General features: G+C 35.9%; 12 protein-coding genes and 1 non-coding gene across 17 annotated transcripts; 4 read left to right on the top strand and 9 right to left on the bottom strand.

Moving 5' to 3' along the window:
- Positions 1–9388: 9388 nt before the first annotated feature.
- On the bottom strand, positions 9389–11154 carry LOC106388268. Its single transcript, XM_013828298.3, has 6 exons — positions 10931–11154; positions 10794–10844; positions 10323–10374; positions 10182–10240; positions 10041–10086; positions 9389–9704 (listed from the first exon to the last, which is right to left on the bottom strand). Exons 1-6 carry the CDS (start codon positions 11054–11056, stop codon positions 9562–9564), a joined length of 477 nt encoding a protein of 158 aa, XP_013683752.2. The 5' UTR covers positions 11057–11154; the 3' UTR covers positions 9389–9561.
- Positions 11155–11342: 188 nt separating this feature from the next.
- LOC106388269 lies at positions 11343–14714 on the bottom strand. 2 transcript variants are annotated; one of them, XM_048752653.1, is made up of 8 exons: positions 14413–14714; positions 13959–14297; positions 13631–13878; positions 13388–13529; positions 12933–13301; positions 12713–12844; positions 12487–12615; positions 11343–12389 (listed from the first exon to the last, which is right to left on the bottom strand). In XM_048752653.1, exons 1-8 carry the CDS (start codon positions 14500–14502, stop codon positions 11493–11495), a joined length of 2346 nt encoding a protein of 781 aa, XP_048608610.1. In that variant the 5' UTR covers positions 14503–14714; the 3' UTR covers positions 11343–11492. The 2 variants fall into 2 exon arrangements, with proteins under 2 accessions (XP_048608610.1, XP_013683755.2); XM_013828301.3 differs by having other exon boundaries at positions 13631–13875.
- LOC106388270 (probable protein kinase At2g41970) lies at positions 14687–19392 on the bottom strand. Its single transcript, XM_048752654.1, has 8 exons — positions 19155–19392; positions 18692–18883; positions 18362–18612; positions 17946–18072; positions 17589–17862; positions 17257–17389; positions 17096–17182; positions 14687–15688 (listed from the first exon to the last, which is right to left on the bottom strand). Exons 2-8 carry the CDS (start codon positions 18786–18788, stop codon positions 15563–15565), a joined length of 1095 nt encoding a protein of 364 aa, XP_048608611.1. The 5' UTR covers positions 18789–18883; positions 19155–19392; the 3' UTR covers positions 14687–15562.
- A 390-nt stretch (positions 19393–19782) lies between these two features.
- On the bottom strand, positions 19783–22216 carry LOC106388271 (putative E3 ubiquitin-protein ligase SINAT1). Its single transcript, XM_048752652.1, has 4 exons — positions 21961–22216; positions 20906–21212; positions 20427–20813; positions 19783–20346 (listed from the first exon to the last, which is right to left on the bottom strand). The coding sequence occupies exons 2-4, from the start codon at positions 21125–21127 to the stop codon at positions 20026–20028; spliced, it is 930 nt and encodes a 309-aa protein (XP_048608609.1). The 5' UTR covers positions 21128–21212; positions 21961–22216; the 3' UTR covers positions 19783–20025.
- A 4444-nt stretch (positions 22217–26660) lies between these two features.
- Positions 26661–27053, bottom strand: LOC125582939. Its single transcript, XM_048749407.1, has one exon. It carries the CDS (start codon positions 27051–27053, stop codon positions 26661–26663), a length of 393 nt encoding a protein of 130 aa, XP_048605364.1.
- A 6204-nt stretch (positions 27054–33257) lies between these two features.
- On the bottom strand, positions 33258–33339 carry TRNAS-GCU. The gene has a single exon. It is a non-coding gene; the product is annotated as a tRNA-Ser (tRNA).
- A 146-nt stretch (positions 33340–33485) lies between these two features.
- LOC106385467 lies at positions 33486–35189 on the bottom strand. Its single transcript, XM_013825378.3, has 2 exons — positions 34877–35189; positions 33486–34714 (listed from the first exon to the last, which is right to left on the bottom strand). The coding sequence occupies exon 2, from the start codon at positions 34674–34676 to the stop codon at positions 33615–33617; it is 1062 nt and encodes a 353-aa protein (XP_013680832.2). The 5' UTR covers positions 34677–34714; positions 34877–35189; the 3' UTR covers positions 33486–33614.
- On the top strand, positions 34896–41758 carry BNAC03G23610D. The gene is made up of 5 exons (XM_013828303.3): positions 34896–34926; positions 40097–40206; positions 40443–40513; positions 41014–41057; positions 41134–41758. The coding sequence occupies exons 1-5, from the start codon at positions 34896–34898 to the stop codon at positions 41598–41600; spliced, it is 723 nt and encodes a 240-aa protein (XP_013683757.2). The 3' UTR covers positions 41601–41758.
- Positions 41759–44986: 3228 nt separating this feature from the next.
- BNAC03G23620D lies at positions 44987–46852 on the top strand. The gene has a single exon (XM_013826059.3). It carries the CDS (start codon positions 45894–45896, stop codon positions 46710–46712), a length of 819 nt encoding a protein of 272 aa, XP_013681513.2. The 5' UTR covers positions 44987–45893; the 3' UTR covers positions 46713–46852.
- A 76-nt stretch (positions 46853–46928) lies between these two features.
- Positions 46929–48730, bottom strand: LOC106385468 (nudix hydrolase 23, chloroplastic). Its single transcript, XM_013825380.3, has 8 exons — positions 48379–48730; positions 48156–48287; positions 48013–48089; positions 47795–47930; positions 47566–47706; positions 47420–47478; positions 47262–47329; positions 46929–47168 (listed from the first exon to the last, which is right to left on the bottom strand). Exons 1-7 carry the CDS (start codon positions 48598–48600, stop codon positions 47269–47271), a joined length of 828 nt encoding a protein of 275 aa, XP_013680834.2. The 5' UTR covers positions 48601–48730; the 3' UTR covers positions 46929–47168; positions 47262–47268.
- Positions 48731–53319: 4589 nt separating this feature from the next.
- LOC106388226 lies at positions 53320–53819 on the bottom strand. The gene has a single exon (XM_013828257.2). It carries the CDS (start codon positions 53812–53814, stop codon positions 53485–53487), a length of 330 nt encoding a protein of 109 aa, XP_013683711.2. The 5' UTR covers positions 53815–53819; the 3' UTR covers positions 53320–53484.
- Positions 53820–54556: 737 nt separating this feature from the next.
- On the top strand, positions 54557–57119 carry LOC106385469. 4 transcript variants are annotated; one of them, XM_048752648.1, is made up of 10 exons: positions 54557–55339; positions 55416–55478; positions 55581–55665; positions 55751–55807; positions 55976–56048; positions 56228–56279; positions 56397–56485; positions 56568–56637; positions 56716–56801; positions 56894–57119. In XM_048752648.1, exons 1-10 carry the CDS (start codon positions 55082–55084, stop codon positions 56940–56942), a joined length of 882 nt encoding a protein of 293 aa, XP_048608605.1. In that variant the 5' UTR covers positions 54557–55081; the 3' UTR covers positions 56943–57119. The 4 variants fall into 4 exon arrangements, with proteins under 4 accessions (XP_048608605.1, XP_048608606.1, XP_048608607.1 ...); XM_048752649.1 differs by having other exon boundaries at positions 54560–55339; positions 55979–56048; XM_048752650.1 differs by having other exon boundaries at positions 54560–55339; positions 56900–57119.
- A 1903-nt stretch (positions 57120–59022) lies between these two features.
- LOC106387226 (DExH-box ATP-dependent RNA helicase DExH13) lies at positions 59023–66298 on the top strand. Its single transcript, XM_013827045.2, has one exon. It carries the CDS (start codon positions 59638–59640, stop codon positions 66118–66120), a length of 6483 nt encoding a protein of 2160 aa, XP_013682499.2. The 5' UTR covers positions 59023–59637; the 3' UTR covers positions 66121–66298.
- Positions 66299–68895: the final 2597 nt, after the last annotated feature.

Below are 68895 nucleotides of genomic sequence, written 5' to 3'. Positions count from 1 at the left end.
GTGATAACGAATGACCAAGCGGTGCAATCTCAGCCTGTCATAAGTTTTTTTCAGACAAGTCTTATGGGATCAAAAAGCCAAATGAAAAGACATATATGCACTCGTCGAAACAGTTGTTTGGATACCAAAACTGCAGAGGCTAAAGCAGAGAACACAGTACATCTGGGAATTACGTGATGGTGTTATCAAGTTATGGTAGATTTTAAGGATATGGTGTCAAAGAGTTAACATCAAGGACCCCACTAAAGTTAATGCAATGTAGAAGCAAGCATGTGATGAACAAACATGATAAAAGAAGCACATAATAAAGACGTGTGCAGAGCTTACACATACATTATTTAAACCTTAGGACCACTTTTTTTCTGCTCACTTGTCTCTTTTTAAGATATGTGAAGGGACTAGTGGAAAGTTGCAACTTGAAGATGATAGTTCTAACTGTAGACATCTTAGGCACCTTTCAAGATAAAACTCAGAATCTGATTCACACAAACGATGCAAGCTTCCAAAATGATGGTCTTGTTTCGGTAAGCAAAGCTATATCTATAGGCTTTCTTATTTTTATTATTAAGGAATGTTATTTTGACATTTTTTTTACTAAATTATGTTAAGATTGAATACAAACTTATCAAATTAATACGGATGTGGCAGCCCAATTGGTTTAACTACAAGCCTTTTCTAATGCTATTTACACCAGAAATGATATTAGCAAAGACTGGCCCGGCGTAGAGGAGATTAAAGCCAAGGCTTGAACTCCCTTAGAAATTCAAAAGATAAAAAAACTTATCAAATTTCATGGCGATAGTCGGAATCAAATGTAAAGTGTAATCACTGAGAAGCCATGGTTCTTATAGTTACATGACTGCTTGCAAAATGACACATGAAAATCTTATTATAAAAATTACTAGGTTAAAGATCCGCGTTTTTGCGCGGGATAAACATTGTATATATAAATTATTTTAGGTATTATATGTTTTTTACATATTATGAAATAATAAATATATATTGAATAACTAAAAATTCAGTAACTATTACATATATAATTAAATTGGTGCAAACATATAAATAAATTTTATTAATCCAAACAAAATTTTTCTATTTGATAGAATATATAATTAAATTTAAATGATATTAACATATATAGTATATTTTTGATATTAATGTCTACAAAATGATGCTTTCTATTCATATGGTTTTTTTTTTATCATTTGTATCTCTTATAACAAAAACTTTAAATTAATGTAACAAAATTTTCATCGTTGGATTAATAGTTTTAGTAATTTATAATTTTAAAAAAAAATTGTCAGTATTTGTTCAAAATTTTTATCTAAGAAAATTGTTCAAAGTAAATTTTGAAATTAAAATATTTATGCATTATATATATCTTAATCTTAATAATTAATTAATTAGACTTTTAGTTATATGATTTTGTAATCATTTGTAACTTTTTATAACAAAAATTTTAAACCATGGATCACAAAAATTGAATGTGAGAATTTTAACAGTTTTAGTAATTTATAGTCATTTAAAAAAAAATCAAAATATAACATATATAGAAAAGTCTAAATTTTATTATATGATTAATATGATTATTTAATTTATTTTAATAGTTTAAAATTAAATAAATATGATAAAAGATACATTAATTTTTATCAAATTTTTCTTATTTAAAATCATTAATTATCATATATATTTTAGCCATATTAGGCAATTCTGTAACTTTTATTTAAGGAAATAATAAAGAACATTAATAATGATTTTTTAGTTAGTTTAATAAAAAAACTTATTATATAATTAAATGGACCAACCTATTTCTCTAAGGATTCTAAGAATCATCCTAGTGATGACACGTGGTTACAAAAGAAGATGTAATATTTTCAATTAATATATAGGTGTTAATAGCAATATACATAATTGATGTGGAGAGGAACAAAAATGCATAATTATGTCGAATAATCTATATTATTAAAATTCAAGTACAAAACTGCAGTGTTTGGAGATTTGAGTAGGACTATTAAAAAAAATTGGAGAGTTTGGAAACATGGATTGTAGTCTTTTTAAAAAAAAATAATTTTGTTTGAAAACAAGGATAGTAATATTAAGAAAAAAAGTAATGGGCTTATGTTATTAAGAAAAATTGAAAGTTCATCATATTATAAGAAACTATCTATCTATGTCAGTTTTAAAATATACGAAAATGGGTCAATCTAATTGCCTAAATTTTTTTTTTCTAAACTAACCATAAAAACAAATTTAAACTTTATATACATATTTCAAATCAAAATAATAATTTAAAGTTGATTTATATCAAAAATTGATTCAAAAATATACATATATTCAAAAATAAATTTTTACTAAACTATTTTTCAATAACCATTATAAAAAAATGTTGTCAATATATATAAGAAAAATACAATACAAAACCCAATTTGAAATACCAACTCAAATTATGGTTTTTTATATTTCATATTAAGTTTTAAAAATATAATATATGTAATTATTTATATGATGGTACGTATAAAATACTATTAATTATATGATTACTTATATGATGGTACGTATAAAATACGATTAATTATATGATGACAATATACAATATATAATAATGACTAGGGATGGGCTTTCGGGTACCCATACGGGTTTGATTTTGATCGGTTTGCGTTTCGGATTTTCGGGGTCAAAGATTTCAGTCCTATTAGGATGTTTCTAAATTTTGGTTTGAGTTCGATTCGGATCCTTGCGGGTTTGGTTCGGGTTTGGATAACCCATTTAAATTATTTCTAAAGTCTTAAATCATTATATATTTTAAAATTTTCAAAATCTATAAATAAAATAATATATTACCTATAAATTTGAATAACATATATCAGAATACCTAAGCTTAACATATCAATTGGCTTGATTTAAAATTTTGGATATGAAATCAATAATTATTTTAAGTATTTTTGGTGATTTGAGTATACTTTAACTATTTCAGATATTTACTTTTGACTATCTATATATATTTTCAAGTATTTAAACCAATTTAAAAGTATCATTCTTGATGTTTTATATACGTTAAATCTAAAAATAGATTTTAAAAATAATTAATATATATAAGTATATAAATCTAGTTTTAGATAAATTTGGGTACCCAAATATTTTGGTTCAGATCAGATTTGGTTCTCTAAATAACAAAATTTTGAATAATTCGAATATATATTCAATTTATGTTCGGGTTTGATACTATATTTTCGGATCAGTATCGGTTCTGTTCCCCAGATTCATTTTGCCAAACCCTAATATTTACATGAAAAACAAATATCAATATATTTTTCAAAATATACACCGCGCGTCTGCGCGGATCAAAGTCTAGTCTACATTATTAAAACTGAAGTACACTTTAGTACTGTTTGGAAACATGAATAGTAGTATAACTGAGAATTGTTTGGAAATGAGGATAGCAGTATTACATTAATTGTATATCCATATTTCACTCATATTAACAAATTTATTAATTATATTACCTTAACAATATTTCATATCATTAATTATATTACCATAATAATAATAGTGTAGATTTTTATTTAGTAGTTAATCAATATTAATTTTATGTCAATTATAAAATAAAATAAAATGTAAAATAACTGAGTTTTGCATAAGGTTAAACGTTTGGTTTAGTTTGTTTTACTAAAACATTTTTTTTTTAATTTCAATCGGTGAAAAATTATGTATCTAAAAACATAATTCGAAGACATGTTTTGTGAATAAAATCATAACTTAAATCAAAATAATAAAAATGAATTACATTTGTTGTCACTTAATTTTTCACTCAATATTATTGTCTTACTAAATTTAAAAAAAAAAGCACTTTCTATTTCACTTAATTTAGAAAAAAAAGACATAGAAAATGTCATTTTTATTAGTTTATAAAATCAGTTTGTTGTCAAATATTACTTTCTCATTAATTAAATGAACACTGTACGAGGGTATTTATAAAAAATGGTCAAAATTGATATCAAGTTGTAGCTTGACCCCGGTTCGGGACTTCCCAAGTCAATCCTATAAAGATCCTCTCTTGTACCTCCTTAACTACTTTGATACCTCCTCTCATTCCTCTGAACGAAAAAGTGAGAGTACATTTTCCTTTTTAGTGCATTTAGGCATGAACACTAGATATCCACTTAGGTACGAGTTGTTCCTTTCGGGTATCGTTTTTTTTGTTTTAAAATTACTCCCTCCTTGAATATTATAAATTTATGTGTAGGTTTTGAGTTGAGTCCTTTTGAGTCTGGATGAGTTCGGTTCTGATGTATATGACCCTAAAAATATCTAAATAACCAATGTATTTGAAACGGGTTTAGATATTTGTACCAAAAATAATCATATTATCTGATTCGATCCAGGTTTTTTGAATACAATTATTTACATTACGACATATCTAAAATATAAAACACTAATTATGAAAAACAAATATTAATGTATAAAAATATAAATATAGTATTATTTTAGTAATTTCATTAATTATATTACTTTAACAATACATCACATCATTAATTAATTTACCGTAACAATACATCAAATCATTAATTATAATATACCGGTATGAAGGTAGCAAGAGCTTGTCCGGCAATATCGCATTTGTTATTTGCCGACGATAGCCTTTTCTTTTGCAAGGCAAACAGGGAAGAATGCCAAACTATTCTCAGGATTTTAAAAGAGTACGAGGCTGTTTCCGGGCAACAAATAAATTTTCAGAAATCTTCAATTCAATTTGGTCATAAGATTGAAGAGTCCAGTCGACAAGAGTTGAGGGATATTTTGGGTATTCAGAATTTAGGAGGAATGGGATCTTATCTAGGGTTACCCGAAAGCCTTGGGGGATCTAAAGTCCAAGTGTTCGGATTTGTTCAAGAACGTTTGAATAAGAGGGTAAATGGATGGACTTTTAGATATTTTACTAAAGGTGGGAAGGAGGTGATTATTAAGTCGGTGGTTACAGCTCTGCCAAATCATGTCATGTCTGTTTATCGATTACCAAAAGCTACTGTTAAAAAATTAACGAGTGCAGTAGCTCAATTTTGGTGGAGTCCAGGAGGGAGCACAAAAGGCATGCATTGGAAATCATGGGATAAGTTATGCCTCCCCAAAGACAATGGTGGATTAGGTTTTAAGGATCTTATGGATTTTAACACGGCGATGCTTGGAAAGTAACTGTGGAGGCTGATTGAGAAACCAAACACTCTTTTCTCTAGAGTCTTTAAAGGACGGTACTATAGGAATGCTTCACCCCTTGAACCGATCCGATATTACTCCCCGTCATATGGCTGGAGAAGTATGATCTCTGCTAGATCTCTGGTTTGTAAAGGACTAATTAAAAGGGTGGGAACAGGTTCATCTATTTCCGTATGGAATGATCCTTGGATCCCAGTCACTCGCCCGAGACCAGCAAACAAAAATCTTCACAACAGTTACCCAGATCTCACAGTGGATTCCCTCATTAATTTGGAATCCCGAACTTGGAATCTTGAGGCAATTAGGGCTTTGGTGGATCCTCATGATGCACAAATTATTGAAAGTATTCCATTAAGTAGACATCAGATGGATGATAGGAATGGATGGCATTTCACTAATAATGGGAAATATTCGGTCAAATCAGGGTATCAGGTGGAACGGGTATATCCTGATAAGGAAAAACCACCAGAATTTTATGGACCCACAGTGGATCCGTTAAAAGCTTTCTGTTGGGAAGTGCGGTGCCCACCGAAGTTGAAGCACTTTTTATGGCAACTCGTTTCAGGTTGTATAGCGGTAATGAAGAATCTGCGGGGGAGAGGAATACAAGGGGAAATTTGTTGTGCTCGATGCGGAGACCCGGAGGAATCAATTAATCATGTGTTTTTTGAATGTCCTCCAGCACGTCAAGTGTGGGCACTATCTAAAATACCATCGAGTCCGGATTTTTTTCCAACTTGTTCATTTTTTGGTAACATGGATCATCTCTTTTGGCGAGTTACTCCAAAGATGGATGACCACCAATTTACATGGATATTATGGTGTATATGGAAAGGTCGGAACAATAAAGTGTTTAGTAATCTGGATATGGATCCAAGGGAAACACTTAGATTAGCAGAACTGGAATCGACACTTTGGGCTGAAGCACAGGTTAACACTGATCAACGAAGGGAGAGGCAAGTACAGGCCCGACCTACATTAGAAACTACAGGACGCTGGTGTTTTATAGATGGTTCGTGGAAAGAGAATGAACTATTTTCGGGACAAGGATGGTATAGTACCTTACCAGGTTTTGATGGTTTATTAGGAGCAAGGAATGTAAGGGCGTGTCTGTCTCCTCTTCATTCGGAGGTGGAGGCATTGATTTGGGCAATGGAATGTATGAAGAATCTAAGACAGTTTCAGGTTACGTTTGCAACGGATTGTTCTCAATTGGTGAAGATGGTTTCGGAACCAGAAGAATGACCAGCATTTGAAACCTATCTGGAAGATATCAAGCTTTTACGAAGAAGCTTCTTCAACTCATACATCATCCATGTTCCCCGAACGGAGAACCAAATGGCGGATAGCTTGGCACGTAGTGCTAGGAAACAACCGTCTTTCATCGTTCATATGGATGCGGAGTTGCCGGTTTGGTTTACAGAGTCAATATGAGTCTGTGAATGTCTTGCTGTCAAAAAAAAAAAATATATACCATAAAAGTAATAATGCAGATTTTTATTTATTAGTTAATCAATATTAATTTTGTGCAATTATAAAAAACAAAAATGTAAGATAACCGAGTTTTGCATATGGTTAATAGTTTGGTTTAATCTATTTTACTAAAACTTTCTTTTATCTTAGTTCCAATTGGTGAAAGATTACATAGCCAAACACATAATTCAAAGGCATAGGTTATGTGAACAAAATAATAATTTAAATCAAAATAATTAAAAAGTATTACATTTATTGTCACTTAATGTTTCACTTCATATAACTATTTTACTAAATAAAAAAAATATTTCTATTTTTCTTATTTTTGCCAAATTTATAGAAAGAGTTTTCTTTTTAATTTATTTGCAGAATCAGTTAGGTATGGACATTCAGATACTCATTGAGGTACAAATTGTTTCTTTCAGGATCAATTTTTTGGATTTTGAAATTAGACGCCACTTAGATATTAAAAATTTATGTATGAAGTTTGAGTTGGGTCCTCCCGGGTCTGAATGATTTTGATTCTGATGTGTAGAAACATAAAAATATCTAAATAATCAATGTATCTGAAAGGAGTTTGTATATTTGTACCAAAAATAATCTTCTTACCAGATTCAGTCCAAATCTTATAAATACAACTAGCTTTTGATCCGCGCGCCCGCGCGGATGTTTGTTCTTCAAAATCATACTCCCTCCGTTTCAATATAGATGATGTTTTAGAATGATTATTTTGTTTCAATTTACATGAAGTTTTGAGATTTTAAGGTTAACTTTAACTTTATTGGAAACTGTTCAACCAATTAGATTTTACAGTCTTTTTTATAATTGGTTAACAGATTTTAAAATTATATCTTTAAAATAATTTTTTTAGAAAAATGTAGTTTTCTTAATCTTTGTGCACTAAGGCAAAACATCAAGTATTATGAAACAGATGGAGTATATTTTAAACTTCTGAATATTCGATAAATTAAGTTGTCTATACTCATCAAGTTATTAGATTCATATGTTTTTCAGGTTTGACATTGGTGTGCTTTGTTCAATGAGATATGTCTTCATTTACAAATTATGAGATTATGTTTTTCTTTTATTCTATTTTTATTTAGTTTATTTGGTAAATTAAACAATAAATTATGATGCAAAAAAAAAACAGTAAAGTATTAGAGGTTTAAGTATACTTGTGGGGTTTATTAAACTATATTGTAAATATTTTGTTTATAATTTGAATATAAAGTTCAAAATTTTTATTGAGTTTTTTAAACAAATACATTGTTTAGACAAACCAAAAAAATAATGAAACCAAGTTACAAAAACATTCAAAAATAAGATGAATGTAAAAAAAAATAAGAACAGATTTTTTTTTTTAAAAGAAATTTAGCAAACCTAATTAATGTTATTAAACTGGAACATTTTTTACTTAAAAAGTCAGTACATCGTAATGTACATATTCCAATAATTCAAGTCATATGTGTATATTTAATAAATCTATTTTATTAAAATAGGAGTTAATTTATTTGACATAAAATATTTTATTTGACGTAAAATATTTTATTTTGAAAAGATTGATTTATTCATATAAAAACATTCTATTTTTTTAGTTTATAAATAAACACATCAATAACAGTTAATGTAATTAAAAATTACTAATTGTGAATATGTTATATAACATATTATTTTGATTAATTTAGTATCTAACCACAATATGAGCAACCAACAAATTATAAACAATTAAAATTTTTGATTCATCATAAATGTTATATACTACAAATCGAAAACAAACACCAATATGGATGTATGTATGTGGTATATACTGTTTTTAATGGCCTTTAACATATAATTTTACCTCATTTTAATCATTTAGATTGCATATTAGGTGTATATATTGCATTTCACATGCATAATTTCATAGAAAGGGATTAAACTGCACCCTTGAAAAGTTTGGGGCAAAATTGTGAGGTTATTCTTGTGAATTTAGTAGTATTGGTGGTAAATGTGAAAACATCATAAAATTTAGGTACCAAGGTTACAAAATTGGAATATTCACGGGGTCTGTATGGCACAATTGAAAGATACGGGGTTGATTTGAATGATGTTTTCTTAAATTCCCAAAGCATTTTGTCCATTTGAAAATAATCAGAATTCGAGGGACCTAAAGTGAAAATTCGGAGAAGCTAACCATTGGAATGGAATCGAGCTTTATCTTCGCCGGCGGCAGCCATGACGACAGAGCAGAGAGACAGAATGGGGCTGTAGACTTTAGACGCATTGTGCAGCAAAAGGCGGAGATGGGATTGTGGAGGCCATAGAAGAACATCTCACACGCAGGCTGGACAAAATTAATAAACCTTTACAGACAAAGAATAGTATCATTTTCAAAATATTTAATCAGCGTGAATCATATATTAGGATTGTTGGAAGGTTCAATAGAAAAATCAATCTACGTGAATCATATTTTAGAATTCCAATATTTTCAGAATTGTTGGAAGGTTCTATAGCAAAAAGAGGAGAAGAAAACGTATCTACCCATTCTGTTCAGATCAGGTGTATTCAAAAAAAAATTGTGATTTAATAATTAAACAAAACGATTGTATTTTAAGAGCAGTGGCATAAAGATGTAATTTTTATGGAAAAATCAGGGCTAAATACTATTTGTACTTCCCTTAGATTAGTTATACGACGAAACATCTTAAATATATAACACTAATTATAAAATAACGAACAAAATTTATAAAACCATAAAAATTAAACTGTGCGGGGTCAATCCCTAGTTAACTTTATAGGAGTGACCAAGGTATAAGCTATAGAACAAATAGAAGGACTCTGAAATAAGCTACTAAGACAGAGAAGTGCAATAGAATCTCGTTTTATCTATGCATGACTTCAATTTACATCTTCTTTCTGAGTTCGAGAGAGATGAGCTTCTTCGATGCGGCGGGTGAGCATAGAGATCGCATAATGTGAAGCACTTGAAGACGCATAATACGAGGTAACTGTAAGCTGAGCAAACTTGGGAAGTGCATAACCTACCAAATATTATACAGGATCACAATGTTCAGGTGTTTTCTTGAAAGAAAACATACAGATGTATATCAACGAAAGCCTCTATTAACATACTCACTACCACCTTGGACATGATGATGAAACTAACACTCTAAAGAGGATACTATTCTATCAGAAGCCTCTCATTAGATATGCGAACTCAACATGGACATAAGCTCTTCGGGGTGATATAAAACAGATAATTCAAACAGCTAATCATCACTCAAGTTCAAACACACAAAATCACTAACGCAGGATGTATATATAAATCAATATTTAGGCACAAGAGAAGCAAGTGAGCAAGAGAAGAATTATGTTACCTCCAAAGGCAGCCCCTAGACCTGAATAGCCTAGCAGCAATGGAAACTATAAGCAAAAGCAGTAAGTGAGAAGACGCTTTGACCCGGGGAACAGACAGAGTTCTAGAACTAGAAGGCAAGGGAAAGAGAGAAGATGCGTACCCCGACAAGAAAAGAGAGACGCTTTGACCGTGGAAAACGATTCTGAAGATAGGGGATCCCTGAAAGACCAAAAGAGATAAAAGAGATCAACTGTAGAAATGATAAGTAATTAAAAACCACAAGAGCATCATACGAGATTACCTGTGTTGAAAGCATTGACGGCACTAAGCAAGCCACCAATACCAGAACCAGCCTATAGCACACGAGATACGTAATCAGAAACAGATAAATCAATTTTTATGCTATCTACTACATGTCATGGTATCCCCAACCAATAATTTCAATGAAAAAAAGCTTAAAGACAATACTAATCAGAAATTGCAACAGACCAAAAGAATAATAAACTGAAGAAAAAAAAACCATCTTTAGAAGTCAACGAATAAAAAGGTTGAAACTTTTACATACCCAGCAGAGCTTAATCACCTAAGCTAGAATACAGATTCTCATTCACAACATAATCGCATCTAAAGTCATCTGATTTGTATACATATCGAGTCCACAACAGCTAGCTACTACTTATATTCTCATCAAAGAATACAAAATTCATATGAAATCAGCTAAACTAAACACAGATCACAATTCTTCAGATTAGCAATGTTAAACTGAACTGACCACAGCAGCAGCATCGTGCAGAACTGGAGTTATGGTCCACTCTCCTTTCTCCTGATGAAAATTTGTAAGAAGAACAAATGAAATTGATTTTCAGACAATATCCTAAAAACACAAAGACAAAGACTTGGGAAGCTTACATAGTTAGGGGTTAAGAGAGAAAGGCAACGTGGACAGCGAGCGGAACCAAGACCAGGGTTCATGGTCGGATCATACTCTAGATTCGCACGTCTCAGCTTCTCTTCGTATACTTCTCTAGTTCCCATCTCCCCCGATCAACCTGCTCTTCGTTTCCTCTCTCAGAATGTTTCCGCCGTCGCTACGTAATCTACCCAATAATGGGCCTTATGGGCTTTCTTATCTAGGCCCAACTAGAGTCGCTACGCATATCTTCTAATCCAACATTTGTAACAGGTGCATGCACTCAGGCTTGAAGCAGCAAAGCAAGGAAAGGATCATGCATGTTACAGAGAAAAAAACTATAGATCACTTTCTGTTTGTATTTTAGATGTTTTGTTTAATGCACCCAACAATGGGGAAGAATCATTCATCTTAAAGTAAATCAGAACCTTTGATAAGAAAAATACTAAAACACACTTACAGAGAGATCTTTCTTTACATGAAAGAAAACAAGCAAAAGATATTTTGTCGAGTAATGATGAACCACAAAACAGTCACAAGAGATTGTATAAATAAAACCTTTTAGAAGATGGAAAACCTCAAGCTGTTACTTTTTGCAAACAAGTTGTACTCTTCACCTACGATGCTTTCTTTCCTCTTTTTCTTACAATTTCCCGTGAGATCACCAAAGACATAATCTCCTGACTTACTTCCTCCTCTAGACAGAGCAACCGGACCACCAAAGTGGAACAAGGAGAAGAAGCCTTCGTCACTATCAGTTTGGGGACCTGGACTTTCCATGTCTCTCCTTTCATCTGCTGCTTCCAATGGCTCCAGAGTCTGAGTTTGGTCCACAGGCATATAGTTTTCAGAAAACACTAGATTCTCTCTTCCTTCAGAGTGCTGACTGACATCTTCAGAATCAGACATGGAGTGGGATTCAGTGTTTCCATTGTTATCTCCTTCACTAAGGCATGAAGAGCAGTTATCTAAACTTGAGGCTCTACTCATCATAGGATCTTTTAAGTACATGTCATCATTCTTCTTCTGTCTTATGCCAACTTCCTCCATCTTCTTGCCTTCCTTTGTTGTAAAGCACCCCTTTCCATCTTCATCATCTATTATAACCTCTCTGACACAATAGTGGGTTATAACTTCTTGCCTTCCTTTGTTGTAAATCACCCGTTTCCAACCATCTTCATCATCATCAGGTGGAGACAGATCTTCATCTACATCTCCAGTTTCAGTTGCTGACTCCTCCTCGCAGCTTACACTAGTGTTCATTTCCTCATCAAGATTCAGGAACCCGTCTTCTTCCCTTGGCAAAACTGGTTTATTACTAAACTTTGGATTCTTCTGCTCTTTTTCTCGTTCTTTTTCCTTCAACCTCTCCTTTCTCCGAAGTTTTTTCTCCCTTTCTTTTCTTCTTTTCCTTTCTTTTTTCTCCTCTTCTTTCTCTTCTTCCTCGAGAAGTCTTTTCTGCAAGCGTTAAAGACAATGGAGTAGAACTGTAAGTGTAGAAACGCCTTGACAAATTGAGTAGATTGTCAAAGAGAATCAAGATAGCAACACAAACCTGGTTCTCCAAGGTGACAATCTCCTTGCAGGCAATGTGAACACGTTGCTCTAAGAGCTTAGATGAAAGGCTGACAAACATACTGTGTGCATTTTGACGGGCTGTACTTTCCCTATATGCCTTTTCAACCTAAAACATTATTATGAAACAGGTAGAAATGAATACACATACTAAAGTAACAATCAATTGGAATGTGAACTTAAGAGGAGATTCTATAACAACAAACCTGCTCCTTAAAAATAACAGCTGCAGCATCTAGAAGAAACTCTCGAGCTAGTTCTGGAGTCTTTGCATGTTTTTGTGGACGCAAACACTCACCACCAACCTCATTCTCATCTTTATCAACCAGCACTTCATCCTTATATAACATTGGAAACAACATAATAATATTTTAACAAGGAAACATCATATTTACCAAATTGTATACATTTTTTAAAAGGCTTTACCTCTTGTTCCTCCACATCTTCAGCATGCTCAAACAGCGTTCTAAGGCATTCCCCTCTTTTAACCGAAACAAAGCCATCCCCAACCACAAGCCAGGAGTGAACGCATTGCTGGCCTCTCAATGCATGAGCTTTGACTGATACCTCGGAGCAGCGGCCATTGTCTTTAAAAGCCCTGACAGTAATGTAGCATTGGTGTAATCCACGAAGGTCTAGGCCATTGACTTGAGCGCTCCCATCATTGCCTACATATTTGTACTTGAGGATATCGGTTTCCCATTCTTCAGTTCCAATAGCCCACTCGATGTACTGATATCCATCATTCTCTTTAAAATATTGACTCCAATCTGCTCGCACAGAATCATTGTCTACCTGAGAAATTATAGATGTTAATTAAGAAAGTTAAAACCTTCTCAGGTATGTATATTTGGTTGAATATGTTAAAGAAAGTTAAAGACCTCATAGTGAATGGCTGTGTCAGCAACACAAAACCAGTCGGTACATTGTGGTTCTCTCTGCATTCGTTTAAGTTCCTTAAGTTCTTTGAACTCCCGAATAACATTTCTTCTGCAGTCTTTACAAAACTTCTTGCATTTGAATCTATATATAGTGACGTTATAACAAAGAAAGAAATAAATAAGAAACTAAGTAATGCATGCAATGAGTTAATAGGAAGACCCTCAAAGTCAAATATACTATACCTGTTAGTTAGTCTTTCAATGAAATCCTCTTCTTTCATCCTCGACAGTGATAGTCTAGTTTCCTCTTCAAGTGCAGACCAAAACGCTACTAATGTATCACAAGAGAGACTTGTGGTATGTAAAGCACATGTGTCTCTTGTTGTTCCATGGCCTTTACCATAACCAACCATCCCTTGACGACTTCCACAAGCATGAGGATAGAGCAACTCACGTTTCCTCTCTCGAGCTCTGGCACTTTCAAACACCTGCTATATAAAGCCAAATAAATTAACCCAAACTAAACTGGACAGACCCAACATATAATAAGGAAACTCTGGATGCAACTCACATTCTGAAGCCCTTTGAAAGATTTTGCATACAAATAGCAGTCAGGAACTGTGAGTAATCCATCGCGTGTTGCGGTGAGACCTCCCCACTGATCAACAGCGGGGTCATGCAACTCACCGATACATTTGTGATTACCATCTTTTAAAGCTCCTGATCTGTTGCATGGAAGATCTCCTTTTTGTTGCAATGACTTCCCATTTGAAACAATCTGCGAGAAGTCTTCAAGCAGCAGGCCAATGCATTTAGAACAACACATGTTCTTACGAGCTTGCTCAAACAGAGCATGCCTATCAATCCTGAGAAGCTCATGTCTAGCTTCCGGCGACAGCTCACTCCAGAACTGTATAAAATAGTTCAAAACAAAATTGAATTACTCTCAAATTATTCAGATTAAATCAAGCAAACAACCACACTCATTAGAAGCACCTAAACACTTGAGTAGAGACGTGATATACCTTGTGAAGTTGATTGTAGCTGACTCCATCAACGTCCTTGGACCAAAACCCAGAAGAGTAATGTTCATCCCTGTGTGCTAAACCCGGCATCTTTTCTACACTAGTATGTGTTCTTGAACCGATTGAATTGGATTGGAAAGAGAGGCTAAACAGAGTTCTTCTGGAGAGATGATGATGAGATTCGCAGCTTAGTATATATATGAGAGACAGAGAGATGATGGGTATAATAACAGATGGGGGCGGGTTGTTACAAAGTTATGTTAGAAAACATTAAAATACGGTAATAATGTGTATATGTTATTTTACATTTGTGGTAATAATGTGATTTCATACTGTAATGGATTTTGTGGTTCATGTGCGGGTGTCGTCATAGTGTTTTTTTTTTGTTTCTTCCTTTTTTTAATTTTGTGTCGTCATAATGTTGTAATCCTCACTTGTTTTTTTTTTTTTTTGTTTAATCAGGATGGGTTCGGGCCTTCGGCCTTAATCCCCCTCTGAGCCCGGAACCAGCCTGCGTCTGTATCCACCAGGGGGCCTAAGTCATTCCGTGGCCGGGTCTCGAATTCGTGATGGCGGGAACCTCAGCTGAGGTTCCTATACCACCAGACCACGAGGCCCGGTTTGTCCTCACTTGTTTTACCTTGTTTTATTCATGTTTTGAGATGTATATGATGGTATGTAGCTGACTTGCACATATTATAAACCAACTCTGTTGTTTTTTTAATCGTTTCTATATGATGAAAAAGTTATATATCTCATTCCATACTGAGACACATGACCTTAAGGGCAACTTGTCTAAAAGTTGAGAGATATAGAACACAAAATATCAAAAGTATTAAATTTGTGGCATCATAATCATATGTTTTGATTGGTCAAATATTTTCTTTAATTTATATCTAACAACTAATTTACTATTTAGTTTCTTGCCTAGACTCCTTCAATCAGTAAAAAGATCTGACTCAAAGGCTGAAAGGCTTAGATACAAACCAAGAAAGAAAGAGAGCTTTATAACAATAAAAATATAAGTTATATTCGATTAAATAGCATCTTATAACCAATAATCATAGTTATCTGACACAGAAAAGGAGAAAAAAATAGCCATAACAATAATAACAAAAGACAAAAACAAGACAGATGGTAAATCTGTTATTTAGGAAGTAGACTCAGGACCGGCTGGTCTAGAGTTAAGAAGAGGCTGAAGTGCTTTGACAACGATTGTCATGTTGGGTCGGAAGTCTGCCTCGTACTGAACACACAAGGCCGCCACAGCTGCCAACTGTTCCACCACCAACGAATGAAAATTCATTACAAAACCAAACTAAAGTAAGCATCCTTAGTTATCAATCTTGAATTGATGCCTTGGTATTCAACATGAGTCGAGGAAAAAACGTGTCTAATAGCATTCATACGCTCCACATATTTGATTCTCAATTAACACAAATGTTAGAAGTTTAACACATAAAATAAGAAGAAACCTAAACTACTAGTCTACTATATAATCATCCACACATACCAATTTATTATTTGCTGTCAAATGAGAAGCATTATAACTTTTTTTTGTAACCACATGTCATCATTAAGATGATTCTTAGAATCATTAGAGAAATATGTTGGTCCATCTAATTATATAATAAGGTTTTTATTAAACTAACAATAAATTCATCATTAATGTACTTTATTATTTCCTTAAATAAAATTTACGGAATTGCCTAATGTGGCTAAAGTATATATGGCAATTAATGATTTTGAATAATAAAGATTTGATAAAAAAAATAGTGTATCTTCTATCATATTTGTTTAATTTTAAATTATTAAATAAATTAAACAACCACAACAACCATATAATAAAAATTTAGATTTTTATGTATATGTTATATTTTGAATTTTTACAAACGGCAATAAATTACTAAAACTGTTAAGAGTCTCACATTCAAATTTTATGATCCATGGTTTAAAAATTTTGTTATGACAAAATACAAATGATTACAAAAATTATATAAGTAAAAAGTCTAATTTAATTAATTATTAAGATTAATATATATATATATATATATCATTTTAAATTAAACTTTAAACCATATAAAATACAATATTTTAGTTTCAAAATTTACTTTGAACAATTTTTTTTGATAAAAGTTTTGAACGATCATTGACAACTTATTTTTTTAAAATTATAAATTACTAAAACTATTAATCCCTCAATGAAAATTTTGTTATCAGTATTTTAATTTTTTTTACAAAAGATATAAATGATCAAAAAAATTATATGAGTAGAAATCATCATTTAATAGACATTAATATTAAAAATATACTAAAATATATTATCTATGTTAGTATCATTTAAATTTAATTACATATTCTATCAAATATAAAAAAAAAATATTTTTTAGATTAATAAAATTGATTTATATGTTCGCACCAATTTAATTATATATTTAATAGTTACTGAACTTTAATTATTTAATATATATTAATTATTTCATGTAAAAATATTTAATACATAAAATAATTTATATATATAATGTTGATTCCGCGCAAGGCGTGGATCTTAACCTAGTGATATCTGTAAATGAACTACATGCAAATAGTTTTATATATTGTTAGATAACTAGGATTGCGTATAAGTCACCATGCCAATCATCAAAATATCTTAATTATTTGATTAAGAACATGTAAAACGGACCTTGGCGACTGCTTTGGGAGGGAAATCATTGTTAAGCTTAGGATCTATGCATTGTTTGACTTTGTCTTCACTTAGTCTCGGTGTTGCCTACAAAAGCAAAGACAAGTAAAAGAGTTTATCATTAAAAATGATCGATATTTATATAATGTGTACGTACGTACCCAAGTAACAAGACTTTGTTGGCCTTTAGGCATGGTATGATCTACAGGTTTTCTTCCCGTCAAGAGCTCCAAAAGCACAACACCAAAACTATACACATCACTCTTCTGTGTTATCTGTCCGGTCATTGCATACCTAAAACAAGAAATACTCTTACATTATATATAGAACCCTATGTAGTATTATGGCAAAATCTCAAAGTATCTTTAGAAATATATTAAGGAGATTGATGACTCCACTTATCATCAATTGTTTTTAAGTTGAAAAGGCATCTAACTTAATTAATATGATTTCTCTTATTAAGAGATGAATTAATGGGTGTATGGTATTGTACTCTGGAGCGTGATAGCCGAAGGTTCCCAAGACTCGAGTAGAGTGAAGCCTAGCCGCTGAATCGGAGGATGCGTTGGTCAAGTTGAAATCAGCCATTTTGGCCACAAAGTCATTGAACAACAAGACATTGCTCGACCTTACGTCCCTGTGTACTACTGATGGCTGGACCTTCTCGTGAAGAAACTCAAGCCCCCTAGCTGCTCCATATGCGATCTTGACCCTTTGGTTCCAGTTCAGCACCGGCCCTGGCTCAGCCCCTTGCACTCCCTTTCTCCCTAAAGATTTGATCCATACATATATCTATCACATAGACACCACGTTAACTAAGCTATGAATCTCGAGAGTTTAACCTACGTACCGTGTAATACATCGTGTAAAGAACCCTTGCTTGCAAACTCATAGATGAGAATGCGATTATTTGCTTCCAAGCAGTACCCCATCAACTCCACAAAATGTTCGTTTTTGAGTCGTGATACAACCGATAACTTGCCATTATAATCAATAAAAATTACTAAATATGTTACAAAACACAGTGAGATCTAATTAGAGATACAGTTGTAGCCTAGTGGGAGCCAAGAAGATTAAAGATTGATTGATTTTGTGAGAATATAAGCTCTCACATTAAAATTTTTGATAGAACATGAGTATTAAATCAAAGATTTCAATCCAATCAACCTATAGCCAGTTGGTTTTAAGTTTGAAACTTATAAAACTTAACAGTTTTACCTGAAAATGAGTTGAAAGATCATTAGTTTTTGTGATATTAATGTGTACCTGTGAGGTGAAATCTGAGTCAGGTTCTTCAGAAGAGGCGTCAAGCTTCTTGATAGCAACATCGTCTCCATTATACTTGCCTTGGAAGACACGTCCATAAGAACCTTCACCGATCAGTGCCTTGTTGCCGAAGTTACCCGTCATTCTGTTCAACTCATCCAATGCAACCGCAGGGATTTCTATGGGTAAAACCTTTGCAGGACCTCCTGATCTAGGTGCGTTCGTGTTCCTCGGTTCCCCTCTATTTCCACCTATTCACAAAACGTACAAAGCTGGTGGTGAAACTCAGAACAGAGAAGGCATAAACTCATGGAGTTAGGGTTCTGTTACCGCCAATGTTAGGGTTTCCAGCCTTGTTAGGAGGGGCTGAATACTGGTTTGCGGGTGGACCGGCTGGTTCCTCATCGGCACCTCCGCAACAGAACATGTTTTCAGATCTTTTGACAACACGTGTGTGTGTTTTCTTGGTCTTATTCTTGTGTTTCGATTCTGTTAATTTCTGTTTTACCTGTTAATAACATCTGAAAAATGCGTATTAATCATGTGCATATCTTTCCTATGTTTATGAATCTAAATCCATTTGTATAATCGATTTGAATGCATCACATTTTTGTATTATGAATGCAGAACATTATTCAAAAGAGAAGAAGAAAGAACGCAGTACATTATTTCAGATCATATCAAGATTGTGATAATGTGGAAGAGAGAGAGAGAGAGAGGGACAAAACCTTGAAGAATCGCGCTAATGGTAAAAGAAGATCGAAGAAATGTGATTATTACCTCAATTCAGCCATTAAGTTAACCGTAGAAAATAATAATGATGAATACTTCAGAAAACCACAAAGGATGTGATTCTACGAAGCTTGAATAAAAACAACGTTTGATTTCTACGATTCTTGATTTTGTTTTCTTGGAAATTCGGAAGCTTGATAAAGAAAAGAAATAGATTTTTCTTATTTGGGTTTTCTCGGAATGTTTGCAAGTCTCTCTGTTTTCTCTGTTCAGCGATAATGTCGGAAGACAAAACACACATTCGCTTATTATACTTTTAATTTAATATAATAACCAATCATAGGAAGTCTCAAGCGTTGTGTTGTCTTCACGTCTTGCACGTCCTCTCTGGACCGGACCATATTACTAACTTATCTTTTGTAATCATTATTCATATTTCTAAAGTCTAAAAGTTCTCTAACATATCATCTGCTTGAATTCACAATTAATCATTTTGGTAATGTAACATGTCTTATCTTTGGTAATGTCTTAAATCTAGTATGATTCGGTAGCATTAGTTAGTCAGAATCTCACTAAGCCACGTTTAAATTTCTGTGTTGATCATTAACCCTTTCACTTCAACGATAAAATGTCCTTATCGAAAATCATCTTCCAGTATTATGAGTCATATTGTATGATGATCCAATAAAGATAAAAAAATCAATTTTTGATATAAGAACAGAACCAAAAGGAAAACTGTCTTTATTTTTCCAACAAATCAGGAAAATTACAAGACTAAGAGTTTGTAATATTTCAAAACATAATGTTTTCAACCTGATCACGGGGAGATTTTGATCTCATAGCTCTCAAGACTATGCTATGTACATCATCCCTTTCAGTTCCAATCAAAATCATCATTACAGAGCCTATGAAACATCCATCACTGTCATCATCTACTCTTCTCTCCAAATCCGTCCGGTGACTCTCAACTTGAGCTCTTCTTTGTCACTGCCTGAAAAGAACAAAGCCATGTTCCTAGGGATGATGAGACCGTCCTGACTATCACGCACTTTCCTGTGACCGTCTCTGATGCTTCTCGGAATCCCTTGCCACGTCAGCTTACGGCTGTGAGCTCCAACTTCCAAGCTGTAACTAAACTTCTTAGCCTCGTTCTCGTCTCCCATGAACCGTAGAAACGCCATGTACACCGGCGCCGTCCCCAGCTGAAACGCCTCAAAGTGTAAGCAGAACTGTCTTCCAAAACAGTTGAACACCTAAAACAAAGCATCATTCCAGAGATGAGATTCAATTCAAAGTAGTGAATCATACATTTAGATAAAGATAAGATGCATACCGTTAGCATCCATGTAGCATTCTCAACCTCTTGAGGATTAGACTTGACGTAACGGTGGTTGAAAGTGCAGCCACTATGCATATCGACTTTGTGATCGTCTTTGAGATGCTCAACGAGGGTTGGAATGTCTCCCGTCACTGAACACTCAGAGCCAGTGTAAGGACAGTCGTAGGAACGAAACCTGCAGTGCTGCTCGTGCTTGACCTTGCTGTAGTACGGGAAAATGTCGTGACACCCTAAGCTTTGGTACCGGCACGAAACCTCTAACGATTCCGCAACCTTCTCAAGAGCCAAGCATCTTATGTTGCCGAGCTCGTAACGGCATGTAGGGCACGTGTTCTGCACTTGTTGTTTGCAGCTTGAACACAACGTGTGGCCATTGGGGCACTATGGGAAAATTAAACAAACGTAGATGTCAACGCTAAAAGTAAGGCGAGTGTCGGAGAAAGAGTAGAACAGTGGCACACACACACACACACCTGATTAATTGGAGGATACATGAGATTTGTGCAAACCGGACATTCGAGAAGCTCATGAACACCATTGCCATTGCTCGAACGGATTCCATATTTTCCAACTGAACCGCTACCTGGTTTGGCTGGTTTGTTAGTAGCCTCGAATTTAGACATCTTAACCTCGTAATCTAAGCCCGTCGAGTAAGACTCCAAGGCTTCTTTGTAAGTGATGCCACCAGGAGCCATGTAGAGTCCACAACTTTCTTTATTGCCTATTAGCAACACTTGTCCCTCTTGTGGTAGATGAAATACTCTTTTAATCTTTGCTCTCCTGCAGGAAAATTAAAAAACAATTACAAATGTAAGTTAATATAATCAGAAGGAAAACATAACAGTTTTTCACCAAAAACCTCAAAAAGAAAATAAAGTAAAATGGTATTATAGACAAGCAGCATGTAACATGTTGTTCAAAAGTGGGTTAGGAGGAGGTAGATACGTAGTTCACTTGATCAAGTTTCTTTCTTTATATCTGGAAAACAGGATCAACAGGTCTCTTAGACAGTACTGTACATTGAACATCAAGTCTTATACATGTCTCGGTCCAACATTATAATAAAACTTAGCAGCCACTTCGTTTGGAAACAAAAAAAAAAAAAAAATTAGCCTTTGGGAACTATTGTGAGTAAGTTCGTTACCTATCGTCTCTCTCAGGTGTAAACTTGATTTCTTAGCAATCGTTTCAAAATACTAAGGGAAGAGTTAGCCTTTGATTGTTATCTTTTGCTTATTTGGAAATTCAAAGAGAAGTTAACATTCATCTAGACTCTAGAGAAAAACACATATCAAGAACGATGTATTGTTTTAACCTTATAACAATAGATAAGATCTCAAACAAACAAAAAACTCAGAAAAAATAGCAAAGTTTGAATTTTGAAAACAAATAAGCTGTGAGTTGTAGATAAAATTGAAGCTGGACTACGAAACGATTAACGAAGATGAACGATTCACAAGATACTAGGCTAGATTCTTCATTCAAAGATGCCTTCTTGAGATTTAGATTAATAACCATGAATACAAACCTAATTTTTCAGGCGTGGCGGTGACGGTGGCGTTTGAGTGATTGAAGAAGGAAGGAAGGAGAATAGACGCGGATTAATAAGACACGTCGAAATTAATTAAGGGGAAGAGATAGTTGTGTCCTGTCTTGTTCTTCTTCTTGTTGTTGGTTTCGATGAATAGCAGCCATTAATGGTTTTTTCTTCTTCTTTTTTTTGCTCTGTTTTTATCTTTTTATTGCGAATAATGATATTTAAATTCACCGGTCGACAAAAAAAAAAAAAAAAAAGATATTTAAATTCACCAAGGTTTGTTGCTTTTTCGGTCATTTTTATTTAATTTGGATAGAGACTAATCTTCTTTAAAATCAGATTTTGTGAGATTTCATCCTATCTATAGAATATAATTTATACGTTTTGATTGGATTCTTATATTTTATTCAGATGTAAATCAATGTACGTATCTATATTAATTTTCTTTTGTTATTTATACATTACACATTTTACACATATAAAAAGTTCTAATTTTCTTTAAAATTAAAATCCACCAGGATAGATTTGAAGAAATAAGATGTGGAAAGAAAGTATAAGTAGCATTTCCAGTTTACATGTTTCACTTGAAACAAATATCAAATCAGAAGTTGTGGAAAGTATAATAAAAGATTAAATCCAGTATAAATGTTTCACGAATATTTCGTTTTTTCAATTGATTAAACCAGCTCATTATTTACGTAATTTTTTTTTTAAAATCAAGATATTTTGCTACAAAAATCTAGATTGTTCAGTGGATTTATCTTTCACGAGATTATATAGATTCAATTTATAAACAAATAATAAAAGAGATATTTTGGTTATTCTACTATTTCGATTGATACTTGATAACTTGGATACTTATTGAGAGCCCTATCGAATAAAAAAAGAAAATTGGACAATTATTATTCAATGTTTATTTTTGGGAAAATCGCTTTTTTAATCTCAAAGGTGTAAAAAGGTAGCACTTTAAACCTCCACGGTCGAAAACTCTCACTTCAAACCCTCAACCTATTTATGCTAACATAATAAACCTTCGACTTGGCCTCCGTCTTTTCGTCGTCGGAATGAATAACGGAACAGTAGACTCCGTTAACAGAACAGTAAACAGACGTTTTAATTAAAAAAACGTGTTAAATGGCTGCTCTTCTTACGGTATCTTTGATTAAAATTAAAATGGTCCCAAATTAAAATCTCAAATAAAATCCCAAAATCGAATTGGGGATCTAGGGTCCTTGACAGAAAAATTAAAAGAGAGTTTTTTTTTTCAGAGAAAGAGAGCTCAACAATCAAGGGGGAGGAAGAAGAATCGAAAACATTGATTTGAGAATCTTTTCTTCACAGTGAAGGGAAGATGATTAATTTGAATATCCACTTCGGTGGATTCATGGAGAAAGTCGGTGAAGATTATGTATACAAAGGAGAGTTGGGAGTGACAACAGTGCTTTGGGAATTGTATGACATCTCATGGAATAAGGTTTTACAGTTCAGTAAGGAAGAAGCAAAAATTATGGCTCCGATAAGATTCATCTGGTTCAAAGAGGCTGGGAAGGAGATGAAGACAATGAATTATGTGTATGACGAAAATCCTGATGATATGTTTCTGGTGATATGTTTAGGGAAACAAGCTTCTGAACTTGAAATATTCATTGAATATGATATTTCAGAACACAGTGAGCCTCCTGTCATAATTCCTCCTTTGCAATGTGACGAGTATTCAGACAGCGATGGAGAAGTCGAGAGACCAAGGGAAGAAGAAGAAGCTGAAAAATCTGAAGATGAGTTGCAAGAGAATGTGGATGAAGAAGCTGAAGAACCGGTTTTAAATGAGAATGAGGCTGCTCAGGCTGATATTGGAACTGATGTTGTTGAAGAAGTTGGAGATGGTTCTAAAGATGATAGGTTTAGGTCTGTGTTTAATGAAGGTTTGATGGCCAAGCCTACAAAGGAAGCTTATCAGAATTTTGAAGAAAAAGAAACGGCAGAAAGAGAAGCAGCTGAAAGTGATGAAGAATGTTTGTTAGAGGATGAAGCTGATTATCCAGATACACCAATTGGTTCTGAGGAAGAGTGGGAGCAATGGGATAATCCAAAAGGGAGCAGGAATGGGAAACCAAAGTTTCATGGTGATTTGGAGAAGCCGCCATATATATGGTTATTCCAAAAGTTTAACTCGGGTCTAGAGTTCAAAGACCAGCTTCTGAGATACTCTTTGAAGACACAATACGATGTGAAGATGGCGAAGTCTGAGTCAAACAGGATTGCAGTTGTTTGTTGCGGTGAGAAATGTAAGTTTAGAGTATACTGCTCGTTTGAACCACCAATCAACAAGTGGATGGTTAAAGTATGCCAGATGCGTCACAACCACGGGAAATCAAGTAGAGTTTCGATGTTGAAGCAAGGGGTCATCGCAGGACTTTTTAGAGAAGAGATACGAAGAAATATAAGCTTACAGGCAGCTGTGATCAAAGACACGATTAAAGAGAGATACAACATTGTTGTTCCGCTTTCTAAGTGTTACAGAGGAAGGCGCATTGCTTTGGACTCCATTTTAGAAGCGCAAATAACTCAGTTTGGTAAGTTGTGGGACTATGAAGCGGAATTAAGGCGAACTCACAGCGGTATTAACACTGATCTTTGCACCATCGAAAAGAATGATGAAGATATGTTTGATTGTTTCTACATCTGCTTTGAGGAATTTCGTAATACTTGGAAGAAGTGTTGCAGGCCTGTTATTGGTCTGGATGGATGCTTTCTGAAGTGGGAGTTGACAGGTGATTTGCTTGCAGCTGTTGGGAGAGATGCGGACAACAGGATGTATCCGATTGCATGGGCAGTAGTAAGAGGTGAGAACAAGGACACTTGGGGTTGGTTTGTGAAGAAGTTGAAGATAGATTTGGAAATAGGAAATGGAGAAAACTTGACTATCATTTCAGATAAGCAGAAAGGTCTCGTGATTGCTATTGCGGCTGAGCTTCCACATGCTGAGCATCGTATGTGTGCGCGGCATATATATGCAAATTGGCGAAAACAAGGATACTCAAGGTCAGAATACAAGAATCTATTTTGGAGGGTTGCTTACAGCTTTACTGAAGGAGAGTATGAAGAAAGATTGGAGCTGCTTAAAGCTTTTGATCAAGGGGCTTATGACGCTCTACTAGCAACAGAACCACCTAGATGGTGTCGTGCATTCTTTAGTGTGGAGTCGCATTGTGCTGATGTTCACAACAACTTATCTGAGAGTTTTAATAGGACTATCAAGATGGCAAGATCGAAACCTGTCATTAATCTACTAGAGGACATTCGTAGACAAGCCATGAGAAGGGTTTCACGAAGGTTTCTGAAAGCTGAGAAGTGCGACACAGTGGTGACACCAATTACAATGACGGTGTTAGAGAAGGCTAGGATTGCTAAGCAATATTGCTCGACATTACGCAGCAGCAAAAGTGTGTACGAGGTTGATGAGTTTGAGTGTGGTTATACGGTCAACTTGTCCACTCACCAGTGTGCTTGTCGGAAATGGGACCTGACCGGGATACCATGTAAACATGCGGTGTGTGTAATGGATGATAATGAAGATGATCCAACGAGGTATGTAGCAGAATATTATTACACAGATGTATTGAAGAAGACGTATGAAGATAATATAAAACCTGTGAATGGAGAGAAGTTCTGGAAGAAGACAAATAAGCCTGCAATAGCGATCCCTGAATTCCGCAAGCCACGAGGACGCCCAAAGACAAGAGATAGGAGAAAGGAACCATTTGAAGATCTACAAAATCAAGGTAAATCAACAAGACATGGCAGAATTCAACACTGCAGTCGATGCAAGCAAGCAGGACACATAAAAACTGGTTGCAAGAATGAACCAGTGACTGAGGAAGGCCCGAAGAACCGACGTGGTCGACCTCGGAAGCATCCAATTCAGGTAAGATAATCAGTTTTACATATGTGTCTGCTTATCTTGTGTTCTCGTAAAAAAATTCCTTACACCTTTGTGTTCAGGAGCATCTCAAGCCACCACCGAAGCCAAGAGGAAAAAGGAAAACTCCATCAGTTGGAAGCAACTCGCAGCCTGTACCATCAAACGCAATCGGTGATTTTGATGTAAGTTCCAGTGCTCCTCAACCTTCATCTTCAACAAATCAAGTGAAGCCCCATGTGAAGAAGGCTCCAAGAGGACGACCTTTGAAGATAAAAAAATCTTCGAAAGTTCCACATGGTGTTGGTGCTTTTTGGAGTCCGTACACTGATCGCCCTTTTGAAGTGTTTGGGAGCAGGATTTATGATCGGTCAAACCTTAACCCACTTCCTCAAGAAGGCCAAAGCAACCAGCCTCCTACAAATGACTAAGGCAATGTCTTATGTTTTCAAGTTGTGTGAACAAGTTTAAATCTCTATTATCTGCTTAATCGGCTTTTGTTTCATGTTTTGGAGTTGTTTAAATCTTCAGTAACAGCTTATGTTTGATGTTTATGTTTTGAACTTTGTATTGTTAAAGACTATTATCTATCTATTTTCATTTTCTTTTGCCAGATTGTCATATCAAATCAAAGAAACCACTTAACTCTTGAATAGTCTTAAAACACACAATAACATAAGATTCAAGTCTTACAAACCCACTAACAATACATAAAAGTCTTACAAAGCTAAACCAAACCGAGAATTCCATGAACAACATCACCACCTCGACATCACCACCTCGACATCACCATTATCCCTCCAACAACCACACCAAATCCAACATATGAAGCAACAAGAGAATTACGAAGCATAGAGCTCCTCTCACTTAGAATCAACACTTCCCTTTTGAGAGCTTCACATTCTTCACCTTTCTCCTTCATTTCATCTTCTAGTTCCCTTGAAAATTCGCTGGAGCATTCATGAGTTAATGATCTTACCTTGGCCCTCAGATTTGCAATCTCTTCTTTCTGCTCCTGCATTATTTCTCTCGCCTCCTGTAAGGCAAGATATTGCCATCTCCTGTAAGGCAAGATATTGCCATCCATGTGGTTTCTCCACATCATACCAGCGAAAGAAGTTACAAGACTCATGCCCATTCCCAACTCCAAAACCTCTGCAACCATAGAATCTGCGACCTGGGTTTTCCCGAGTCCAAGCCCTCACAATGGGAGCTTCACATTTACAATGGCAAAGAACACCATTGTTGTACCTCGAAGACGAAATCACACTTTGAGAACAAGCACTTTGAAAATTCACACTCTCAGACATTGTTGAGCTCTCTCTGGAAAAATCTCACTTTCAATTTTTCTGTTAAGAACCCTAGATCCCCAATTCGATTTTGGGATTTTATACCGTAAGAAGAGCAGCCATTTAACACGTTTTTTTAATTAAAACGTCTGTTTACTGTTCTGTTAACGGAGTCTACTGTTCCGTTATTCATTCCGACGACGAAAAGACGGAGGCCAAGTCGAAGGTTTATTATGTTAGCATAAATAGGTTGAGGGTTTGAAGTGAGAGTTTTCGACCGTGGAGGTTTAAAGTGCTACTGATGCGCCCTTGAGTAGCACACCGGACAAAACAGACATGCATGGCTTGATCATGGAAAGCAGTAATGATATATGTTCATTGTTTGACTCATATCTTCCAACAAACGAGTCCTCTTCGCATGAAATCACTTGGAGAATGTTCTCAACTCAATTACGGAGCTCCTCGAAGAAGAATCAGATCAAACGGAGTTCAGATGTGGGAGTTATGCAATTTGCAAATCAGGAGACCTTCTGTTCTCGCGAATTTGGGTCGTATGGATCGTCCAGCCCACATCTTGATCCTTACCGCGAATGAACCACTTGGTTCAGACGAACCTGGACGTTAGCCGAAGAGTCTCTTTGACCAGATCTGAGATCCAAGAGTTTTAATACATTGTCTTTAAATTTCTCATCTAGATTCAATTTACTAAGTTTGTCTTTAATACATTCTTAAGTCTTTTTCTATTCCTAAAGTAGTATAAATATGTAAACACTTCTCATAATAAAATCAGTCTAAGTTTGAGTTCATTTTTGTTGTTTATTTTCGATTCTTCTTTTCTCTGAGTGAGAGAGAGAGTTCTTAGCTAGTTCATCGGTTTGAACCGGCTTGTTGATTTGGTGGTCAGCCAATCATCTTTTGTGTCGTTTGGTGGTTAGCCAACACACCTTCATCGTTTCTTAGGTGGTTAGCCTTAGATCGTGGTATATCAAGAGTCATTCCGCATCTCTTGACGATCCATTCATTCCATTCCAGTTCCAGAAGTGCCATCGCCTTCTCGGTTCATATCAAACACCCGGCCAAAGCCATCCTTCCCGTTTTGGGCGTATCAACTTGGTATCGGAGCCACTTTGGCTGGTTTGTTTTCTTTCCTCTTTCATCTTCTCATCTCTCCACGTTTTTCTTTTTCTTATTTCTTGGATCCGGGCTGTTCCTTTACTCCCTTGTGATCGCCTATTATATAAAAAATAAATAAAAAAAAAATCGATAAAAAAAAAAAGAGTTTTGGTTTGAATCACTTCTGAAGAGAAATCCAGGGGGAGTGGTGGAAGAGAAACCCTGCTGGCTGAAGAGAAACCCAGTCTTAGGACAGTTAAAGCGGATCCATATCAAAATTCTCTTCATCTTTCTTTCTCTTTTCTTTTCCCACAAAAGTTTGTTTTGAGTTTTGATTGCTGAATTTTGACTGTCTATCATCCTTTGAACCAGTGGAAAGAACTCTGAGTGACACCTAAAAATCGTGAGCTAAACACTTTGAGAGTGTGAGGATTTTCTTTGCTAACTCTTTTGTTAAGTGTTTTCAGGATGTTTGGACTTCACAAGAAATCAAATCAGGCTTCAAAACTACAACAAGATGTTTATTATCCTTTTAAAACCGTGCTTGAAAAAAAGCAATTGATTTTTGGAGATAAGAAACATTTTTCTCCTAATGAGTTTGATTCTGTGCAGAAACAAAGAAACCAAAGAAAGAGGCAAAACAGGTTCGATGATGAAGAGAAGAGGGTCAGAAATGGTGATCGTCCCTTCACCAAGGCCAAGAGAAGCAACTGTGATGTGCTTGACCAGAACGAGCTTCAGACTTATGCCAGCTTGGAAAAGATGTTGCATAAGGCGATTCATGTTGTCCGACAACTTAAAAAGAAGGGAAACACCAATACTTCTTCTGCACCAAAACAGCAAAGTAATTCTTCTTCTCGTTCAAATTGTGATTTGAAAACTAATGTGTTGTCTTCTGATAAAAGCAAGGCTGTGAAACCCACAAGCAAAGCTCATTCTACCAGGTGCTTCAAATGCCATAGGATCGGTCATTATGCTAACAAGTGCCAAAACCAGAAACCGTTGGTGACTTTGGAGAATGAAAACGTTGAAACCGAGCCAGAAAAGGAAGAATTTTCAGATCCATTGCCAATTTTCGATGACTACACACATGAGCCAATGGCAGGTTTGAAATCTTGTGAACATAAGAAATTATTTTCTTCTCAATCTGAATCAGTTCCTGATGAATCTTGCTTGCAATTAACTGTTTTACAACCAGAGAATCCAAGTAATTTTGAATTAATTTATGAGTTTGAAAAGGATTCTGAAAACGTTTTGAACAAGGATGAATTTTCTGGTCCTTTGAATGCTCTTGGTATTGGTGCATATGACTTTGGTCTTGGAAGCTTTGTGTCAATGCAGGAAGGGCCAGATGAAGAACAAAACTGTGGTCGTCAAGCAAACCAAGAAAGCTCTTCTTCCATTCAAAAACCGGACCAAACTCAAGGTGAGCAATGTTCTGATTATGATTCATTTGCTTATAACTCTTTTCCTTTTAATGTTCCAGATTTGAGGACAAATCTTTTTGAAGAGGAAGGGAATGATGCGCCCTTGAGTAGCACACCGGACAAAACAGACATGCATGGCTTGATCATGGAAAGCAGTAATGATATATGTTCATTGTTTGACTCATATCTTCCAACAAACGAGTCCTCTTCGCATGAAATCACTTGGAGAATGTTCTCAACTCAATTACGGAGCTCCTCGAAGAAGAATCAGATCAAACGGAGTTCAGATGTGGGAGTTATGCAATTTGCAAATCAGGAGACCTTCTGTTCTCGCGAATTTGGGTCGTATGGATCGTCCAGCCCACATCTTGATCCTTACCGCGAATGAACCACTTGGTTCAGACGAACCTGGACGTTAGCCGAAGAGTCTCTTTGACCAGATCTGAGATCCAAGAGTTTTAATACATTGTCTTTAAATTTCTCATCTAGATTCAATTTACTAAGTTTGTCTTTAATACATTCTTAAGTCTTTTTCTATTCCTAAAGTAGTATAAATATGTAAACACTTCTCATAATAAAATCAGTCTAAGTTTGAGTTCATTTTTGTTGTTTATTTTCGATTCTTCTTTTCTCTGAGTGAGAGAGAGAGTTCTTAGCTAGTTCATCGGTTTGAACCGGCTTGTTGATTTGGTGGTCAGCCAATCATCTTTTGTGTCGTTTGGTGGTTAGCCAACACACCTTCATCGTTTCTTAGGTGGTTAGCCTTAGATCGTGGTATATCAAGAGTCATTCCGCATCTCTTGACGATCCATTCATTCCATTCCAGTTCCAGAAGTGCCATCGCCTTCTCGGTTCATATCAAACACCCGGCCAAAGCCATCCTTCCCGTTTTGGGCGTATCAACTTGGTATCGGAGCCACTTTGGCTGGTTTGTTTTCTTTCCTCTTTCATCTTCTCATCTCTCCACGTTTTTCTTTTTCTTATTTCTTGGATCCGGGCTGTTCCTTTACTCCCTTGTGATCGCCTATTATATAAAAAATAAATAAAAAAAAAATCGATAAAAAAAAAAAGAGTTTTGGTTTGAATCACTTCTGAAGAGAAATCCAGGGGGAGTGGTGGAAGAGAAACCCTGCTGGCTGAAGAGAAACCCAGTCTTAGGACAGTTAAAGCGGATCCATATCAAAATTCTCTTCATCTTTCTTTCTCTTTTCTTTTCCCACAAAAGTTTGTTTTGAGTTTTGATTGCTGAATTTTGACTGTCTATCATCCTTTGAACCAGTGGAAAGAACTCTGAGTGACACCTAAAAATCGTGAGCTAAACACTTTGAGAGTGTGAGGATTTTCTTTGCTAACTCTTTTGTTAAGTGTTTTCAGGATGTTTGGACTTCACAAGAAATCAAATCAGGCTTCAAAACTACAACAAGATGTTTATTATCCTTTTAAAACCGTGCTTGAAAAAAAGCAATTGATTTTTGGAGATAAGAAACATTTTTCTCCTAATGAGTTTGATTCTGTGCAGAAACAAAGAAACCAAAGAAAGAGGCAAAACAGGTTCGATGATGAAGAGAAGAGGGTCAGAAATGGTGATCGTCCCTTCACCAAGGCCAAGAGAAGCAACTGTGATGTGCTTGACCAGAACGAGCTTCAGACTTATGCCAGCTTGGAAAAGATGTTGCATAAGGCGATTCATGTTGTCCGACAACTTAAAAAGAAGGGAAACACCAATACTTCTTCTGCACCAAAACAGCAAAGTAATTCTTCTTCTCGTTCAAATTGTGATTTGAAAACTAATGTGTTGTCTTCTGATAAAAGCAAGGCTGTGAAACCCACAAGCAAAGCTCATTCTACCAGGTGCTTCAAATGCCATAGGATCGGTCATTATGCTAACAAGTGCCAAAACCAGAAACCGTTGGTGACTTTGGAGAATGAAAACGTTGAAACCGAGCCAGAAAAGGAAGAATTTTCAGATCCATTGCCAATTTTCGATGACTACACACATGAGCCAATGGCAGGTTTGAAATCTTGTGAACATAAGAAATTATTTTCTTCTCAATCTGAATCAGTTCCTGATGAATCTTGCTTGCAATTAACTGTTTTACAACCAGAGAATCCAAGTAATTTTGAATTAATTTATGAGTTTGAAAAGGATTCTGAAAACGTTTTGAACAAGGATGAATTTTCTGGTCCTTTGAATGCTCTTGGTATTGGTGCATATGACTTTGGTCTTGGAAGCTTTGTGTCAATGCAGGAAGGGCCAGATGAAGAACAAAACTGTGGTCGTCAAGCAAACCAAGAAAGCTCTTCTTCCATTCAAAAACCGGACCAAACTCAAGGTGAGCAATGTTCTGATTATGATTCATTTGCTTATAACTCTTTTCCTTTTAATGTTCCAGATTTGAGGACAAATCTTTTTGAAGAGGAAGGGAATGATGCGCCCTTGAGTAGCACACCGGACAAAACAGACATGCATGGCTTGATCATGGAAAGCAGTAATGATATATGTTCATTGTTTGACTCATATCTTCCAACAAACGAGTCCTCTTCGCATGAAATCACTTGGAGAATGTTCTCAACTCAATTACGGAGCTCCTCGAAGAAGAATCAGATCAAACGGAGTTCAGATGTGGGAGTTATGCAATTTGCAAATCAGGAGACCTTCTGTTCTCGCGAATTTGGGCCGTATGGATCGTCCAGCCCACATCTTGATCCTTACCGCGAATGAACCACTTGGTTCAGACGAACCTGGACGTTAGCCGAAGAGTCTCTTTGACCAGATCTGAGATCCAAGAGTTTTAATACATTGTCTTTAAATTTCTCATCTAGATTCAATTTACTAAGTTTGTCTTTAATACATTCTTAAGTCTTTTTCTATTCCTAAAGTAGTATAAATATGTAAACACTTCTCATAATAAAATCAGTCTAAGTTTGAGTTCATTTTTGTTGTTTATTTTCGATTCTTCTTTTCTCTGAGTGAGAGAGAGAGTTCTTAGCTAGTTCATCGGTTTGAACCGGCTTGTTGATTTGGTGGTCAGCCAATCATCTTTTGTGTCGTTTGGTGGTTAGCCAACACACCTTCATCGTTTCTTAGGTGGTTAGCCTTAGATCGTGGTATATCAAGAGTCATTCCGCATCTCTTGACGATCCATTCATTCCATTCCAGTTCCAGAAGTGCCATCGCCTTCTCGGTTCATATCAAACACCCGGCCAAAGCCATCCTTCCCGTTTTGGGCGTATCAGCTACCTTTTTACACCTTTGAGGTTAAAAATGCGATTTTCCCGTTTATTTTTTGCTCTTGTTCGACAATAAAAATACCATGTTTCTTTGACAAAAAAAAAACCAAAAAAAAAAACAATAAAAATACCATTTTTTTTTTACAACCATGTTACAACCCCACACACTCATGTTCCGTCTATATTTTTAGATTTTTCAATATAAATCACAATTTCTCGAGTAAAGAGAAATATTTCGATACATGACATGAGTCTTCAGCAAAAGCCTTGCCGTCTTCTGGATTCTGATTAAGGTAATGAAAAAAACTTCGTCGCCTGAGAGATTCGAACTCTCGCGGGAAAATCCCATATACTTAGCAGGCACACGCCTTAACCACTCGGCCAAAGCGACTCTTTGTTCTAACATCCATAAATGTAGTTAATATCAAAATTCACAACTCGACTGAAATAATACAGAATCCAACGACTGAGTTCATGTTCTATCTACCAGATTGATAAAACAAGTTTGCAATGACTTAAATCTGAGCAGATGTACTCTAATTAGAAACTGAATATGTTATTAATATTTGACTCAAAAATCATCTCTAAGCATAAACTAGAAGAAATACCAAAAAAAAAAAAAAAAAACTAAAACCAAAACAATTAAGATTGCAGCTTTCAACTACCCTAAGCCAATCTCCTCCTCCTCAATGGATGAGAATCTGCACTGTCAACGTCAGAGACCCTTGAACCGTTCTCATGTGGTCTTCCCACAGACGAACTAGAAACAGTCACCATAGAATCAATCTCAGCCGCAGTATCAGCTTGACTCTCCGAGTTCATTACACCTAGTATGCTTGAGACCGATTCTCTGTCTTCAACACTAGCAACGTTGTTTCGCTCTTGGTTCCTCGCAGTTCTCCCTCTCAGCATCTCTCTCCAGATTGACATAGCACTCATGGTTTCACTTCCTTCTTCATATACCGGTGCAACCACCGCTGCACTGGACTGGTTATGCTCTGCTCTAACTCTCCTCGAAGTCATAAACCGGTTAATAATCTCCGACCCTACATAACCTGGCCTCTGAAGTGTACTCCTCCTCACTCTCTCAACCCGCCTTGCTTGGGGTCTTGAAGGGATCTTCTTCTTGTTGGTGGTGTCTGAAACCTCTTCAGATTCTGTTTTGATTTTTCCTCCACGGCCATAGATAGGAGTTAATGTTTTCACAGATATTTCCCCTTTGCAAACCGGACACTCCTTCGCCACTGAAACCTCTAGCCAGCGGTAAAGGCAAGGCCAACAGTAAAGATGGCCACAGTTAGTCACAACTGGTTCCTTGGACAGGTCCATACATATATAACAATCGTAAAAGCTCCCTTTACTTCCAACACTCTTCTCCTCCCTTACACAGTCTTCTTCTTCCATCACTTTGCTCCCATTCTCACACTTGTTCGAGTCCTCCTCGCTGTCTCTTTCTCCACCAGCTGTCAAGGCAGCTCCATTTGCAGAACTGATTATTAACTGACTCGATTCTATCATTGGGTTACGAAACTCCGCAAGAGCTGGGAGACTGTTATTCCGTCTGAAACTTGACCTGAGCCGTGTCCTAAGCCTTCTCAGAGACTCAGAGTCTCTGTTAAATGGTTCGTTAGCCACATCAGACAAACCCGCAGCAACATTACTCGTTGCTGGCTCGAGACTTGCCTCAGGCTCAGGACCAAAATTCAAATCCAGGTTCACTTCTTCCATCAATAAAACAAACGAAAAAACGATTCCTTTTTATTCTCCTGCATGGAATGATACCATTAAACAACAAAGGCATTTAAAAAACACAACATCATTAACATAAGAGAAAGAACACACAAAAAGAGATGACTTTGGTGGATTTTCGTAAATTTGACTTCCACCATTTCAGATTAACAGAAGAAGTGAGATAAACAAGAGCTTACCCACGCTCAAAAACAAACGATGATTACACAGGCGAGCAAGAACAACGACAGTATGAAATTGAAGATGATTGTCTCTTGTCTTGTTCGTATCGATGAAAGTTTATTATTCCATTACCCAACACAACGGTGGATCTCGAAACCAAAATTTGTTGAAACCTAATCACAAAAACCCACCAATTCTCAAAACCCAGATTGAAAATAACATTCGAGAAAACCCAAAGCTCTGGCCTTTGTAACGATCAAATAAATTTGGAGGCTCTGTATTTTAATCAGAGAGGAAGAGAAGGTGCGGTAATCGTCTGTGCTCCGGTTTATATTAATGACGTGACGTCTATATCACACGGCGACGATACACCTTCCTTCCTGTTAATAGACGGCCAGGATTGGTTATGATGTCTCCTTGACCTCCTGATGCATATAGTACAATTTTGGCTTTTTCTATATACACTTTTTATTTTCTTACCAAAGTTTAGAATCATAATTATTTAAATTTGGTAAATATAATTTAATTATATGACTAAAGGAAAATCACAGCAATAATAATCGTAGCATATCAATTTTATTCATTTTTAAAACATTACATAAGCTTACCAAAATAATATAACTAAGTAAGTATCATGGCTATTGGCTCATCTCTATGCAAATGTACCAACTTATTTTCAATTAACAATATTTCTTGTGAGTTAATAAGTTGTAATTTTAATATGTATTCATACTGATAAAACAAACTTTTGATGTTATTTAATTAGATTAAAAAAAACTCTCTCTGGAATCAATTTTATATGTTTCATGTAATTTACATGAAATTTCAACTAATTAACCAAATAATATTGTAATGTAAATTTTTATAACCAACCAAATAACTCTTACTACATTTTCCTGTTCAAAACATGCATGTGTTTTTGGTTCAAACTGATATTTTCCTCATTAATATTGTCAAAGTAGTAAACATGTCAAATGTAACTAAGTAGGGGTGGGCACTTTATCCGATATCCAAAGCCACATCCAAACCTGATCCGAAAAATCCGAACCGAAATTCGAACCGAAGTAGCAAAATATCCGAACGGGTATTGAATTAGGAGAGATTGGATATCTAAACACGAACAGGTAATATCCGAACCCAAATGAATATCCGAAGATAACCGAACATATGTATAATTAATCATATATTTCTAGTTTACATCTCTCATTTTATATAAAATATTTATATTGATACTACACATACTTTAAGTTCATATGATATACATAGAATTACGGAGACAATGATTTTCTACTCAATTAAAATGCATATCAAACTTTATATTTCAAGAATTAACAAAAAGTTACATCCAAAATTTTAAAACAATAACCAAATTAATGTCTTTTTTTTTAGTTTCAAAATGTTATGCGCAAATCTATTAACTATTCAATTTATTAACAATAAAAAAATATTTAAATGAAAGTTATATTTTTAAATACAAGAAATTTGAGAAATGAAAAATTTAATTTTTTTTTCCAAAATTTAATTATTCGAACCCGATCAAAAATAATCGAACCCGAAAAATACTCGAACCCGACCTGAAGTACATAAATACCCGAACGGATTTTATACTTTTATACAGAAATATCCGATCCGAACCCGGACGCCCACCCCTAACTAAGAGGATGCTTCATGGACAACAAAAAATATCCTCTATCGGCAATCAACATGATAAAAGTAATCAAGAGCATGCAAATATAATATATTCGAGACAAGAAATATATCTTTTACATCCCGTGGCTGAGGCATGACTCTCATTTACAGTGCCCTCCTTGGAGCAATCGAGACTCCTCTCTGACGACCACCGATCTCCAGCTCTGCCACATCCAGTGGCGGAGCTACGCTAGTGGAGAGGGGGGCAGCTGCCCCAGATAAAACAAAATATTTATCCAAATCGTTAAGTAATTAACCAAAGTTTCACTAGATCACCTTGTCTTGCCCCCGTTGAAATTTTCTTCTTGTCCCTACCAAACCTTCGCTCAAGCCTCACATCTCACCATTTCAGTTTTTTTTTTAATCTCGTATTTATCACTCGTAATAAATAATTGGTACTTTCCTATTTTGCATGTACACTGATATCCATGACAAAATATTCAATGCATTTTTGTATTTAATTTAAAGAGATTTGTTAACTTTCGTTGTTCAATAACTCTTTTATATATTTTTCATTACTATTTTGATGAGATAATTAAGTTTTTATTATTTCCTCATGAGCCATGATTAGGTTATTTTCTTTACAAATACCATATACATTTTTTATTAAAAATATTTAAGTTATATGTTAAATCATATAAATAATAAAAATATTTATTTAAAAATACCAGCTGTTTATCACTTTTAATAATAAATATTTATTTATTTATATAAATAATTTATTTAATAGTAAATATTATTTGAAAAAAAAATTATGCCCCCGGTAAAAAAAGTTTCTGGCTCCGCCACTGGCCACATCCCCATAAGGCCTCACCATAATTGCATTACGTACAAAACAAGCTCGCATGAGCCACGTAAAACAACTCAACCAACGACTAAGCAATGTGTTAAAAATATCAAAACATTGATGATTATACAATTTTTTAAAAATGTGGATGAGTTGGTTCGAATCCTTCATCACAAGTGGAAACAAGATTCATCTTAATTTCATTAGAATAGTCGACAAGAAACGAATCAATGTCGATCTCATTGAGCTAGACCAATTACGGTAGTGTGTAAATTGCATGAATTTTAAATCTCATTGAGCTAGAACAATTACAGTAATTGTTATAACTAGATCTATCTTTTTGATCCATACATAGCCTAGGATAATTTTAAATTGTAAGAAACCTAAACAATCAAGTATTGATATGTAAATGTAATTAGTGATATAATTAATTTTAATTTGTAAAATAAATTGGATCACTTTTAAAAACAATTTGTCTCGAGAGTTTTTAATAAGTTTCTCTAAATTGTTGAAATGAGAAGTCTCTTTTACTCTATTTTCAATATTTTATTAATAAGAAACTTATTGAGAAACTAAATAATGTTCTAACTTAAGGATAAAACTTCTCCTCCACCCCTAACTAAGAGGATGCTTCATGGACAACAAACAATATCCTCTATCGGCAATCAACATGATAAAAGTAATCAAGAGCATGCAAATATAATATATTCGAGACAAGAAATATATCTTTTACATCCCGTGGCTGAGGCATGACTCTCATTTACAGTGCCCTCTTTGGAGCAATCGAGACTCCTCTCTGACGACCACCGATCTCCAGCTCTGCCACATCCCCATAAGGCCTCACCATAATTGCATTACGTACAAAACAAGCTCGCATGAGCCACGTAAAACAACTCAACCAACGACTAAGCAATGTGTTAAAAATATCAAAACATTGATGATTATACAATTTTTTAAAAATGTGGATGAGTTGGTTCGAATCCTTCATCACAAGTGGAAACAAGATTCATCTTAATTTCATTAGAATAGTCGACAAGAAACGAATCAATGTCGATCTCATTGAGCTAGACCAATTACGGTAGTGTGTAAATTGCATGAATTTTAAATCTCATTGAGCTAGAACAATTACAGTAATTGTTATAACTCAATCTATCTTTTTGATCCATACATAGCCTAGGATAATTTTAAATTGTAAGAAACCTAAACAATCAAGTATTGATATGTAAATGTAATTAGTGATATAATTAATTTTAATTTGTAAAATAAATTGGATCACTTTTAAAAACAATTTGTCTCGAGAGTTTTTAATAAGTTTCTCCAAATTGTTGAAATGAGAAGTCTCTTTTACTCTATTTTCAATATTTTATTAATAAGAAACTTATTGAGAAACTAAATAATGTTCTAACTTAAGGATAAAACTAAAGAACGTCCACATGCAAACGCAAGAAACCCACGAGCCTCTCGGCCAATGTCTATAGGTTATCTGCTGTATGCATTGTTGTTAACTATGTATGGTCAACCGTATAGAAGTTTGTAGTATATACAAACAATTTTTTTAAAGGCTTTCATATACAAAACATTAGTTTTATTTATCAATTTACAGGATTTTAAGCCTTCAGTCAAAAAAAATTACAGGATTTGCCGTAAAAGAAAAATAAATCAGCATACATGAATTCATTATATATATATATATATATATATATAGCATTATACATGTGCAACACGGTTCAACAACTACAATTAAGTCAATAACAAACAATTCTCTAGTCTTTTTCGAAAGTGGGATTATTTTACATTATATATTTATATAAAATATTTCAAATTTAACCGGTTGAACCAGATTAATCTATTAGAGATGAACGTTCAGACATCTATTATATTATAGTATTTCTCATTTTTTTTGAATTTTCAAAAATTTAAATAGATTTAGATATTTTATATAAATATTCATTAAACATTCAAAATTTTGGGGTTCTGAAAAAAAATAAAAAAATATCTCTATTGATAAAGATTTTCTATTAAATTTTCATATTGTTTGCTCAAATTTTTGAGAATTAATCTTCAATTCTATAAAAGTAATATAGAACATATAAATTTAAACAATATTTGACTGCATTGTTATCCAAAAAAATATTTGACTGAATACATAGAAAATAACCAAAATAGGATTTGAATTATATTTAGATTTTGAATATTGAAATAATTTTATTGTTGGCTATCCAATCATAACACCAAATCAGTATTTTCAATAACAAACAATTCTCTAGTCTTTTTCGAAAGTGGGATTATTTTACATTATATATTTATATAAAATATTTCAAATTTAACCGGCTGAACTAGATTAATCTATTAGAGATTGACGTTCAGACATCTATTATATTATAGTATTTCTCATCTTTTTTGAATTTTCAAAAATTTAAATAGATTCAGATATTTTATATAAATATTCATTAAACATTCAAAATCTTGGGGTTCTGAAAAAAATAAAAAACTTCTCTATTGATAAAGATTTTCTATTAAATTTTCATATTGTTTGCTCAAATTTTTGAGAATTAATCTTCAATTCTATAAAAGTAATATAGAACATATAAATTTAAACAATATTTGATTGAATTGTTATCAAAAAAAAAATATTTGACTGAATACATAGAAAATAACCAAAATAGGATTTGAATTATATTTATATTTTGAATATTGAAATAATTTTACTGTTGGCTATCCAATCATAACACCAAATCAGTATTTTTCTAAAATTGCTAAGACAGAGACGGTGTTCTTGCTTCTCTTCTTCAGCTTCCGCCACCACCGTCGCCGGTTGCTGATCGGTTGATTCAAAGAGATGTGATTAGGAAGAATGAGAAGAAAGCTTTGGTGAGTTTTAGTGTACGTTGAGATTTAATTAGAAACATAACTTAAATTCATGGGTGCAGTTTGTGCTGTCTGAAGACCGGACCTTTTATTTTATTATTCTTTTTTTTAATTTTTTTTTTTTGTGTGTGTGGAAATAATTGGTTTAATTTACACTGGAGAACAATTATTTTCCATTTGCAGATCTTATAAGAATGGAATGTTTAATTACTCATTTTCGTTTACTTTTATTTTTCTAGAAGGATGAGGATGATGATGATGATGATGATGATGATGTAGACGTGAAGAGTAGTACTGATGCATCTGGCAGGTAAGTGAATTTGATAAACATTATGAACCTTTTCATCTACAATTCATTCCATTTTCTGTTATAACTTTGTGGGTGCAATTATTAATTAGATCATACAAAGTTTTTGGGTGTGAATTTGGATCAAGATTTGTAGTACTAGAAAGCTTCTGTTATATGTCAATAATATTTGGCAGATGAAACGATTGATGTTTGATCTATAATTCGAAAGTTGTAAATTCATTTTCGTTTGTTATGGTTTTATATAATTGTCATTCTTCTCAACCAAAAACATTTGGGAACACAAGAGTAGTAGCTAGCGAAAATGAGTAACTCAATCATACTTATAAACATGCACACCTCATTATGGTGCACGTTAGCATGGGATGCTCTTATACGAATGGTCCCCATATCAACCCTTATATTGTGTGCTCTATTATTATCTTCTTCTTTTTATTGCACTCATAGATCGCTTTCATTCTTTATATTAAGTTTTTCTTTCTTCTTGCTTCAAACAATCGCAGCAAGAACGTTAATCCCCTAGGAGAATCCGACTCTTCAACACAAGGTACATATAGAGAGATTAGCTTTATGTTTTTTTGGTTGCACCATTCACCGTTTGTATGTATATATATATATAACAGTTGTCGAGAAGAATGTTGTTACTTTGAGGAAGAGAAGAAGCTTTATAAGCTTCGAGGAACAAGGAGATGATGAGGAGGAAGAAGAAGCTAATCTTGGTAAAAAAGGGAAGAAGAGAGCCAAAAAGAGCGGTGCATTAGAGGAAGGATCACGGTGCAGCCGCGTTAACGGTAGGGGATGGAGATGTTGTCAGCAAACTCTTTATGGGTATTCTCTTTGTGAGCATCATCTTGGTAAAGGAAGGGTAAGGAGCATGAACAAGAGTGCAGGCCGTCGTGGCGGCGGCGAGAAAAAGGAGGTGGTGATGGAAGTGAAGAAGAAGAGAGTGAAGCTTGGAATAGTAAAGGCGCGTTCCATAAGTAGTTTGCTTGGACAAACCAGCACAAGTAGTGGTAATGCTGATGTTGTGGTTTCTACTGAGAGTGAGATAAGTGCACCTGCTGATCAGTTTGCTGCTTATGATAAGTAAGTCCGTCGATCAGCATTTACAGTTGTGTGTATATGTTTGTGTACATAATGACAATGGACATAGCTCTATGTTTATGAACACTGTGCCTGTCGATTGATCGAGGACTTGGCGTTTTCTCTTGATCATACAATATATATTTGGTGGATGTTTCCTTTTCATTAATTAAGGTTTCACAGTTGAACTTTAGATGCATAAATGGAATAGAATAGAATAATATGACAAAAAAATAAATAAAATTAAAAATGGTTTTTTAGATACCTCTTTCTAGAATTTAGCTAGTGTGAATAATACTAATAATTCATTGGTTTTTCTACTTTTTTAGCAGAATCATGAGAACTATTTTTCAATTTCAACCATAATTAGCCACGGTATTTTCAAAACTATAGTTGTAGCCTAAGCTTAGTGTGTACAAGGCAGGCCAATAATGGGGAGTCTAATACCTTGAAAGTTGAATGTGTATGTAAGGCGCCGGGCCAGCGAGTAAAACAATTAATTTACATTTATAGATTCAATATAAAGTGCATGGTATATTTGCAGCTTTATAAATTTGGCTTTATAGTTTTTTTTTAGTATTGACATTGAACAAATTACAATACAAATTTACGATCTAAGAGGAATTCATGTATTCTCAAAATTTACGTTTGGATCTACGATAAATTCATTTTTGTTGCATACGTAACATCTATTAAAATATACTTTTTCTGACGTGCTTCATTATTCACGTAACATTTTTTTTCTGTTTCTACTTATATATTCATTATCAAATTTGAATTTCTAAGGAGTCTAGGAGTCGTTTTAATTTTTAAATTTTTTTATAGGAGTCGTTTTCATATACCAAAAAGATAAACAAAAATATTAGGGCTTCCGATGATGTTGCATATGATATTAATTATTTAGTCCATTACATACTTGGTGAATACATGTCCAACATCTGATCTTGGTCGAAATTACAGTTTTTGGATAACACTAGTTACACTACCACCAATCTTCCAAGATTTGGATTTTGTTAAATCTGTGTAGCAGTTCAATCGATTTTTTTTATTGTTATTTCTTTGATATATCATTCATCACTGATGTGATTACTCTTAACCTGACGTTCTGTGGAATGATTTAGAGCTAACTGATGTTATTATAATGTCTCGTATTTTGTATCTTGAAAAGATTCAATAATGGGGCTAGAAAGTGGGTACAACTCTAGTTTGGTGTATTGTGATTTGTTTGTTTATATTATGCTGTATGATGGGGATTGATAACGTAGTTTAATTAGGTAGGGCTTTGGTACTACATAAAAATTAGACTATTTTAGCTGAAAACATCAATATCTGTAATTAGATAGGATAGAAGCGTTCTCAACAACGCAATATAGAGTTAGTTAAGTAAATGTCCCCATAAGGTTTATCGACCTTTGTGTGTATGTGTTGCAACGATATCAATACTGTTTGGATTGGTTTGTAATTATCTTGTACTTTTTATTCAGGACAGCCAACATTCCAACTGTAAAAATTTAGAAAATACTAACCATCGTGTTCACTATATATAATTTTATTGATTTACATGTCTTTGAAATTTTCCCATAATGGCTCCTTTAAGTTCAATATTGTTTTAGACTAATATTTTTTATTAAGATGTGTGACTTTAGCATATCTCATTTTGCCTAATTAAACTGAAAATTCCATTCTATAATTTTCCATTCTTCTATTCGGATGTGTGACTTTAGTATTTGTTTTGAGTTTTATATTTAAATTTAACTCAGTCTAAAAACGAATGGAGTATAGATGTCTGCATAAAACAAGTAAGACTATTGCCTACAGTTTTGTGTTTTTATCACTAGAAGGGAATAAAATAAAAATCTCTGTTATGCCATAAAAAAACTCTGATATTGGCTTGTTTGGTGGTAAATTTAATATTTCTTGTTCATTTTAGATAAACAAGTTACTTATTTTGTTGTAATTTAAATGCCAAAAGGCTTACAAAGAAAAACATGACTCATCCCTTTCTTATTATTTGAGGAGCATTTTTAATAACTAACCTTTACTTGATGTGTTATTAACAGAAATGCCATTACTGATGTGGCAACTTCATAGCCATTTTCAACTCATTTATTAAAATAGTCATAGTTTACTAGAATATTTACAACAGAATGCCATTGGACATATTTGTTACAAGATTTCTCTTATAATATATTACAAGACTTGTGAGATGATAATCAAACGAATAAATGTATTAACTTTAGTTAACCAAATTAATTTTATACATAAACGGACTGTAACGTCATTTGTTTGGCTGTATAATCTCTTGGTACCTTTTTTATATGATATACTCTTACCAATGTTCAAGAATAAATCATTTCTGTAATCTTAGCAATGGTTTCATCATGAATAAATAAAATTCACGATTTACTCTTCAAAAGTAAGTTGATTGTTCAGAACTATTGGCACTATAATTTGACGTTGAAGTAGTTTTTGATATATATGTCAAATTGAAAGTTTTTCATATTTACTTCTTTTGATTTATATTCAATTTCATGTTCTTTTGTAAGACTCGATAAATGACATTTGTTTTTGTTCAGGACAATAGTATATGTAATGTAGTGACATTATATATTTTATATATCTATGTGTTATACATATATCATTTAGTATACATATATATCTACACATTATATATTTTACATGTTTTTCTCTTAGAACATAATAAATATACTAATTGATATACTATTATTATTGGTCATGAATACATATACTAATTGATATACTTTTAGAGATGGTCGCATCAGTTTTTTTTTTTTTTGTTAAACATATAGAAAATATTTACTATACTTGGTTAAACCTGTGAATTATGTTTGGGTATAACATGTTTATTTTCATTTGAATTATATTATTTATTTGGTATAACATGTTTATTTTCATTTTGATTAAACTTAAATATTTTTGTGGCTTCAAATTTAGAATATTCAGAATTAAAAGTAATTGATTTTCTTTCCATCAATTATTTTGCGGCATCAACGGTTGGTTGGTAATTTAAGTTTATGATGAAATTTTGAATTATACAGCTAATGTCTTATATCAAGTAAAGGTTGGTTACTCATACACTTAAGGGAAGTGCATTGATTTTTCAACACAATGATATACTTTGCTTACCAATTTCGTTATCTAATCAAAATCAACAATTAATTTTGATTAATTATTTTATGTATTTTATGGCATATGTGACATTCATGTTATGCCTAGACAATATAAACTCAATTATATTGTAAAATCAAAACGTTGTATATAAAAAAGTTAAACCTAATCTTGATTGATTGCAAAATAAAATCAAAAAGGAATGGCATAATAAATTTCTTTGAATCCCTTAACTCTTGCAACAAATTTTTCATGATGAAATTAACATAAATGGTGATAAACATTAAATTTGGAAATTTATTTAATTATTTCCGGTTAAGTTTGAAGTCAAATATCATTTAATATGGACTTCTTTTAAATATGGAGATTTGTTGATAGGGCCTTTGTCAATTTACAATCTATCGGTTCGAATTTTCCGAGATTTGAGTCACTCGATTCAGCTTCCAATCTTCTTAGGTATTGTGATTGAGTTTAGTTCACAAAATATGGATATCTCAAGTGACGAAGAGTTAACCCAAACCATGTATTTTGACTCATAATGGATATTAAGGTTTAATAATTGGTCTCTTTTACAGTTTCGAGTCCTAATCAGTCCACTAAATTATAAAATTCATATTACTTACTTTTTTTAACCTCATATTATTTACTTCAATTTATTTTTATTCTTCTACAATTTTTATGTACTCCAGAACCAATATAATTTTAATAAAATATAACAATATTTTTTCTGGACAACTAAAATATAACAATATAATTTCGATATTTTAGTCTATTCATCCCGCGGTATCACCTAGTCAAATTTTAAAATGCCTGTTGTTGCAATTCGATATATAATTGTAATTAGCGGTTGATAGGAATCTAATGATTGCACCTAATAATTAAACATGGATAAATTAAAAAGAGAATACTGTTGTGTAATAGACAAAACCAAAGTTAAAGAGAACGGTCAAACCTCAAGTAGTTGACTTTCTAAAAGTCAACGCTGCTTCTCCAACTTTCTGTAATTTTCATTATCAACAAAAACTAGTAATATCCCACCAAATTGCACATCAAGAAAACTTAATCAACCAATCAAAACAACTCAGACTTGGAACAATTCAAAGTCAGAGAAACCTTATAAGCACCATGATCCAAACATGCAAACTCAAGAGACAAACTTCCAAAGTGATCAATGGAGTACAAACATTTTAGCCATCCACACAATCTAATCCTCCAACAGTTTCAGACAACTACACCCTCAGATTCTTTAGTCATTTGCTCAGGCTGTGAATCATCCATCTCTGAATCTGCAACCGCATACATCTGTTCAACATGTGACTTCAAACTCCATGAGCAATGTGGAAACGCAGTGCGTGGGATCCAACACCCTTCCCACTCGGGGCTCCACCACTTGACTCTAGTCCCTTACACCACTTACAGCGCTGGTACCTTCCTCTGCAGAGCCTGTGGCTGCACTGGAGGTAAAGGGTTCTCTTACTGTTGTCCTTTGTGTGACTTTGACCTCCATGTCCAATGCGCTCAGTTGCCTCACGTTTTGGTTCATGACTCTCACCCTCTCCATAGTCTTCTTCTTGTTTACAACAGTACTCCTCCTGCTATGCCTTTTACTCAGTTTGGTTACGTGAATCAGCTTGTCTGTAATCTCTGTAACGTGGGTATGGATGGTAGGTTTTGGTCTTATAACTGTTATGCTTGTAACTATCATGTTCATGCTTCATGTGCTGTGAATAAAACCAAACCAGTGGCTGCTGCCTCTGCTGTTGAGAAATGTGGGACAACAAGTGATGAAGGAGGGGCAGTGAGCGGTGAATCTGTTCCTGCTCAGGGTTTGGAGACGGAGCAGACTCAACAACCAGCTGCAACAGCAGAGCAAGTCGAAGATCCAGCTTTGAGGCAACAGCTTGAACTTCAAAGGCTTCAGCTTGAGCTAGATATGAGTTCTGCTCTCGCAAACATGATTGGCTCCTTCAATCTCAGTTCTCTCGTTTGAAAGTATCTCTGTGGTACTGCTATGTTGTCTTTTTCAGTATTTTTGAGGTGATGCATTTACAATTGCACACAAAACTTGGGATTGTCTTTGTTCTTGTGTTCCGAAGTGTTCTATGGTCTGAATGAATAAAAGTTTCAACGTTCGGTTTCTTGTTCTTTATCTAAAAACCTTTATAGTAACAACTTAACAGTGACATGGTGACTAATTACACAATGATTGATCAAAATATTTTGCATTAACATCTGAAGATTTTCTTTTACAACTGGAGCAACTGAAACTCTGAAACAGAAACACTTTGTTCAGACATAACATCTAAAAAGGAAACAACTATCTTCTGTCCAAGGAGTCTCTCACATGGGCAGCATCAATTGTCCTCCTTTCTTATAGTCAAACAATGAGTTGCAAAGTGATAAAAACATGGAAGAATGAATCAAATCCAGAAGCTGCTCCTGTAATCTGTGAGGAAACGCAATCACAAATAAAGACAAAGTCTCCATGAAGTAAAGCCATTCCGAGTATATATAAATTAGATAGGAAGGATTGTAAAACCTCTGATTCATGGCTGCAAATGGTAATCAAGAGTAAAAGCACGAATATCAGAAGGACTACTTCCAGGCCTGAGAATGAATAAACCATAAGTGAAACCGTTAACAACATCTCTCAAACAATCACTCTACACACACAAGGGCATATTACTTGGAACGCACCTTTTGTTTATAGTACCATATTGGAACTTTACTTTCCCCTTTTTAAGATCTTCCAAGTACTGCCAACGAACAAAACCAAACAAAACCATGATATGCTTAGAAATCTAGTGAATCAAGACTACAGAGTAAGTGATTGTTATACTTACCAAGTTTAAGGTAACATATATAGATGAAAAAGCCAGGGAATCAAACGGTATCTCATCTAGTCCGAAAAGACGACACTCTAATGACTCAGGACCAGGTGCAAAATCCAGATTCTTCAGTCTTGCCAAGAATATAACATATGTCTGTATCCAAACAAGAAGCAGGCATTATAAGTAGAAGTGATACGAAGAGGGAAGAGAAGGATAACATTAGGAATGTTTTGCAATTTACTTGGCCAATAAGAGGAATATCAAGTTGAGCAAAAGGTGAAATGACATCCACAGTAGCTCCTGCTTCTTCCCAAGTTTCCCTCATTGCTCCTTCTGCAGCTGACTCTCCAACCTCTAGATAACCAGCAGGTAGAGTCCTGTGTAACTCATAAAAATCCAATCTTTTACTCATGTAAACAAACAACACAACAACACGAAGGCTGTGTATAATGGACTTACCATAGACCGTGTGAAGGTTGAATGTTACGTTTGCAAAGTAAAACCTTTTCTTCATGAACGATAAGACAACCTACAACCTGCAACTTTCTTCACATCAGAACCTTATTTAATCAAACAAAAACATGAAGAATCAAAACTCTAACCATCTTAGGATTCTGGTAAGCGATTTTGCCGCAATGTGTGCAAATAGCTCGTAGTTTCTCTTCTCCGTCGGGTATCTCATGCTTCGTAGGACCTCCACACCATTGACAGAACTTAATCTTACGAACATCTCCCTGAAACAACATTAAACCATTGAAGACGAGAACCCAAAAAGATAAGATCTTTTTTTTCCAAAGAGATGGTGATTAGAGTAGAGACTCTCACGGATGACTGAACAGAGACGAAAGTCTGAGAATTGGGAAGTGGGTCTGACCCGGGTAGCGAGGAAGACATTCGGGTCGGGTTGAAGGAGAGGATTCTCCGAGAAGAGGAGGAGAAAGCTGAGAGCTTGAGGGAGATGCTTGAGGAGTTACGGGTCCTAGTTAATCTCTGTGAGATGATGGTTAACCCTGATGACCAGCCCAGGATCTGGACGGCCTTGAGCATTATACGCACGGCATCAAGGACTGTTTCTCCGTCGTTGGCCTGTCGATTTTGTCAGAAAGTTTTGACATTTGAGGAGGAGAGAGAGAGAGAGAGAGAGAGAGATGTCATCAGATATGTTGATTTGTTTGTCGGATGAGAAGCAGATAATCTGGATTTATTTATCCCAAATATTGGTTAAGCCGAGCAAAGGACCGGTTTAGTTTGACCCAATCCCATATCAACCGGATAAGACCGGGAGCTACCATTTTATACAAATCACATGTAAAACACACTATAAGGAAAACAAAATATTTTGATATAAGATGGGTGATTAATAATACATAGCATTGCTTCATTTCTTGGGATTAGATCCTGCAGTATATACAGTAAAAACTCTATAATGTTAAAACTATGATATTTATTAATTTATGTAATTATTAATTTATAAAAAAATTTGTTTTCTAGATTTTTTATTATAAAATATTATTTTTAAAATAATATTTTGTTTGATTTTAATGTATAAATATTAATTGTCATTTTGAAATTCATCATCAGTATTTGTTTTATTACAGTTTTGGTGTATATAAAATATGTTTCATCGAATTTAAATATGTTTTAGATATAATTTTAATGGACTATATTAACATAGAATTTTCTAAAAAATATTATTTTATTATTTTATCGATTTATGTCATATTTTAAATCAGCCCAATTTGAAACTGAATAATATTTATTAATTTATCGAGTATTAATTTATAATAAAATATAATAGAGTTTATACTTTATAACTCATAATAAAACATTTATTTTGTTATAAATTCGTTTTTAAAATTTATGATGTTTTTAATTATATTTGTTATTTGAAAAAAATTAAAAAGGAAATTTCTAATTTACAGAACGTATTAAATAAAAAGGAAAGTCGTTTTAGTAATGGTAACTAAAGATGTTTTTTTAATTCATTAAATGTGCCTCTGTAGTTAACCCCTATAAAAACAAATAGAACCTCAATACGTAAAAAACTGAATTCTCAAATAATATTATAAAAATTGTAACAGATACTTGTGTTTACATTTCTTGAAGTGAATAGTACTTTGAGAGACAGCTCATGATGCTTTGTATAAAGACTTGAGTTTTCTTGTCAGTGAAGGATTGACGATCACATTCCAAATCCTTAATAGTTTGTACAACCAAGTCATTTGCTCTCTGCTCATCATCTTATGGTTTATTTAGGTCCAACAATTCCATGGATTCAAGGCAAATCTCTATTAAATCCATCATTAAACAACAACACTTGTTGAAATTTTCTTTCCATATAAAAAAAAGAGAGACTATGTCTCCAGTTTAAGATCACAGTCCAAAGATTTGACATTTGTCTTAACCAAATCTTTTGTTCTCTTTTCATTGTCATATATTTTATCTTCATCCATCAGTTTTATGGCTCCAAGACTAGTCTCCATCAACTAGATTCGTGAATCCATATTTGTGCTCAAACATTCATGCTTCATTTTCTTATGCCATAACTAGTTTGATGGGGTTATACATTCTTCTGGAACACTATATGATGGTCGTGGTGTCATCTATTTAACCTTCAAATCCAGTGTCGTATAAAATTTTAGACATTCATCAAACAAGAACTAAAACTTTGAACAAACTTTGAACTACCTTTCTCTTTTCTTAGGTAAATTCGTATATCTAGGTTATACATTTAGTAGAATCTAGGATGATAGTATATGTCTAGAAACAGCAGCTAATACTGTCTCAACCTTGACTAACATTATGTTCTGGTATTTTGCATGTTTCTTATGTTTCTATGGAACTGGAATTTTTTGTCCAAATTAAATTAGCTAAGTTTTGTATGATTATATGTTAAATGGTGTATGATAAAGTTTAACTGGTATTTCTAGATTACGCTAGCGAGGTACTGAAGATGACAATCCAATTCGTTGATAGCTTCTGCAACAAGATACTTTGATGGCTTATCTCTATCCAACAACTCAACAGAACCTAGGCAATTCTCCATAAGCTTCATCTGTAAATCATGATTGGAGCATGAACTTCCATGAGTTGTTTTTTGTGCTTGAACACATTGAGATGGTCTGGTACGTTCTTCCTCGGGAACATGTTGTTGTGTAACCTAGACATTCACATCAAACATTCATCAGATCAAGTAATTAGATTGAAAAGAGCATCAAATCATACAGTAAAACGCGGCTCTAGAACGGTCAATCATATAGAAGTTTTTTCTTTTGTTTCTATGCGAGTTGTTGATTGTTGATGACACTGAATAAACCATTTTGTTTCATCTCGTACACATGTCTTGTTCTGCTTACCCACTTGTCCTTAATTTTCTCTAATCTATTTTCTTATTAAAATAGTAATAAGGGTAATCATTTTATATTTATATTTTTTTTATTTAAAATAATATTTACTACAATTTATATAACGAAAAGGTTGCCAATCAATTATATTATCAGTAACTACATTTTTTAGAAAATATATATCCCAACTTATTTTTGTCAACTTTTTTATTTTAAACATATTAAAATAAAAAATAGCTTTTTATTATTTATTTATTTTAAATGGTTTTTTTTTTCAATAAATAATTTATTATTTATAAATTTATATTTTCAATTATTAATAAAAATTGTATTACAACTTGAACATCAAAAAAGTTATCAGTCATTAATTTTAACAAAACCGTAACTCATATTTTTACTGCAAACTTACCACATAAATTTACAGTTTTACCACATAAGTTTTACTGCAATTTACATATAATTACAATACATACTGCAGATCAAGTATGAGCCAATAACAAAAACCTAAAACGAAAACAAAGGAAAGAAAAAATGAAATTTGAGGCAAATGGAAAGTGAAATAAGATCAACGTCCATGAGTAACCAAAATGGCTACGTTTAACTAATGGTAGTTATATTAGGGATATATATAGATGGAGTGAATGAATGAGAAATATAAATGTGAAAATACGAGGAACAAAACATAAGAGCATCATTAACCCTTGTTGTTTAAGGGGTGTTTAGCAATTTTTTAATTAAAAAAAAAAACTAAAGAAGAAGAAGAAGCACTTAATTAGACGGCACAAGCTGCTGTTGTTTGCACTGTTCTCAGGTCTCACTGACACGTGGCGGTCTGCGATTGATTATTTTTTTAATTTTTTTTTTTTCAGACAAAAAAAATTAAAAAGTTTTTTATGCAGCCTACTTAAGCAACTTTACGGTTGATGATGCTCTAATAAATTATTTTTACTTTCTCTCTCCTCCAATCTTCTTCTCCCGAGCCCCCCAACTTCCGTTTGGTCTTGCTCCTGTGGTGAGAGTACCGCCGCCGGAGGCGCTCCTCCTTACCCTTCCTCTTTTTCTCTTTGCTATTGTCTTGCCTTTCACCTTCTCTCTTCGATATATATGTCTCTGGCTCTGGGCTTGTGAAGCTCTCCGGCGTCTCCTCCAGCTCGGGATGGTGTAGATCCATGGTTCCTTGCCTCTAGTTCTTGTGAATGATGCTTAAAAACAAAACCAAACATGATGCTTAAAAATCTAGTGAATGGAGGAGAGTATGCGATTGTTTTGTATCCATATACTTATTTAAGGTAACATATATAGATGAAAAAGCCAGGGAATCAAACGATATCTCGTCTAGTGCGAAAAGACGGCACTCCAATGACTCAGGACCAGGCGCAAAATCCAGATTCTCCAGTCTTGCCGAGAAGATAACGTACGTCTACTCCTAACAACAAGAAGCCAATATAAGTAAAAGTGATATGAAGAGGGAGAGAAGGATAGCTAGGGATGCTTTTACTTGGCCAAAAAGAGGAATAACGAGTTGAGCAAAAGGTGAAATAGCTTCCACAGTAGCTCCTGCTTCTTCCCAAGTTTCCCTCATTGCTACTTCTCCAGCTGACTCTCCAAATATTCTAAAAATCGGTATAGCCCTAGCTGGAAAATCGGGTCTAAACACTATTTTTCAGAACCTATTTTTTAAAGTCGGATTAGGCGTTCAAAAAATCCATCTACGCACACCCGTCTAAACAATAATTTTTTTAATCAGCTAACCACCATCTAGCGATTTCTTGAACATTTACTCATGTAACTATACACGCACTAGTACAACACTAAGGAAAAATCTAAGGACAAGGATGTGTATATATGTACATACCATAGACCGTGTGAAGGTTGAATGTTAGGCTTACAAAGAAAAACCTTGTTTTCATGCTCAATAAGACAACCTACAACCTTATAACCAGAGAATCCGGTTTTATTAACCAAATGATTGGTTAAGACGAGTAGAAACCGGTTTAGTTTGACCAAATTAACCGGTTAAGTCCGGAGATATACACATCACATGTAAACTAGGCTGTAGGGAGAAGAAAACTATTTTGATTTAAGATGGGTGATTCATAGGACAATACATAGCATTGCTTAGGGTTGGATCATGCAGTATATATCCAATCAAAACATTTATTTTTTTGTAAATATGAAGAAAAATATAACTCTTAATAAACTCACTCTCTTCTATGTTCAAGAAATTTTAGTTGAGTGTAGCTTTTGGATTAAATATTCATAAGCCACGGTGGAGAGCTTCAACTTTGCTTCAGCCTTAGCATGGTCATATATTGAAGAACGGATACAAGAGAAAAAAAAACTATGAAGATTGAGAAAGAAAGAAGAGAAGAAGATTGATGTTTTGGATGCCATTTTAATGCACAAGTTCAAAAATATGTTCCAACTTGTGAGTGTTTCTATTTTTATTGGTTTATCATATGATGCGTAGGTGTCTTTTACAACTTTACTCGCACTAATAAAAGACCATGAAACAAAGAAACTACAAAGATCATACAAACACACAAAAGTGAACTATTATAAAACTTCTTTCACGATTCATCAGTCATCACTGAATGTATGACTGCCCAGTAACGTCAATATCTCGATCACCAGACGAAGGTGGTGGCTTGTGCTTTGGCTTCGTCGTTTTTGCCTCATCAGGCCCTTCTGCGCTCTGTGTCTCACTGGCTGGTCGGTGATGTTGATGAGGCTCTTTCTCTACGTTTCTTGCATCTGTCTCTATAGTCTTGGGATCTTTCTCCTTCTCATCGTCCATACCGTAGAGTCCGCCTCCGTAAGCTTCGTGTGTCACTGGCTGCATCTGCGACATATATGGTGGCTGGTGTTGACGTTGCTCGTACATATCGCTCTCTTTCTTCTGATCTTTCTCCATCATCAATTGTTCTTGAAGTCGTCAACACCGAATGGTTGGTCTATTTGTAGTGAAAATAGTTTTCAGACACGTATACTTTCATACAACGTGTCACTGTCATAAGCCAACATAAGTAAAGTAGAAAGAGCCGACCAATTACAAACTCATGATTTTCTTCTTTCTTAAGTTAAGCAAAGCAAAGCTCTCACCAGGCAATTGGAGTTTCCAGGTAGGTGCAAGGGATTTATACCGGATACCAACCGATTTGATCAGTCAACAGGAAAGCAAACGTTTTTGAAACTCTTTGAATACGGTCTTTTTTTGGTAAATGATATATTTTTTTAATCGAAATAGTGTTAAGTTGTAACGTCTAACATCAATACGATAATACACTTGGATGTTACTCCATCCGTTTCAATTTAATTGTCGTTGTAAGGAAAAAATTTCGTTTTAAAATAAGCGTCGTTTTAGAATTTCAATGCAAAATTTATTAATAAGATTTTCTATTTTATTTTTTTTATTGGTTGAAATATAGTTAGGTGTATATGTAATTGTGCTTTTATTTTAAAAATATAAAAAAGTCATATGTTTTCTTTAATCTGTGTGCATAAACTTAGAACTATAACTAAGATAAAACGGAAAGAGTACTAGACCGCTGGATTAAAATCTACGCCTAACTATAAGAATTAATAGTTCATAAATATAATTTGTTGGTTAGTATATTGTAATAAATATTACGCGCCACACATCCTATCAACTGAAAGTTGCAGACACGCCTCACAATCTTCTGATGCATGATGTTCAAGTGTGGAGATATACGTTTCTTACGCGCCGCCGTGAGTTGAGAAGTCTGAGACGCCACACCGCCACAAACGACGAAATGCAGGAGCCTCCTCTCTTGAACCGCAATCTTTCTCATCTGAATCTCGAACTCGCTGAAGAAGCCTTTCGCTCAAACCGAGGCTAGTTGATCAAGAAAGTCAAGAGTCACCACGAGTTAAGCACAGTGGAAGGCTTAAACTAAGTTGAAATTTGATTCTTTGTCGGACCGTTGTTTAAACGCAAACTTCTACTGAATCGTCTTCAACGGAGCTTAAAAATCCAACAAAACTTTCCCTTCATTCTTCGAGAAGCTTTATTTTAACACCTCTAATGGATTTTTGAAATATAAAGCCTCAAATTAAAGGGCCTTCCTTACGGACCATACTCAACATGTGTTATTTTCTTCCGATGTAAAATAAAAAGAACAGAGTCTCCAGTTTCTGCCGGCAACGGGATAAAGTCGTCGAGAATGGATGATTTGTCAGCTTACTACACTCACTACAGTCTCCCCTCGATTATTCCTCCTCCGCTGCCGCCGGGAGTAGCTCCGATTCCAGTTACTCCAATCCATCCCGTCTACTTACCCACGCAGTCCTCAATCGGAGATGTTCGAACGCTTTTCGTCGCCGGACTTCCGGAAGACGTCAAGCCTCGGGAGATCTACAATCTATTCCGTGAGTTCCCAGGATACGAAACTTCGCATCTCCGAATCTCTGATGGATCCAAGGTAACCCTTTTGATCACTCTCCGTATAGATTGGTGTAGAGATAGCAAAGTGACCTCGTACTTTTGATTTTGCTTAGCCCTTCGCGTTTGCTGTGTTCTCAGATCTCCAATCAGCTGTAGCGGTGATGCATGCCCTCAATGTGAGTACGAAAGAGCATTGTAGCTATCTTTGTTGCGTAAAGTTTCTTGCTTTATATACCAAGCTAAGGTATCTTTGTTTTGATTGATTTCATTCCTTCCAGGGAATGGTGTTTGATCTCGAGAAGCATTCTACTCTTTACATTGATCTTGCTAAATCAAACCCTAAATCTAAGCGTTCAAGAACAGGCAAGTTTTGGATTCTTTCTGCTTTGTGGGTCTAGAAAATTTGGGTTTTTGATTCTGTGTTAGTTATTGTTCTGTTATGTGGTAGATGATGGCAGGGAGAGCTTGAAAAAGACCAAGCCCTGGAGCAACACTGCCGAGTCCGGTAAGAACACTGACACAAGACTGTGGTCTTTTTGTGTGTTTATGTTTCATGTATCTGAATACATGTGTAGCACACGCTCATGCATGTTCTCGTTGGTTTAAGATTACACACTTGGGGTTTTTAAGTTCACGTTTTTTAAAGCACATTCTTGCACGTTTGGGGCACTAGCAGGTTTTGGCAGCTTTCACACTCCTGGAATGAGTAGTTCTGCTCACAACACTATTGGTTTTGCACCTGCACATTTTCTTGTTACTTGGCAATGCTTAGATTATGTTTCTTTGTTGCACACGCTTTTTCATGTAATCTGTCTCGAAGTGTAAGCTACTTAAAGGCTTTGCTGACCATGTCTCCCATGCCCTGAATTTTTGAGAGTTTGTTCTTTCATAGCTATTTGCTAACAATTTTTTGTTGTGGCTCATTCAGTCAAGGAGTTGCTAATGTTGCTGGGAGGGCAATGAGTACCCCAAAATCTGTATGCTTCTGCGTGCTTTATACTTCCATTTGAATATATTTTTTTCGGTTGGTACTAACCATTGAGGTTAAGTATCTATAACAAGTGGACATGACACAATCTATGTTCTTTTGTCAGAATAATGCTGCAGAACCTTGCCCAACACTTTTTATAGCAAACTTGGGACCAAATTGTACTGAATCTGAGTTAGTCCAAGTTTTTTCGAGGTAAAATTACTCTGTCCTCCTGCACACAAGACTGTAAAACCAGTAAGAATGTATTAGTTTTCACCCTCTCTTTTCTGTATAGATGCCGTGGATTCTTGAAGCTGAAGATTCAAGGCACGTATGGGACTCATGTTGCATTCGTTGATTTCCAGGTACAGATCTCTCAAGAGATCCATTATTATTATTATTATTTTGAAGAGTGAATTAACAATGACATGTGGCTTTTGCAGGATGTCAGCTGCTCAAGTGAAGCACTACATGCTCTTCAAGGAACAGTGCTTTACTCATCCCTCACTGGTGTGGGATTGAGGCTACAGTATCCTTCACTACTTCTGTACCTGTGTTTATGCCTTTGTTTCTTTTCTTGTGAGACTTTACTGCTATCCCAAGGTTCAACTTAACAAGCAGTACCAGATATGCGAGATCACGGATGGGAATGCGCAAGAAGATTAGTTAATGTCTAAAATTGGTGAAAGATTAAATAGAATGTCATGCCAAAACAGCATAGATACTCAACTTTGCTATATGCACGTACTGCTTACAGTTCTCAGATGTATTATTTATCAGAAATGTAAGGATCACATTGGAGATAAACTTTTATGCAAAAATACATAGAGATGGTGAGATTTATATATTTGATCAATGCTTTGTTGAGAATAACTCTGTTATAAACCATTTATTAACTTTGATTTTAGCTAATCCTCTTCTAAATCGGTTTATGTTTTTCCTTGTTTGATTTGGGAAAAATAGAAGACATTACCGATATGGTGTTACAAAAAAAAAAAAAAAAAAAAGAAGACATTACCGAAGATATTAAATTAGACAGATTAACTTTCTCTGTTTGTTGTTCAACGTTAACTTTTTATGAGTTCAATTTCATTAAGTCGTGAATTACTTTGGGTACACGATAGTTGGAGAATTAAACTGTCAATTTCAAATACTTGAGAAATCAAATGGTTATTTTCCTGCGTTTAGAAGTCATTTTGTTGTTGTTTTCTTGTCTCCGAGTTTAAATTGGGTTTCATATAGCTACTCTAAATGAACCTGTGACACCCGTCATTTTCGAGATATAATAATAAATAAAAGCGGAAATAAAATAATAATACAACTCAAATAATAATAATAATTTCCATCATAATATAAAAGTCAATACGATAGCATAAGGCCAAAAGACCCGATAACGATAACATCCGAAATATAAAATACGACATAAACCAAAAGTTTGAAATGGGAAATAAACATAAGCGATAGATAGCAGCTCAAATGCCCAAAAGCGATAAAACGAAAAGAGTGATAGAAGTCCAAAGCCCGATAGTAGTAAAAGCCTAAATAGCACCAAGAAGCCCAAGTCTGATAGGATCACTCCTGCTCATTGATCTCACCTAAAAGGGGGAAAGAGTGAGGGGTGAGCGACAGGGGAATCGCCCAATGAGGTATGGGATGCTATCCCGAAGTCCGGGAACACGGACATAACATTTCGAATAATTATAATTTAAATCTAATACATGTCAAACACGGTACCTAAAGTACCCAAGCAACAAACAATGGTCCTAGCGAAGTGTACACTCGCTGCCCACTAACAGGCCAAATGAAACACGCCGACCTAAGTGCTCGGTAACACCGCCCTTAGACGATTTATCGACCTCTCCAGAATACGGTCCAGACGGTCGACTGAATCTGGCCGTACCCTTACAAACAATCTGACATACAGGAACACCTTCCTGTAGCCGCCCCAAACATATCCATAACTAAGAATTATATCAAGTGAATCAATCATTGTTGAACCATCTACCACCCTAGTTCCGGTTTAAGCAAAGAACCTAATAACCAAACAAGCAATGACAGACTCGATTCAAGCAGACGAAACATATTAGAAATAAATTATATTTATTCGGAATCCTAAGCCATGAACGAGAAGTTCGGAATAGACACTCACCTTAGCAAGGAAGAGGAGTGGTATCTATGAACTCCAACTGCTCAAATGGACTCCAAATCTGAAATCAGATCGAAATTCCGAGTCAGAACGCCTTTCGAACGGTTTAAAACGGGTATTTACGGGAAAGTCAACCCGCTGGTCAAAGATCAATTATTTAATTAATTATTTAATTAATTAATTAATCCGGTTTATCCTAACCGATTTCCAATTGATTTTAACCGACCGGTTTAACCTAAACGAATTGAAATCAATTTAAACCGGCTAACCAACCGGTTAACCGAGTCAACCGAGTTGACTCGCTGAGTTGACTCGGCCGAGTTGACTGAGTCACCGGTGTCGGTCACCGGCGGCGGCGGCGGAGCTGCGGTGGCGGTGGTGGCGCGTGCGTTTCACGCGCGCGCGCAGGGTAATCTTTTGGAGGCGTGTGAGGGCTCGTCCGGGCTCCAATCGCGGCGCGGTTGGTGTCTATGGCTTCGTCTTGATGAGAGGAACACGATGATGGTCTTGAAGGCACAAAATTCTCAACGGTTAGGAAGTTATGGGCGATTTACTAAACGGAACCGAAACTGAACTTAAATCATGGGATTTTCGCGGTGGTTACCTGCTATTAACGGTGGTGGCGAGCTCAACACGGTCACGGGGTGCAGAGGCTATAACGAACTTCGGTGACGACCTCAACCTCTCCAAATCCTTCTTCTCACCTCCCTCTCTTTTCTTTTTTCTTCCCTTCTCTTCTTTACTCTTCTTCTCTCTCTGATTTTTTTTTTCTTTTGATTGCAGGTGACATAGTGGAGAAGGTGGGTTTAATAGATGTGTTAATGGGTGGAGTCTGTGGAGTGGAGAAGTTAGGTCCTGACAGAACCATTATTGGGTCTAACTTTGATTTTAATGAAAGAAGAAGATAAAAACTCATCTTCGTAGTTATTTTTCTTTTCCTAATTAAAGCTTCGCCGACCGAACCAAGAAATTATAATTTTTCCTTTTTTTTTCTGATTAATTTCCTTTTAAACACGAATTGACGGTTTAGACTTTTTTTTTTTTTTTTTTTTTTTTCACAAACCCATATAAATAGGAGATCGCGTCTCAATGAAATCGAGTTAGTTTTGTCGACGGAGAAGAAACGAAGAACAGAGGTAACACGATCATCGAGGTTTTCGTACCAATTTCTCTTGTTTCGGTTAATTTGGTTATTGAGGTTTTTGTGTTTAATTCAGTGATGGCGAACTTGGGTGGTGGTGGCGCGGAAGAAGAGGCTAGGTTGAAGCAGTCCAATTCGAATCTGGTGCTCAACACCAACGAGCTTCGTCGTGATACGCGTGAACCTACGGGAGAGCCGGAGACTCTCAGGGGAAAGATTGATCCTAAGTCCTTTGGAGATCTCGCTGTTAAGGAGAGGCTGAACCATTCGAATAAGAAGAAGAAGGAGCGGGAGGGTGGAGATGACACGGTCTTTGATAGAGGTAGCAAACGACGTCGTTTTAGGGAGGAGAGTGTGCTTACTGATACGGATGAAGGTGTTTATCAGCCCAAGACCAAGGAGACGAGAGCTGCTTATGAGGCCATGCTTAGTCTTATTCAGCATCGATTGGGTGGGCAACCTCTGAGTGTTGCTTGCGGTGCGGCTGATGAGGTTTTGGCTGTTCTCAAGAACGAAGCCTTGAATAACCCTGAGAAGAAGGTGCGTATCGAGAATGTGTTCTACTTTATTCCCGATCATATTTTCGATCAGCTGGTTTCGTTTGGTAAGTTGATCACAGACTACCAAGAGGGCGGTGATTCTGTAAGTGGTAAAGCTATTGAGGATGAAGGACTTGATTATGATGTGGATGTGGCTATTGAATGTGAGGAGCATGAAGAGGAGAGTGGCATTGATATGGTTCAGGAGGAAATAGATGAAGAGGATGAAGAAGCTGCTCAAGTTAACAAAACTATAGGCGTGAAGGTGAGTGTGGCAATTAATGGTAACGATGCAGGACATGCAGGCTCGAGTCTTAATGTTCAGAAGATTGATGCCTATTGGCTCCAGAGAAAGATATTCAAAGGATATGAACAGAAAATTGATCCACATGACTGCCAAGTACTTACAGAAGAGGTTCTTAAGATACTTGCTGAGGGGAGTGATAGGGATGTTGAGAACAAGCTGCTTATGCACCTTCAGTTTGAAAAGTTCAGCCTTGTTAAATTTCTGCTGCAGAACCGTCACAAAGTTGTGTGGTGCACCCGTTTGGCTAGGGCAAGAGACCAGGACGAGAGGAATCAAATTGAGGAGGAGATGATGAGGTTTGGCCCAGAGTTCGCATCAATTGTGGAGGAGTTGCATGCAAAACGAGCAACAGCCAAAGAAAGGGAGGAGAACAAGGAAAAGAAAATCAAAGAAGAAGCTCGGTGGCTTAAGGAATATTCATGTGCAGATGGAGACAAATGCAGTAGAGACGCTGATGATGGAGATTTAGATAATGATTGGTTGAAGGGTCAACGTGAGATGCTCGACCTAGAGAGTCTGGCTTTTGACCAAGATGTTTTGCTGAGGGAGAATAAGAAGTGTGAGCTTCCCTCTGATTCTTACAGAATTCGTGGCAAGGAATTTGATGAGATTCATGTGCCATGTGTTTCTAAAAAAATTGATAGCAGTGAAAAACTTGTGAAAATCACTGAAATGCCAGATTGGGCTCAACCGGCTTTTGAGGGAATGCAGCAGCTGAACAGGGTTCAGAGCAAAGTATATGACACTGCTCTTTTCAAGGCAGATAACATTCTTCTTTGTGCTCCAACGGGTGCGGGGAAGACCAATGTTGCCGTTCTCTCTATACTGCGGCAACTTGAATTACAGAGGAATTCAGATGGAACTTATAGTCATGGGAACTACAAAATTGTGTATGTTGCACCCATGAAAGCCCTTGTGGTTGAGGTGGTGGATACTCTATCTAAACGCTTGAAGGATTATGGAGTTACTGTGAAAGAACTCAGTGGGGATCAGTCCCTTACTCAGAAAGAAATCGAAGAGACTCAGGTAATTGTTACAACGCCAGAGAAATGGGACATCATCACTAGGAAATCTGGAGATCGCATTTACACTCAGCTTGTGAGGCTTCTTATAATTGACGAAATTCATCTTCTAAATGATAGTCGAGGGCCAGTGCTTGAAAGTATTGTTGCTAGGACTCTTAGGCAGATCGAAACCACGAAGGAGCATATTCGTATGGTGGGTTTATCGGCCACACTGCCAAATTATGAAGATGTGGCCTTATTTTTGCGGGTGAATCTCAAGGATGGGTTGTTTACATTTGACCGCAGCTACAGACCTGTGCCTCTCAGTCAGCAGTATATTGGAATTAATGTGAAGAAACCATTACGGAGGTTCCAGTTGATGAATGATATATGTTATCAGAAAGTATTGGCTAGTGCTGGAGAGCATCAGGTCCTAATCTTTGTCCATTCGAGGAAGGATGCAGCAAAAACTGCAAGAGCAATAGTTGACACCGCAATGGCAAACAATACTCTCAGTAAATTCTTGAAGGAAGATAGTGAAAGTCGTGAAATTCTTGAATGTCAGTTAGGACTTGTCAAGTGTCATGACCTTAAACTTCTTCTGCCTTATGGTTTTGCAATTCATCATGCTGGGCTGACAAGGAGTGATCGCCAGATAGTTGAGGATCAGTTTCGTCTTGGGCATGTTCAGGTCTTGATTTCCACTGCAACTCTTGCATGGGGTGTGAATTTGCCTGCACATACTGTCATTATCAAAGGAACCCAAGTCTATAATCCTGAGAGAGGGTTGTGGATGGAGCTTAGTCCTCTAGATGTCATGCAGATGATTGGTCGCGCCGGAAGACCTCAATATGACCAACATGGGGAGGGAATAATAATCACTGGCTACAGCGAGCTGCAGTACTATCTTCGTTTGATGAATGAGCAACTACCAATTGAAAGCCAGTTTATTTCCAAACTTGCTGATCAGCTTAATGCTGAAATTGTGCTTGGAACCGTTCAGAATGCAAGAGAAGCTTGTCACTGGCTTGGCTATACATATTTATATATCCGCATGGCTCGTAATCCGACATTGTATGGCTTACCACCTGATGCGATTGCAAAAGACATAGTATTGGCGGAGAGAAGAGCTGACCTGATACATTCTGCTGCTACTATCTTGAACAAAAACAACCTCATAAAGTACGACAGGAAAAGTGGAAACTTCCATGTTACTGATTTGGGACGCATTGCTAGCTATTACTACATAACACATGGGACAATAGCTACATACAACGAGAATTTGAAGCCAACGATGACTGATATAGAGCTTTGTCGTCTGTTCTCACTGAGTGAGGAGTTCAAGTATGTCACTGTTCGACAAGATGAGAAGATGGAAGTAGCACAACTTTTGGATCGTGTCCCGATTCCGGTCAAGGAAACAGTGGAAGATCCTAGTGCAAAGATTAACGTTTTGCTGCAAGCATATATCTCAAAGCTAAAGCTTGAGGGTCTTTCTTTGACATCTGACATGATTTATATTACCCAGAGTGCTGGACGTCTTTTTAGAGCTCTTTTTGAGATTATATTAAAGAGAGGATGGGCTCAACTGGCTGAAAAAGCTTTGAATATGTCTAAAATGGTAGGCAAGAGAATGTGGAGTGTTCATACACCTCTTCGGCAGTTTCATGATATTCCAAATGAGGTTCTGATGAGGTTGGAGAAAAAGGATTTGGTTTGGGAGAGGTACTATGATCTATCCTCGCAGGAGCTAGGACAGCTTATTCGAAGTCCTAAGATGGGCATACCACTTCACAAACTTATCTACCAGATCCCAAAACTATATCTTTCAGCATATGTTCAGCCGATTTTCCGTTCTGTGCTGCGACTGGAACTCACTGTTACAGCTGATTTCCAATGGGATGACAGAGTGCATAAATACGTTGAACCATTTTGGATAATCGTGGAAGACAATGATGGTGAAAGAATCCTCTATCATGAGTACTTTCTTTTGAAAAAGCAGTATCTTGATGAAGATCACACATTGAACTTCACTGTGCCTATATCTGAGCCGCTGCCACCACAGTATTTCATCCGAGTTGTTTCAGAAAAATGGCTTGGCTCGCTAACTGTGTTGCCTATATCTTTCAGGCATCTTATGCTTCCAGAAAAGTATCCACCACCTACAGAGCTACTGGACTTGCAGCCCCTCCCGGTGACGGCCTTGAGGAATCCATCTTATGAAGCTCTATATCAGGATATAAAGCATTTCAATCCTGTGCAGACTCAGGTCTTTCCTGTTTTGTATGGCACAAGTGACAATATATTGGTTGCCGCTGCCACAGGAAGTGGGAAAACTATATGTGCGGAGTTTGCGATATTGAGAAATCATCAGGAACAACCTGATTGTACAATGCGTGTTGTCTATGTCGCACCTCTTGAGGGTATTGCCAAGAAGCAGTTTCGTTATTGGGAGAAAAGGTTCGGGAAGGGGCTTGGCTTACGGGTTGTTGAGTTAACTGGGGAGACAGCATTGGATCTTAAGCTGATTGAGGAAGGTCAGATAATCATAACTACTCCTGAGAAATGGGACGCTCTGTCTCGTAAATGGAAACAGAGAAAATATATTCAGCATGTTAGTTTGTTTATCATCGATGAGCTTCACTTAATTGGAGGTCAATGTGGTCCAGTAATGGAGGTAATTGTGTCTAGAATGAGATATATTTCAAGTCAGGTCGGAAATACGATGAGGATTGTTGCATTATCGACTTCACTTGCAAATGCCAAAGATCTTGGAGAGTGGATTGGGGCCAGTTCCCGTGGCATTTTCAACTTTCCGCCTAATGTTCGTTCTGTCCAACTGGAGATCCACATTCAAGGGGTGGACATAGTGAGTTTTGAAGCCAGGATGCAAGCGATGACTAAGCCAACATACACTGCCATAGTCCAGCATGCCAAAAAGAAACCAGTTATCGTTTTTGTCCCGTCCCGTAAACATGTCCGCCTTACAGCTGTGGATCTGTTGGCATGTTTAAACATGGACAACACGGACAGCCCTGATTTTATGTTTGGGAATCTGGAAGAATTTGAGCCTTTTGTTAGCCAAATTTGCGAGGAAACTCTGAAGGAAACTTTGCGCCATGGCATTGGCTACTTGCATGAGGGTTTAAGCGGTCTGGATCAGGAGATTGTGACTCAGCTTTTCGAGGCTGGACGGATTCAGGTATGTGTAATGACTAGTGCAATGTGTTGGGGAACTCCATTGAAGGCGCATTTGGTTGTTGTTATGGGGACACAGCTCTATGACGCACGTGAAAAAACTCTTTCGGATTACCCTGTCTCTGATCTGCTCCAGATGATGGGGCATAGTAGCCGACCTCTGCTTGACGACGCAGGGAAGTGTGTGATCTTCTGTCATGCACCACGTAAAGAGCATTACAAGAAATTTATACATGAAGCCTTTCCTGTGGAGAGTCATCTTCAACTTGCCTTGCATGATAATTTCAATGCGGAAGTGGTTGCGGGGGTTTTAAGGAACAAGCAAGATGCTGTGGATTATCTTACCTGGAGCTTCATGTACAGGAGGCTTCTTCAGAACCCTAACTACTACGATCTCCAGGGAGTTAGCCACAAGCATTTATCTGACCACCTCTCGGAGCTCGTCGAAAGCACTCTATCTGATCTTGAAGTGAGCAAATGCATTGAGATGGAGAATGAGTTGAATATCTCTCCTTCCAATCTTGGTAGGATTGCTTCATATTATTACGTAAGTTACACAACCGTTAAGCGCTTCAGTTCTCTATTGACTTCCGAAACCAAGATGAAGAGTCTTCTTGAGATCCTTACTTCAGCTTCGGAGTACGACTTGATTCATGTACGTCCTGGTGAAGAGGACAGAGTTCAGAGACTCATCAATCACCAGAGGTTCTCTTTTGAAAATCCAAAATGCACAGACCCCCATGTGAAGGCAAACGCTCTTCTTCAGGCCTATTTTTCAAGGCAAAAAATCATCAGCGAGAACCTGGCAATGGATCAGCGTGAGGTCGTTTTCTCTGCAACAAGACTTCTTCAGGCAATGGTCGATGTGATATCAAGCAACGGCTGTCTGAATCTTGCTTTATTAGCTATGGAAGTAAGCCAGATGGTGACTCAAGGCACGTGGGAACGAGACTCCATGCTTCTGCAGCTTCCTCACTTCACAAATGACTTGGCCAAAAGGTGCCAAGAGAATAACATCGAAACAGTATTCGATCTTGTGGAAATGGAAGATGGCAGGCGCCAAGAACTTCTCCAAATGTCAAACACTCAGCTTCTTGACATTGCCAGATTCTGCAACCGGTACCCTAACATCGATCTTGCATACGAGGTCGTAGACAGCAAGGAGGTAACCCCTGGAAAAGAAATAACATTACAGGTAATGCTAGAGAGAGACATGGAGATGGAGGGGAGGACACATGTGGGATCTGTGGACGCACCAAGATATCCCAAGACCAAAGAAGAAGGGTGGTGGGTAGTCGTTGGAGATACGAAGACGAACCAGTTGCTTGCCATCAAGCGAATCTATTTGCAAGAGAAGGCGAAGGTAAGGCTAGCTTTTGCAGTACCGACTGAGCCAGGAGAGAAGTCGTATACACTCTACTTGATGTGCGATTCGTATTTGGGTTGTGACCAGGAGTGTTCATTCTTTGTTGATATCAAAGATTCTGGCGTTGCAGATCACATGGAAGAATAATGACCAGGAGTTTTCGATTGTTTTATAGAGAGATGATTACATTTGTTTATTGCTTAACAATTTGGTCTCAGCCATGAGATTTTATGAGAATTAAGAAAGAAAAGATAAATTAAATGAAGAACATGAAGATTAATGAGAGACTTTCTTGAAAGATAATGAGAAAGAAGGAATTGAATTGCTTGATTGTTTCATGTATCAAGAGTACCTATATATACATCAAATGGGGAGCCAAAACAAAAAAGCTCTCATGCACTAAGTGAGGCTCCCTTGCACTAAAGAGAGACTCTCATACACTAACTAAATAAAGAAATGATAGTGCATGATATGTGGGCATAATACTCCACTCACCAAGCAACCTCATTTTACATTTACAACAATTTACATTCATAAGTTTACTTATCTTTGCTTTATGATCAACACTTCCCCTCAAGCTTGACACAGGTAGGTATCAAGCTTGGAAACCATGAAGCATTCCCTCATTAAAACCTTTAGCTTGGAAAAACCACATGGGATAAAAACCAAGCTAAGGAAAAAGAGTAGAACACTTCATGGCTAAGGATCAGTGTGATGGGAGATCCACGAGTCCCAACTTAGAATGTATGAATTCACAAACCTTAGTGCTTGCAGCCTTGGTAAAGATGTCAGCCAGCTGATCTTCACTTCTTGTGTAACAAGGGAGGATGATTTCCTGTTCCACAGCTTGCCTCACCTTGTGACAATCTACTTCAATGTGTTTAGTCCTCTCATGAAAGACTGAGTTGCTAGCGATGTGTATGGCAGCCTGATTATCACAATGCATAGTGATTGGTGTTGTAGTCTCAATCCCCAAGTCTTTAAGCAGCCCCTTGATCCATATCAGTTCACTTGTGAGTTTTCTCATAGCTCTATATTCTGCTTCAGCACTTGAGCATGACACTACTTTCTGCTTCTTGCTCTTCCAAGTCACAAGGTTGCCACCAATAAATGTGCAATATCCAGTGGTTGATCTTCTATCAACTCTATCTCCTGCCCAATCAGCATCACAATATCCCACTATTTCAGTGCTCTTGTTGCATCCCATCCAAACTCCTTGGCCTGGTGCCTCTCTTAGGTACCTTAATATCTTTTCCACCATGTTCCAATGGTGAATTTTTGGCGCCTGCATCTGCTGGCTTACTTGGTTCACAGCAAAGCAAATATCAGGTCTTGTAATTGTGAGGTAGATGAGCTTTCCCACCATTCTTCTGTACTTCTTCTCATCTCCAAAAGGCTTATTTTCAAACTCCCCCTGTCGCAGCACTTTGTAACCATCTTCCAGTGGGGTCTTTGCTTTCTTTTCTCCAAGATCACCTACCTCACTCAACAAATCAAGTATGTACTTTCTTTGAGATATGAATAGCCCCTCTTTAGATCGGCATATCTCAATCCCTAGAAAGTACTTTAGCTCACCCAAGTCTTTAATATCAAAAGAGGATTTAAGAAAGGCTTTGGTTAAGATGATACCTTCCTTATCACTTCCGGTAATGATAATGTCATCCACATAGATCAATATGACTACAATCCCACGCTGAGATGTGTGGGTGAATAGGGTGTGATCAGCTTCAGACTTGCTGAATCCTCTTCCATTAAGAGTTGTACTCAGCTTGTGGTACCATGCTCTTGGTGATTGCTTTAACCCATAGATTGCTTTCTTTAGCCTCAGCACATTCCCTGGTTTGACAAGGTTTTCAAGCCCTGGTGGTGGTCTCATATAGACTTCATCATCCAATTCTCCTTGAAGAAAGGCATTCTTCACGTCCATCTGCCATAAGTCCCACTCTAGGTTGACAGCCAATGAGAGAATGATCCTTATAGTGTGAAGCTTGGCTACTGGTGCAAAAGTATCCAAATAATCCTCTCCATACACCTGAGTATATCCCCTTGCTACTAGCCTTGTCTTCTTTCTTTCTGGCTTTCCATTTGCTAAGTACTTGATAGTGTGTATCATGCGGCTTGTCACTGCTCTCTTGCCTTTAGGGAGTTCAGTTTCATACCAAGTGTCATTTCTGATCATGGCATTGACCTCATCCTTGACGGATGCTCTCCATTCATCATCTACCATTGCTTCTTCATAAGACCTTGGAATGTACTCTTGATCTAAGTTGGTGATGAAAGCTTGATGCTCTGTGGGATAGTGAGCAAGAGAACATACTGCTTGTATAGGATGAGCTACTGCTTGGCTGTTGAAGTAAAAATTTTTGTTGATCCACTTTGAGGCAGGCTTTCTCTCCCTTGTACTTCTCCTAAGTGGTTGGACTTCTTCAGTAACATGCTGCTCATGTTCATCTCCACCTGAATGTACCTCAGTAACCTCAGTGTGCGGCTCCTCCACTGTCTCTTCTTGTTGTCTCACATCCTGATCATGATCCTGACCAGTATGTGTATCATCTTGTCTCCCCCCTTCAGGATCAGGATAGGGATTGTCTCCAGCGTGATCAACCACTTCAATCACAGTCTTTGGAACCTGTATATCCTCTTGATCAGTTCCAGTCTCTGATGGTTGAGCCATATTGATGCCAAGACTCTCCATTATACGCTTTAGATTGTTTGCCCTATCAGAAGATGATTGAGAGATGTCCTTGAGTTTATCCCAACTCTTCTCTTCATAATATCCCCTTGATTCCACTTTACATCTCTCGAGACCAGTACCTTTCTCATGTCTGGGTCATAGCACTTGTAGCCTTTTTGGGTTGAAGAATAACCAAGGAACACAGCCTTAGTACTTCTAGCCTCAAGCTTATTTCTTTGCTCCATTGG

This window comes from Brassica napus, chromosome C3 (assembly GCF_020379485.1).
Source record: "Brassica napus cultivar Da-Ae chromosome C3, Da-Ae, whole genome shotgun sequence".
In the NCBI taxonomy this organism is placed as follows: Eukaryota; Viridiplantae; Streptophyta; class Magnoliopsida; order Brassicales; family Brassicaceae; genus Brassica; species Brassica napus.
Note: the sequence above shows the minus strand (reverse complement) of the source record. Positions and strands in the feature narration are given on the sequence as shown.

Coding starts and splice junctions, on each gene's coding strand:
- LOC106385467 (XM_013825378.3), bottom strand. CDS start 34,676: ATGGAAGAAGTGAACCTGGATTTGAATTTTGGTCCTGAGCCTGAGGCA.
- LOC106387226 (XM_013827045.2), top strand. CDS start 59,638: ATGGCGAACTTGGGTGGTGGTGGCGCGGAAGAAGAGGCTAGGTTGAAG.
- LOC106385468 (XM_013825380.3), bottom strand. CDS start 48,600: ATGCTCAAGGCCGTCCAGATCCTGGGCTGGTCATCAGGGTTAACCATC. Junction 48,288..48,378: donor TCGTCTCTGTTCAGTCATCC/GTGAGAGTCTCT, acceptor ATGTTGTTTCAG/GGAGATGTTCGTAAGATTAA. Junction 48,090..48,155: donor CTTACCAGAATCCTAAGATG/GTTAGAGTTTTG, acceptor AGAAAGTTGCAG/GTTGTAGGTTGTCTTATCGT.
- LOC106388268 (XM_013828298.3), bottom strand. CDS start 11,056: ATGGGAACTAGAGAAGTATACGAAGAGAAGCTGAGACGTGCGAATCTA. Junction 10,375..10,793: donor TGCACGATGCTGCTGCTGTG/GTCAGTTCAGTT, acceptor CGTGTGCTATAG/GCTGGTTCTGGTATTGGTGG. Junction 9,705..10,040: donor TCTAGGGGCTGCCTTTGGAG/GTAACATAATTC, acceptor AATATTTGGTAG/GTTATGCACTTCCCAAGTTT.
- LOC106388270 (XM_048752654.1), bottom strand. CDS start 18,788: ATGTTCTGTTGCGGAGGTGCCGATGAGGAACCAGCCGGTCCACCCGCA. Junction 17,863..17,945: donor TTTACACGATGTATTACACG/GTACGTAGGTTA, acceptor TCAAATCTTTAG/GGAGAAAGGGAGTGCAAGGG. Junction 17,390..17,588: donor TTCGGCTATCACGCTCCAGA/GTACAATACCAT, acceptor TTCTTGTTTTAG/GTATGCAATGACCGGACAGA.
- LOC106388226 (XM_013828257.2), bottom strand. CDS start 53,814: ATGATGGAGAAAGATCAGAAGAAAGAGAGCGATATGTACGAGCAACGT.
- LOC106388269 (XM_048752653.1), bottom strand. CDS start 14,502: ATGCCGGGTTTAGCACACAGGGATGAACATTACTCTTCTGGGTTTTGG. Junction 13,879..13,958: donor CTTTCAAAGGGCTTCAGAAT/GTGAGTTGCATC, acceptor GGCTTTATATAG/CAGGTGTTTGAAAGTGCCAG. Junction 12,845..12,932: donor AAGATGTGGAGGAACAAGAG/GTAAAGCCTTTT, acceptor ATGTTATATAAG/GATGAAGTGCTGGTTGATAA.
- LOC125582939 (XM_048749407.1), bottom strand. CDS start 27,053: ATGGTTGCAGAGGTTTTGGAGTTGGGAATGGGCATGAGTCTTGTAACT.
- BNAC03G23620D (XM_013826059.3), top strand. CDS start 45,894: ATGGAGTACAAACATTTTAGCCATCCACACAATCTAATCCTCCAACAG.
- LOC106385469 (XM_048752648.1), top strand. CDS start 55,082: ATGGATGATTTGTCAGCTTACTACACTCACTACAGTCTCCCCTCGATT. Junction 56,049..56,227: donor ATTGGTTTTGCACCTGCACA/TTTTCTTGTTAC, acceptor TTGTGGCTCATT/CAGTCAAGGAGTTGCTAATG. Junction 56,638..56,715: donor TTGCATTCGTTGATTTCCAG/GTACAGATCTCT, acceptor TGGCTTTTGCAG/GATGTCAGCTGCTCAAGTGA.
- LOC106388271 (XM_048752652.1), bottom strand. CDS start 21,127: ATGGCTCCTGGTGGCATCACTTACAAAGAAGCCTTGGAGTCTTACTCG. Junction 20,814..20,905: donor TGTATCCTCCAATTAATCAG/GTGTGTGTGTGT, acceptor ATTTTCCCATAG/TGCCCCAATGGCCACACGTT. Junction 20,347..20,426: donor ATGCTACATGGATGCTAACG/GTATGCATCTTA, acceptor GCTTTGTTTTAG/GTGTTCAACTGTTTTGGAAG.
- BNAC03G23610D (XM_013828303.3), top strand. CDS start 34,896: ATGATTACACAGGCGAGCAAGAACAACGACA. Junction 40,514..41,013: donor AGTACTGATGCATCTGGCAG/GTAAGTGAATTT, acceptor AAACAATCGCAG/CAAGAACGTTAATCCCCTAG. Junction 41,058..41,133: donor ATCCGACTCTTCAACACAAG/GTACATATAGAG, acceptor TATATATAACAG/TTGTCGAGAAGAATGTTGTT.